This window comes from Chaetodon auriga, chromosome 8, assembly GCF_051107435.1.
Source record: "Chaetodon auriga isolate fChaAug3 chromosome 8, fChaAug3.hap1, whole genome shotgun sequence".
NCBI classification, from domain to species: Eukaryota; Metazoa; Chordata; class Actinopteri; order Chaetodontiformes; family Chaetodontidae; genus Chaetodon; species Chaetodon auriga.
In genome coordinates this window covers 26,459,404-26,530,775 of record NC_135081.1, presented here as the reverse complement: position 1 = coordinate 26,530,775, position 71,372 = coordinate 26,459,404, and the positions used below count along the sequence as shown (strand labels likewise).

General features: G+C 44.3%; 4 protein-coding genes across 4 annotated transcripts in view; 2 read left to right on the top strand and 2 right to left on the bottom strand.

Moving 5' to 3' along the window:
• Positions 1-7,502, bottom strand: part of onecutl (one cut domain, family member, like) — a 10,076-nt gene extending 2,574 nt beyond the window's left edge. The window contains exons 1-2 of the mRNA XM_076736314.1: positions 7,161-7,502; positions 5,327-6,712 (exon numbers count right to left, since the gene is read on the bottom strand). Of these exons, the coding sequence (XP_076592429.1) occupies positions 5,327-6,365 (1,039 nt within the window). The 5' untranslated portion in view covers positions 6,366-6,712; positions 7,161-7,502. The remainder of the gene's footprint in view (positions 1-5,326; positions 6,713-7,160) is intronic.
• Positions 7,503-32,317: 24,815 nt separating this feature from the next.
• On the bottom strand, positions 32,318-37,634 carry hormad1 (HORMA domain containing 1). Its single transcript, XM_076737930.1, has 15 exons — positions 37,527-37,634; positions 37,259-37,323; positions 36,849-36,993; positions 36,673-36,736; positions 36,089-36,125; positions 35,920-35,940; positions 35,771-35,797; positions 35,589-35,656; positions 35,274-35,422; positions 34,838-34,995; positions 34,516-34,584; positions 34,099-34,159; positions 33,666-33,718; positions 33,117-33,200; positions 32,318-32,612 (listed from the first exon to the last, which is right to left on the bottom strand). Exons 2-15 carry the CDS (start codon positions 37,295-37,297, stop codon positions 32,517-32,519), a joined length of 1,071 nt encoding a protein of 356 aa, XP_076594045.1. The 5' UTR covers positions 37,298-37,323; positions 37,527-37,634; the 3' UTR covers positions 32,318-32,516.
• Positions 37,635-38,068: 434 nt separating this feature from the next.
• Positions 38,069-46,675, top strand: ensab (endosulfine alpha b). The gene is made up of 3 exons (XM_076737064.1): positions 38,069-38,260; positions 41,019-41,141; positions 42,895-46,675. The coding sequence occupies exons 1-3, from the start codon at positions 38,204-38,206 to the stop codon at positions 43,063-43,065; spliced, it is 351 nt and encodes a 116-aa protein (XP_076593179.1). The 5' UTR covers positions 38,069-38,203; the 3' UTR covers positions 43,066-46,675.
• A 1,112-nt stretch (positions 46,676-47,787) lies between these two features.
• Positions 47,788-50,041, top strand: mcl1b (MCL1 apoptosis regulator, BCL2 family member b). Its single transcript, XM_076737066.1, has 3 exons — positions 47,788-48,424; positions 48,728-48,978; positions 49,149-50,041. Exons 1-3 carry the CDS (start codon positions 47,929-47,931, stop codon positions 49,263-49,265), a joined length of 864 nt encoding a protein of 287 aa, XP_076593181.1. The 5' UTR covers positions 47,788-47,928; the 3' UTR covers positions 49,266-50,041.
• The last annotated feature ends 21,331 nt before the right edge of the window (positions 50,042-71,372 follow it).

Below are 71,372 nucleotides of genomic sequence, written 5' to 3'. Positions count from 1 at the left end.
CCATCTCCTCCCTTAGTGGACACTTCAACATCATTAGTTTCTCATAAAAGTCATTTACATGTGGCGGCAGTGAGTGAGTAATAATCACTTTAGGGGGAACTAATTTATTTTCTATTAAAGGCGGGTTACGTCAGGGGTGAGTGAAACAAGCAGAGTCGGCATTGCCCTCGGTGTTTAGAAGCCTTAAGTGGACTAAAACATATTTGGGGGAGTCGTGCAATTACCTAAATGCACACTTTTAAGAGTTTTCAATCAGCACTGTGCGGTTGAGCGACTGTTTTGCTGATGGTATCAAATGCGTTTCTAAGTGTAAGCATTGGTGTGCGTGCACACAACACAACAGGGCGTGCACACACACACACACACACACACACACACACACACACAGTCAGGGAGGAGCGTTGGTGCCGATGCTGTGCTTTCACTGAATACTGGCCTGGAGGTCTGGAGACAAAACTCTGTTTTCTTTTTGCTAATTAATATGATACCGTGTTTTAAATATTGAGACTATTGTTTTATTTAGTGTAGAGTTCACTTACAGTGTAACGTCCACGATATTTGACATGCTGTTTCAGAAGCTTTTACACCCTCAGAGGAATGAAAATGTGGGGATAACAGTGAATCCTGACATATGTGAACCATAAAAACAGCTGAAAAGCCTTCACAGCAAAACCAAACACACACCTTCATGAGAATCAATCATCTTTGTGTATTTAAGAGTCTCAAATGTCTTATTTTCTTAAAGAAGGGAAGAAATCTCCCAAACAGTGAGATTATTTTAACCTTTTTCGACTCAAATTTGCTTTTTTCAAGAAGTCTTGCAGATATTAATGTCTGTGTTTTGAAGTAAGATGGGAAAAATACATTAGAGTATTGAAAGAAGGTGTTTTCTAATGGCTGAAATAATGTTGCTGCAATGGAAGATTTCTTCACATGCTTTAAGAAAACATGGTTCATGGAACTCTATTATTGACAAAAATGACTTGATTCGATGGAGATATCAGCGAACAATAACCTTGAAATCCCATATTTTAAACCCTGCCACACACAGATACACAATCAAACTCACACATGCTACAAACATACATTATATAAACCACAGACGCTGCCTTTTGCTCTCAAAACAGCACTGACAAGTTCAATTGATTGGCTTACATCTTCCCATTGAGAAACATCTCACACAGCGAGGGCTGCTGCTGATGTTTACTGTATGACCGGCTCCTCACTCCTCAAACTCACAGCGGCGAATTTCTCTCATTAGCAGAGCACTTGAGAAATAAGTGTGACCTTACTGCCGTCTTTTCCACACGAGTGCCATCACAACAGCAGCTTCGGGGCCGGGTGTGGAGCCGCGGCGCCGTCAGACTTTGATTGCTCTGACATCCAGCTGAGTTTCTGAAACTTAAGTACTCAACTGGACATGAATAAATCTCGCCGTGATTTCCCCGCGTACGTTCTCCTCTGAAATCATTATCAGAAGGAAATGTTTTGACTCGGGGATGCACTCTTGTCAACTTGAGATTACAGGTGCCTGTTAGCTTTTAGGCATCCAGAGCTCGTTTGCATTTCTGAGAGTTATCGAACCACGTCTCATTAAAATCTGAACAGGCCAAGATGTCAGAGGCATGTCAATATCACTACAAGTGAAATAATTTTTTTTTTTTCAAAATGCTACATTTTTCACGGGCGTTACACCATCCCCGCCATCAATATTTCTGGGCTGGGGGTTGGGAGGTGGGCTGCAGCTATAGAGGGTATATACAGTGGTGCACTCTCAGCTCATGTAGTAATGAAAGGAATGACATGATAGTGCTGGCTAGCTTGCTTGTAGCGTGGATTTATGGCTCGTTGAAGGAGTCGGGGTGTCCTGCCGCTCTCCTCCTCCTCCTCCTCCTCCTCGCCTCCATCCCATCCTCAGCTCTCTCCCTTCCTGACGATCATAACGCCGACCATTAAGTAAATGCTTCCTTATGCTGTAATCATGTGTAAAAGGCTCACAATTACCATGCTATAAATCCCCGGCGCTGGGGCGACTCCCGCAGACATAAATATTCCCCTATAGGCTTCTTATGATCGTGGGAACAGCCCCTAATCATGATGTATGCCCCTGTCTCGTGTTGCTGAAACGTGATCGAAAGCCCTTTCCCTACCCCCCGGCGTCTCAACCTACACCCCCCCTCCCAGCCAGAACACACCACCCACCCCTCCCGCCCCCCCAGCCCCCCCAGCCCACCCCCTGCTGATTTCTTGGGCCAGGGGCTGATAGAAATTATTGATTAAATCTGTGCAGCTCAGACTCCTCGACCCACAGAGGCTGGTTAACCCCTTCAGCGCCTGAGTGGGGGTAGCTGCAAGAGCCGGATGGAAAAAAAACAAAAGAAAAAACAACAAGCGTGTTTGTGAGGTGTTGCGCATCTAAGGCCACGTCGGCCTGTTTACAATTCCTGATATGCAAATGGAATCGGCTTTGACCTTTGAGCCTCGCTCGCAGAATGTGAACTGTACGCAGCGAGAGGTGGACGAGGCTTTGTGGCTTTCATTACTGTGGGGGTGGTGCAGGCACTGGAGCCGACACGTAAACCGCATTGACCTTTCTTATTCATTTAGACCTTTAGTCAAGGGCTTCGGCCATCATCTTTAAAGTTATAGTCTCTGATCCCCCCTCCTCGACTTTAAGTGTCGAGCACGGCTGTGTGGTCTTTATCCTGCCTTCTTCTCTCACTAAATCCTGATTGCCTCCTCCACAGCCCGAGGTTGGGCGAGAGATGCATCTCATATACAGTGCAGTAATCCATAGAGTGTACACACACACACACACACACACACACACAAATACTGCAGATAAATCCCAGGGATCACCTCCTCCGTGTTTAGCAAAATGTCTCTGAAGAAAGACAATTATTTTGTCTCTGAAAAGACAAAATGGCTGCAGCCACATTCCATAATTACTGTGCATCCACAGCTCTGCAGCCCTGCGCATATAAGAGACACCGTTATGGAAATAACACGCTGCTGCTGGCTGACACTGAAGGGCCTTCTATGTATTTAAGCGAGTGCTGCATTAAGGAGGATCATCTTAAAACTTGAGGCGTGAAGCAGAGAGCACTTGAGCTGTCTTCAGACTGGGGAGCACAGGGCACCAACGCATTCTAATTCCAGTCTCGATTCGCCGATGCGGCCGAGGTGTGTGTGGGCAAGGCGTGCTGCTCTTTCCCATGGAAATCAATAGAGGCTTGTAATTAAACAAAAGGGGGTTGGCCAGGGGGGGAAAAAAACAACAACCCCCTTCGGAAAGTAGGTTATGTAGAAAAGTGCCGAGCTGTCCAAATTGTGGCTTTGCCAAGAACTAAATATGCAATTTCAGAGTGTGTGGAGGCAGAGAGAGGAGCATTGTCAAACATTAGCACACTTCTCTGTGTGGGGACTTTAATTTTTTATGAGTCTGATTGATCGGCTGCTCTGACTTGGAGGACTGACTCGTTAAAATAATGTTTGTGTTTGTAAGGATGAAGAAACAGCGATGCTGGAAATAAAGAAGGAATGAGTGATGATTAGAAATCTGCTCAGACGAACAAAGGGCTGTTTTATCAGGAGGAAGATGAGCTTTGTGTGTGACAGGAAGCCGTGTTTTGCATACAAAGCGTTCGCACGTCGCAGGATTGGATTCATCAAGCAACCTTTCTGCCAAATTACAGAACAAAACCCAGAGATAACTCATCTTTAGATAAGAGGGCCGAGCGTGATTGCTGTAACGTTTTGCTGAATGGAGGATGTACACATGTGCTCTCAGAGCCGAACAATCAAAGATCAATAATTGTGAAGGGATTGCAAGAGTGCACAATCATTACCTATGAACCCTATTGTGTTGTTGGGCTTAATCAGTCGAGGTGCTGACAGAGAGCGAAAAGCAGTGATCAACTGGGCAGGCTCACACACACGCACTGCTCACAGACCCCCGCAGTGAGCGCACGCACACACACACACACACACACACACACACACACACACACACACACACACACACTCGTCTACGCTCGTCTCATATTACTGTGTTCACTTGGATCTCTTTCTGTGCTCCGTGTATCAGATGGGCCCTCGGTCCCTGTGGAGGGACAACACTGTAACACGGCACTGTACAGCGTGCTGTCGTGTCTTCAATCCACATCCCCAAAGAATATTAAATGTCAAGCAGCAGATTACAATGTGCCTTTCAAAAAAAAAAAAAAAAAAATCTTTACCCTGTGAAATCTGGAGGAATACTAGCAGGCCTGCAACAAATGATTTCCTCACTATCCAGTCATTCCTTTAATAATCCTACAAGTAAAGTTCATAAAATGGTGAAAAATGATAAAATCTTGCAAAGCGACACCTTCAAATTTCCTGTTTTGTCCGAGCAGCAATACAAAACCCAAACATTTAATGCATTTACACAAAACAGAAAAAGGCAGCAAATCCTCACATTTTGTTCCACGTGTTCAGGATTTTTGTCTCATGAGTGAATTTTATCAACTGATTATAAAATAGTTGTCTGTTAATTTTCTGCCGGTCGATTAATCGATGCAGCTCTCGGGATCGCAGTTAAGCAGTAACCTCTCGTTTTCCACGTATGAGGAATCTCAGAAACCTGCGAGGTGCTGCCTCCGAGCAGAACAACATTTGTATTTAGCCTCGCAGTGATTGCCTCAGTGACGACGTTGATAAAAGACGTCTGGCAAAAGCTCAAGTCTAATTTGCATCAGCTACCTTGCCAACTCAACTTCAGCCGCGCGCTGAGCAGATATAAATCACTGCTCGAATTAATCAATCGCTCCAGAATGGCATATCTGCACAAATTATTTTGTGGGCTCAAAAGCGATTAAATCGCCAACCGCTGCTCATGCTGATCTTCATGGTTCATTTAAGAGGAGGGCAAATGTCTGTGGCTTTTTTATTGTAGCTACTGTACAAATCAATAGGAGCTGTTTGGGAGCAAAGTAAACAAAGGAACGGCACATATGGCCCTTTCTGGCTCAAACTGCCCTCAATGTGCCGCTAAGTTCTTATTATCCAGGCTGTTGAGACAATAGACGAAGCAGGAGCACATTCACAGCGGTGTGAAAAAGGGAAACATCACTGTGATGCTTTTGCTTTTCCTCATGTCTCAACCTGAGCTGCATACTGATTGCTGGAGAGGAGAATTTTTTTTTTTGGAAGACATGGAGAAGGAAGGTGTTTGGGGAAAACGAGGGGAGAGAGAGTGTCTGTTTGTTGTTGTGGTTTGTGTACGAGCGCGAGCGTGTACATGTATGTGTGTGTGAGGCAGGCAGAGAGCAAAGCCAGATCTTACCCTCCAGCCGGAGCGAGGCCATTCTTTGAAACTCGGGCTCCTGGAGCCAGCGGGACATCCTCTTAAAGGTCTCGCGGCCGGACTTGAGCTTGCCCCAGGGCTTGGGGTTCCTCAGGAGGTCAGACAGTGTGCCCTGTGACCTACACAGAACCCTCTCTGCGAAGATGGCCTGGGGGATGCTGTACCTCTTCAGCTCCGTGATGATCCTCTGGGCCACATCCCTGGTGTTGATCTCCTCCCCGGCACCACCTCCGCCGCCCGGCAGCTTGCCCTCACAGGGCGAGGACGAGGCGGACGATGAGTGCAGGTGCTCGCCCATCTTGGAGGCCTGCTGGCTCGGGTGATGGTGGGGTTGGTAGTGCTGGCTGTAGATGTGAGGATGGTGGCTGGGGGCGTGCTGGTGAGCCTCCATTTTGTTCAGCTGATGCCCCACCGACACATCGCCTCCTCCTAGGCCTGGTGGCGACATCTCGCGTCCAAAATCCGTTGTCCGGCAGAAGAGGCTTCCCCCGTGGACGTCGTAGCCACCGTGGAGCATCTGGCCGCCATTGCCATTTGGGCTGTTGCCCAAGCTGCCGTAGCCGTGCATGGAGGAGCCCAGGCCTGAGCCTGTGGAGGGGGGCGTCAGGCTTTGGGACATGGCCAGGTCCTTGCCGTAGGGGTTGTAGAAGTTGGTGCTGAGGTGTGCTCGGTCCTCGCGCATGAGGGTGAAGCTGCCGATAACATTGCTGACCGGGAGGCAGGGGTGGTGATGGTGGTGGTGGTGGTGGAACTTGTCGTCAAAGGGCTGCAGGGGGGTCAGGGTGGTGTAGGTGCTGCCTGAGCTGGACGGGGAGTCGCCGCTGTAGCCCAGCGCTGACATGGAGTGGTCGAAGCCCGGTGGACGGGGCTCAGGCTCCAGAGACATGGAGGGGCCCCCGAGGGAAGGCCTGGGGAAAGCAGCTGAAAGGTCCCGCGAGTGCAGCATGGCCCTGCCGTCCTGGCTGTGAGCCAGATCAGAGTGGCTGTGGAGGGACATCTCCTCTAGACTCCCATCCATCTTCAATTTCACCAAATAAATCTGTATTTCTTGCCCCGAGTGTTGCTGCTCTTCTCTTGTTATTGTTGTTCAACAGCCGGGCTAACAGTCTGGAAGGTCTCTTGTTACACCAGACTATGGATTTATTGATTTGTGAATTAATTGATTTCCGGGCTTATGTGGTGTCTAATTAATTATCTGATAACGTTAAGTACTGTCTTCAAACTCCCTCAAACTCCCAGAAAACGCGTTCGGAATCGCATGAGGAGCTTTAACTGTGATTTTATTCTCACTTGTGCATCAGCACTCTGCTCTCTCGTGTCTTTGGTGCTCAGCTGTGTTCCTCGGCAGAAGCCTCGCTTTTGTGCCTGCGTGAGACAAGACAGGCACAGTTAGTCCGCTGGATTTAAACTTTCATCGGTACAGAGAAGCAAAACAGCCCCGAAACGTTTGGCTCCTCAGTCTTAAACACGAATTCACACCCGCACATCTCAAACAACAATATTAGAAGCGCTGGAGATTTTTTTTTTTTTTTTTACCTCACACATCCCGCGGAACACCCAAAACATCGATATCTGCGTTTTAATCATTTCAACCAAATGTTTTTTTTTTAGAAATATGGGATTTTTTTCTTCTGATGCAAAGTTATGGATCCAGAAGTAGCGCGCATGCGACGCGCTGAGTATTACAGAAGCGTTTGCATATTCGCATCACATGTAATGAATCTGAACGACGCGTTAACTAACGACCAAAGGTGATGGCGATTCGGAGGCGGAAACATCAACATGTGAACGTTTGCAGAGCTCCAAATCTTACCTTTATTATCCACTTCTCAGAGCGCGTCCGCGGCTGTTGTCCGTCCTGTGCATGTCTCCGATTGTGTCGCCGAGCAGCCCTGCAGATTCACACAATTGGTCCGCTGCGCCCCGGGGTGCAACATTCACCGAAACCGGAGAGCAAAAACCATCTGCGGTGGAAAACGAGCCTCTCTCGGTCGCGTCGTTCCCGTTTCTCGGTCTTTGTTTTCCCACTCCAAAAATCTCCGGGTCTAGCCTCGTTTTTGCTCTACACTAGCAGCTCTCCTCTTTTTCTTTCATTATCTCGTGAGATTTTCCTCCTCCCTTTGCCTGCCACTTCATCGATCTCACCACCAACTCTTTCTCCTTCTCCTCCTCCTCCTCCTCCCCCTTGCTCACATTGACTCTGCTTTCAGTGCGTCACGGCCTTAAAAATCTGACAGATGTGCGATGAAATTCCTACTCCAATTAACCCTTTCTCTCCGGGGGGAGGAGGGAGGGGTGACGGGGCGGGGGAGGTGGAGATGCTCCCTTTCTCATAACCCCACAGGTTAAGCCTTCTTCAGCTGATTGCATGCACAACTTATGAATTATGTGCGCACATCCTGGTCATTGTGCTGCGCTCGGCTGTTTATTGTATCTGATCAATGGATTTCACAGGCTGCAGCTAATGTCGTTTAGTTCTTTTCTTATCTAACAAGTGATGCTGTTGCTGCTATTGTCCCTGTGAAAAATGATCTGTAACCTGGAGATGGAATGGGATATGATAACACACAAGAAATTCAGGCTTTTCTTCAGATTTTATTATTATTACAATTTTATAAAAGGTTTTATTTTTATTTTTAATTTCTAGTATCAGTGGGGGACTGGATTAGATGGATGAGATTATATATAAAAAAAACGAATTAAGGGTGAATATGCAATTATGTAAATCGTCTTCCTCACTTATTGGCTCCAGAAAAAAATCTATCCGTGTCCACTCTGCTGTGCGCCTTCCTCACACCGCCCCACATCCTGTTTTCTTGTCTTTTTAGTACCAAACAGCCCAGAAGGATTTAGCATTTATTTTATTTTTGACTCTTCTTGTTCAGCCTTTCAGGAATAAATACTGTCAAGTGACGCTCGTGTTTAGCCCAGCTCTTAATCAGCACTCAGCTCGCGGATCCATTCACTCACACCCAGCACTTCAGTCTGGAAAGTCCCTCAACAGGATCAATGCGACCCTTTTTCCAGAAGACCCTCGACCTGCTGCTGCAGCACGGAGCAGACACACTGCAGGCCCAGCCTGCTGGGAGCGTGCGCAAGTGCAGGAGTGTCCACTGAATGTAATCGAGTGTAAATTTAGCGCGCACGGTGTATGCCTTAATTTGTCAATGTGTGTGATCAGTGTGTGCGACTTTATAATGATTTTGTGTATGAGTGCGCGCATGTGTGCGTGCACGTAGGGGCCGTACTTTTGCATGAGGACGTGCATGCTTGTATGCGCACGTTCACGAGATCAGTGTCGCTTCACGTGCACTGGCGCCAATATGAGGACACATAAGCATAAATATACATCTAGTCTGCATGGTTAGGCCTGTGCGTGCGTGTTTGCGCGCGCGCCGGCCTCAGAGAGAAACACGCAGACAGAAGCAGGGAGGCAGAGCGCATACTAATCATATCTGTCTGTCAGTTTAATTTTCAGAGATGAGCAGTTCTGGCGTTTGGAAACAGCGCGGTGCGCGGTGTGGGACCGCCGGCTTCCCGGAGCAGATGCTGCCCTATCGATCCGCCCCGCGCGCAGCCAGCACGGAGGGATGCGTGTATGGATGGCGAGTAGCTGGAGGTAAAAATGGTCAACGGCTACAGAGCGAAAATAAAAGGTCCTTTTGGAGGTCGGGGTGAAAGTTCACCTTCTGTGGCTGGAAAATCCGAGAAGCAAGGCTGACATCCGAGCTGAAAGGCCCCCCAACTTTTTACAGTGCGGGCCTGGAGGGAAACTGACACCCGGCGGGGCGTTCAGGGTCTGGGTTTGTCAACACTGGGCTTTGCATTCAGCCACATGGAGCCACTTATAATACTGAAAAAAAAGCATAGATTCCTGCGTAATGAGGAGAAATATATTTGCCTCATATATATTTATAAGTATACCTATATTTAGCGCTTAACTAATGAATTTAACTGCACAATAAGCTCCGAATCTTGGATCACCCGCAGAAAGGCCATTTCCATTTTAAGCATTTAGCTTATGCTCTCATCCAGAGTCACTTTCCTCACAGCGAGAGCAGCAGCAGGATCAGCAACATTACAGCCAAAACATTTACATCTCAGCCATTTAGCTGATGCTCTCAGAGGGACTTACAGTGAGAGCAACAGCACCAGCTTCAAAGCCTCCATTACCAATGCAGGCCATAAATATAGGAGGAATACACTCACATTTTAGTCATTTGGCCGCAGATCTCATCCAAAGTGACTTTCAATATGGTGGGTGTAGAATAAGCTTTTAATCTAAAGCCAATATTGAGCGTGTTTAGATTTTAACCATTTAGCTGCTGCTTTCATCCGGAGGGACGCGCATCAAATCCTGCATAACCGATATTACAAGCAGCCAATAGCAAGGAGGCCAAGGGTCAGGGGCATTGCTGTGACCTTAAAATGACCATTCAGGTGCTGGGAAATCACCAGAATGAGCCAAAAGAGAGGGAGAAAGGGCTTTTTATTTTCTGGTGTAAAAGGAAAGCAGAGGAGAGCAGAGGAGTTTCCAGCCACGGAAGAGCGACTCGTCAAGATTCATAAATTCTTATTTTATTAGAGGGAAATAAAGAAAAAGCAATAAGCAGGAGCGTGGCGTTTTCTGCAGCCATGGACGTGCTGTGCATGCTGGTCCCAAGGCCTGCGAGCATCCCGAGCTGCAGCAGCAGCAGCAGCAGCAACAGGGTGGAAGAGGCAAATACGACATTATTCATCCTGTACTTCGCACCACTGTACGCCCCTCAAATCTGCTGTTTAATCACCGAGTAAACGTGATCAATTATTGGTAAATGATAACAGATGGAGCGCACGCGCGGGGTTGCAGTTTTGAATGAGGTATGGAGTCTGTGTTTGCAGCAGCGAAGAAGAAGAAAAAAAAAACAGAATGTAAATGACGGTTTTTATGCAGCGTTCACCACAGAAGAAGAATCTAATCTGAAGGATTAAAATAGAAAAATACGATTCCTTCTATTTCTGATGACTTGACTCCTCCAGACATTAATATCATTATTTTTTATTCCTCCAAAAGTAATAATAATAATAATAATAATAATAATAATAATAATAATAATAATAATAATAATAATCGTCGTGCTGTGGTTTACAGATTGATGCTGCTGGATTCTGACTGAATGAGTCGTTTCATCTAATCTGGATGCATTATTTAATCATTCACACACACACACACACACACACACACACACACACACACTGTAACGGCATGTAAACATCTGCAACTGAACTCATGCATGTTCAGGTGTGTGTGTGTGTGTGTGTGTGTGTGTGTACGCACACAGTACATCATGGACTCAAAACACAAGTTCATTTTCCATCTGATTTATTGTCATATATAATTACACACGTGCGTTTTCCGTCAATATTTCCAGCTCTTATTTTGAAAAATCAACTCAACAAACAAACAGTGGGAACAAACTTCAGATGGAGTTCAGTTTTTAAGAAGTGCTGAAATAAATCCTTCATTCTGTCTCCACCACAGGAGCTCAGAGAGAAATGTTTTCATCAGTATTGATGCTGTTTTCTTACCATCGACATTCATTTATAGTTTGTAGTTTAACTTTGCTGCATTCAGCACTCACATTTCCTGTCGCAGCTTCTGTTTTCTGCTTGTTGTTGCGCTAAAAGTGCGTCACCTCTGCAGCAAACCGCATATTTCCATCTCAGCTCAGATCAACGTGAAACGCGTCAGGTGTGTCAGCTCTCCTTGTGATGCAGATCAGCACAGGTAACACTGAGGAAAAACAAACACGCTGTCGACATTTCTTTTTCATTTCATCGACCTGTTAGTGAGCAGAGCACGCGCGCGTCTCTCTCCTCTTTAAGAAAATAAAAGTCACTCTGCTTTTTTAAAGGCAGTCAAACGGAAGCCGCTGCGCCTTTTCTGACGTTTCAGCATCAACTTTATTTCCCAGCTGAGGAAAATCTGAATCCTGTTGAATCTCGCGGCGTCTCTTCATCGTTTTTAATCAAGTTGCCTTCACGGCTCGTAGCGGCGCTCTGGTGTTTTTAAAACAAAGGTTTGACAGCAGGAAGTGAAAAGTTTACAGAGGAGATTTAAAGACTGAAGAAACTTTGTTTGAGCAGGTGTGAACTCAAACTCTCCCAACATGTTCCTTCAACTCTCACAGTGTTTTTAACATCAGTACAACAGCTACGATTCATTTCATTATTTATTTATTTTTATTTCCAGTTTTCTTTAGAACACAATGTTGGAGGTGACTCAGTATTTAAATCCATATTTCATCGTTATAAAATACTACATTTACTATTAAAACCAGGTACCGCCACCATGTCCTTGTAAGTATTTCTTTGAATATATTTAGCTTGTTGTAGGTATATTTTACTGCAGTAGAGACTAAATTGACAATGCAAATAAAAACATCTGAAAAAACAAATTAAAAAATGTGTATTTCGATTTTTAAAAATGGAAATAAAATGTGTGTTTATGTGTTTTATTTTTATAAATTGAAGCAGCCCTCTGACATTTAAACAGTGATCTAATTTAAATAAATGCTTTTACAATAATGGATCTGTGACTTCTTTTTCCTCCTCTTTTTTGCTTGTTGTCATCTCCTTTTTTTTTATTATTATTATTTCTTTCCCACCTCTCACCAATCGATAAAATCAATTATTACCGCGAGACCTGGCGTTACACAGATCACAACGTGAATAATCAATAACTGAATTAATTTGAGCGGGTTATATCTGAAATAAAAAAAAAAAAAAAGAAAAAGCCAAATTAATAATGATAACAATAATTGTAGAAATTAGCACTGATGTAAAAAGCAGATTATTGACTGAGTGACGCACACCTTCACCTGCAGCACTGCAGCATAAATATTGATGATCACCAGGTTAAAAAGCGTCTTTCATCCGTCTCATCTGATCTGTTATGCAACTCAAAAATGATCATGATTAACAGGATTCAAAAGGATCTTTTCCATGAAGCTTTTTTTTTTTTTTTTTTTTTTCCAGGGCTTCATATAAACACACATGACCTGCAGGCCTGCGGATGATCTGCATGAGCAGCGTGTGGCCTGCTGCACAGACACACACATTTCTACCTGAAAACATCTCCCACACACACACACACACACACACACACACACACACACACACACACACACACTGCTGACTAACAGCAGCTGCTTAGGGATATTTTTAATTCATGTGGCAAAACAAATGAAGAAAATCATCATTTTGCATTATAATATGTGAATAACTCCACATATGGCTGACGATCGATTGCTCTGATCCTCCCAAAATGGACAGCTGTTCCAAACACATGCTTCGTCCAAATAAAGTGAAATAAACAGATGAAATAAAACAACACGCACTCAGACTGCACGTGCCTCCGTCAGGTCGGGGGTGTGAAACACTGCAGCTGCTGCTGGAAACTTTGAGCTCCAGCGAGTGAATGAATGCTAATCACATTATTTTTCCTCTATTATTTGCAGGTTTAGCTGCAGTAATGATCGCGTGCGCCGTGGTGTGGAACTTGACTTCGCAGCGTGAATAATGTTATGATCGATCATATCTGGATTAATGCAGATTCACTCGTTTAATTCACTGGATTCGCCTCCTGCGCAGATGAGCCAATAACGCGCCGCAGCAGCAGCGAGTACTGGAGGGGAAAAACTCCCCAAAACTAGTTTCACCTGCACGAATCAAACATCACATGAGGGGAAATATTTCTGAATATTTACGTGATGACTTGTTTTTGCTGCATTAGTTTGATGTGATACTTCTGTTTGAATTAAATTCAATTATCGAAAATACTGCTGCGGGATATTTTGTTTTTATAAAAATAAAAATCATTCTTATTAAGTTCTTCATTTACAAACAGTGTGTGTGTGTTTATATCTATGTGTGTGTGTTTGTATATGTGTGAGCGCGCGCCCGGCATGAGCACGCGCCTGCCGGTATCGATCCACGCATTTTAATCAGTCTCCTATTTGCCCTACAACTATTTTTCATATAAAATGTAAATATCTCCCTCTGTAATTGGCTCCGCATTCTTTATGCAAATGAAATTATCTGGTGGCCCGAGCCGCGCGGGGAAGGAAGAGTGTTTAATTTATGCAAAGTGGGGCTCAGGGGGGCGCAAAGGTCGATAAGTTGAACTTGTCTGAGTTTATTTCTTTTCTTTTCTCTCTCTCTCTTTTTGCTCCGAGTCACTGCTCATCAGAAGTTTTTAAAAGTTCAACAGTGAGGTGATCTCCACCATCAGTCGTACAGTGGGAGGGCTCCAGGTTGCTACAGGTGGTGGTGGTGGTGGTGGTGGTGGGGGGGGGGTCTTTCCTGTAAGTTTAAAGTCTGCTGATCCAGCAGAAGTTCTGCTTCTTCCTCCTCAGCTCACACTGAGGACGCTTTGTTATATCTTAGTTTTATTTTGCATTTGATTTTATCCACAACATCAGTTTTAATCACTCCAATCATGTATTAACTCCTCTGATTAAAGCAGAATTATTTAGATTTTTCTGGAGTTGTTGAAGACCAACAAGCCCCCAAATAATCAACAGGAATATTATTTGTTTCTCTGTTTGATTCCTGGCAGTTTTCTAACAGAGGAAAACTGACCTGGGAACAGTGACTTTTCCACATCATTCTGAAAGATTATTAACTCAAGGACAAAAGTTAGAGTTGGAAACGAATCATATCAATAAATAAAAAAGAAAGTATGAGAACAAAAGCAGCTTTTGTACAAATTCATGTAGAAAAGTTTTTGGTTGTTTTCTAATTTAAGACTGTGAAACACGAGCAGAGTGAGACATCTCTCCAGCCAGTTTTAAAGAGAGTGCACATGACAAACACACACACTTCACACTCACAAGAACACACACATGAACAAGACAAGGCCTGTAAAACACACACGCAGCCCCGGCCTGTGGCGTGGACACCGCAGGCTTCACCGTCCTCCGTCACCACATTAAACACAGCAGGAGTCACAATAACTGCAGCCAATCACACCGCAAACTCAACAAGCTGCCTGGAACTGCTTTCTCACATAAAACGCCACGTGAACGCGAGTTTCTGCTCTGATTCTGCTGCCTGGTGAAATCCTTCAGCGTCGCTCCTCCTCCTCCTCCTCCTCCATGCAAAAGCACTGACAAACATGCAGACACACCCACTGGAAAACGCTTCCACACAAACATACAAATAAACAAGTCTGCATCCTCCTGCATCCTCTGCTTCCCCCTCCCCGCGTCCTGCCCTCCGCACCTTCCGGTCCCTCTCGGAATAAAGAAACGCCCTTCTCGGAAAACCTTGGCGTGCATCTTGAGAAATCCCTCACCGCACGCTGTTAACGTGGTCACTTGCTGATAAAAATACAGTTTAAGAAGCCTTCGTATTGATCACACAGACACCGAGCTATTTTCTGCTACCATAATGCATGCTTTTGCCGCGGCCTGTCAGCCTCACAGCGTGTGTGTGCGTGTGTTTAAGTGAGGGTGCAGATGTGTGTGTGAGCTGCTGAGTGTGTGTGGGTGTAAATGTGTGTGTCTCACAGCCGAAAAGTGTGTGTCAGTCTCTCCAGCCAGTCAGCCAGTGTAACTCGGTGGGGGATCAAAGGCAGCAGGGTTTCTCCCTTTTTCCTTCCTTGGTTTTCCAGTCAGGTCGGCCCCCCCTTTGCATCCACCCCCCCTCCTTCCTCCTCCTCCTCATCCTCCTCCTCCTCCTCTTCTCTTGCATCTCGCTTCCCTCTCTCCTCCTCTTCCCAATTATTCCCTGATTTTCCTTCCCTGCTCGGCTGTTAAATCCACTCTGCATCCTTCCCTGTTTCTTGGCCGCGGCTGCTGCTTCCTCTCCGTCCGTCCGTCCGAGGCGAGGCGAGGAGTGTGTGTGTGTGTGTGCAGCCTCGTCCGCCTCTCTTTCACTCCCTCTCCCTCTCTCCCTTCTCTCTTTAATCAGCATGTTAATAAGAAAGGTAACTAATCAATACATTCAATGGCCTGGCTTGGCGATTGATACCATCTCCATCCACCTCCCCCTCACTCTCTGCTGCTAAACACACACTGAGTGACACACACACACACAAATAAAAAGCCAGGGTGCACAGGCCCTCAGTGGTAATTTAGTCAAGACACTTTATCTAGAAAGCACATTTTAAAACGGCTAAAGTGACCAGAATCATGTCAATTATAAAATTATTTTAAAGGTTAAAAATCTGAGAACAAGCAACAGGGATGAATACACACACTGAGGCTACAAACAGTGACGCAGGTCCAGATACAGAGGAATAAAAATGGCCTCTGAGGCAGGACTTAAAGGTTTCGACTGCGAGGGCATCCCGACACTAAAGAGGGACGCTGTTCCACAGTCCACGAGACAGCAAAGGCTCGACTCCCTTTGCGCTTCCCTTCGCAGCGAGACTGTCCTCAAGAGTGGAACAACAGCATTGATCGCTTGTTCAAATGCCTGAAAAACCTTGTTTTTCACACAAGGACATCTTGTGGCCATGCAAATTATGGCAGAAGCAAAAGTGGGAGTAAGTATGGTGCCGCAAGGGTGGATGGACGTGTCAAAAAAGGGTGATTTTGATGTCAGAGACTGCTGTCTCTTACCGGCCACGACCAGAACCAGAACCAGAACCAGAACCTCAGCCGAGCCGTTTCTGAGCGGATCAGACGTATGAATCATTTCTGTAAAGGTCATCTGTTGCAGATGATTTTGGTCGTTTTGGTTCATTCAATTTTGAGGACTTTCTGGTCTCAGTCTCCAACGGTTTCAGATCCGAAATCGAGACCTAAAAGAAATTTGAGGGTTTGAACGATCAGAAATGTAAGAAGAGTCAAATGAATGCACATAAAACAAAGTGTAGGATTTTAAAATCTATTTTATGCTGCGCTGGAAGCAAATGAACCAGACCAGCACAGGGGTAATGCAGCCGTTTGAACACGATGCAGCCGTGACAAGGAAGACTAATACTAACATATAAGCAATAAAGAATACTACATAATCTGTAATACTGCATGCAGTACTCTTGCCTATAAGAATAAATATTGGGGATAACTTTCTCCAGATCACAGGATGAAAGAAAACACGTTATTTTGGAAGTCGTCCACAGCTGTTTTTTTTTGCTTCTCAAAGATGAAATCAGAATAAAAAATGATTTTTAGAGGAGGATTTAACGTACACAGCCAACAGGTCACAGTTTTTAGTTCCTGCGACGGTCGAGTCTCGGGGCCAAAGACAGTATTTTTTTGTAATAAACGACCATTTCCCAAACATTCAGGACACAAACGAGTTTGTACTTTTGCTCTTTTCTCGTCGTCTCCTCTTTCACTCTTTCTCCAGCCATCCAGGCCCTAAATCCTCCCATCTGAAAATTTCGGTTGCCAGTTGCTGTTAAAGGTATGTGGATATTTGGCCAGGGAGGTCCATGCAGCCCTTTAGGGCAAGAGATAGTTTGGAGTCACAAGGGAGGGGAATATTTAAGAGCTGAATACTCACAGCTTAGGGCTGCAAACAGAGAAACATCTTGCCTTGTACCAAAGCAAACATCCACTTCTATCTCCCTGTCTCTCTCTCTCTCTCCCCAATATTATTAATAGATAGGATGGAGGAAAATACACAGGCGCACACACAGAGACACATAAGTCCTCCCTCCTCGGGATATGGAACTCCAACAGACATGAAAACGCTCAGGCTCCTTCTGAGGAGGACATGAGAGGCATGGCACAGGATGAAGGGAAATCCTTCATACAGGAAGAACACAGGCAACAGCCAGAATGCAAGGTGGCCTTTCAGGGCCGACTGGATGGGTTTCTCCCCGTGACCCTCAACCTGACACACACACCGACACACACACAAAACCTCCCACCCCCTCCTGTGCTGCTTTTTTGCCTTCTGGTAACTTCTCTCTCAGTGCGCAGCTTACAGTGTGATGTAGATCCTTTTACATTTGTCTCCCAGTTTATATCCACCCCCCTCCCCTCTTCTTCTTTTCCTCCTCCTCCTCCTCCTGCTTCTTCTTCTCTTTTGCCCTCCGTATCATTTTTCACTCGCACAGTGGAACAATCGATATGTAGAAAAGCGCTACGGTATCATGTATCATTGTGGAATATGTGATATAGATTATGGCCACTTCATGTTTACAGTATTTTTCTTTTGTGCCGTTCGGATCACAGACGGTTTGTGGGGATTCTGCATTCACTGAGCATTTATTCTGCTTTTAGATTGAAAGCTTTCGTTGGCTGATCGTTTAAAACAGAAGATTGTATAAGCTAAAAAATGTCTTTTTTTATGAGCAGAGGTCTTGTCATGAGTCATACGTTCATAAAAAGCTGTAAAATGTTCCACTTGTGTGCCTGTAATCAGTTTGAAACCAATTTATAGAAATGTGTAGGTCCCATGAACAGGAATGAAGCACTTTATGTCATTTTACAGTGAGAACAGAACATAAATGAGCACTTCACTCCTTGCAATGGACTCCAACATTTCAGCGCTGCATATTTATTTTGACAGAACTGTGACGATAAATTCCTCGGCCTCTTTTACGATTTGGTAAATTGCACATTTGAGTAAATTGCTTTCGTGCTGTGATGAGAGCAGCCGCGTGTTTTTACTGTGACTGTGAAAAGACAATATCCCTCATCTTCAAATTTAGGCAATATGTTTTGGCCAATGACTATTTGAATGGCTCTCTGTTCGTTAGATCAATATTTTCATATGCTGTCGACGGCCCCTCTGAAATCACACGGGTGTCATAAATGTTTTTCAAGGAATCTATTTTTTGCGGAAAACTCTGCGACGTGAAATCCGAAACACGATCGCCGTAAAGCTGATCGAACAGCTGCCCTCCAGTTTTATTTTGCTGTAATGTGTGTCATAAACATACGTACAGCTACGTGATTCGCAGGCTCTGCATTGATCACAGCAGAGGAGAACAAAGATGGCGGCCGACACTCGCCTCTCTGATATTGTCTTTCTATATTCCTGCTTCGCTCGCCTCTCCCAGTTTCATTGCATTATCTGCATGTCCGGAGCGTCCCAAAGGGGCTGCAGAATGACCAGTGGCCCCGCTGACCCTCAGAGCTGCTGTCACCCTTCATCACCCCACTCTCCATCTTGGATGGTGTGGTCACCTAGCAACCAGGGCCAGGGTTCGCCGCTCATGGACCAGAGGCTATTGGGAAATCAATCGATACGCCTCGGCCCAACCTAGCGAGCTGCCTGCCTGGCTGGCTGGCTGACTCCCCCCTCCCCTCCTCGTCCCTCCCCGCCGCTCACTCCTCCTCCCCCTCTCCCTTGTTATGGCCAAATGAAGACGATGCAGTTCTCACTTTTCCACACCTCGCTGTATGTGGATATCCTGTTACAGGATAAGAAATGCCTCTGCTTGCCAGGGGCTTGCAGCTCTCGAGGCTGATGTATCTGTCCTGTCAACTGGCCTCCATTTCCACCAATGTTTGGATTGAGAGGCGGAGAGACAGCAATTAATCAAATTTCAGAAGAGGATTTCTTTCCTATCACTGTATCGGCCATGAAGAAGTGCTGACCAAAGATTACACTGGTGCACAATTGCAGCCCACCCCATCCCTCCAGCACATTTATGAATTTCTTTCAGCACGTCGGAGCACTCCGGTGTTTCTGAGAGCAATAATTCCACCTCTCCAGTCCTTCTTGGCTCATCCTTTGGATCATTTCCACATGGGTCTATGTGAATCTAATTAGAAACCTATCAGACATGAACGCAAAGATCACTTTCATTAGCAGAACAATGATAAATGTTAAAGGGATTACAGGATCCCCAATTTAAAGACAGAGACTTTTAAGCTCATAGAAACAGTTAGAAGGTCAGATCTGTTTAGCAGGACCTCTATTTATTATGGAGGTTACCCTCCACAACCTTTACAATCAGGCTGGGGTCAGCAACCCTTGATCCCCTCCGTCCACATTTGGAGGATGGGCAAAATTCGATCACCTTAAACAGTTTAAGACAGAAGGCTCGGGGAGAAGGAGAGGATGATGAAAGCATGGGGGAGGACAGAAGGTGGAGGAGGAAGAAAGAAGGGGAGGAGGAAAGGGGGGAGGAGGAGGAGGAGGAGGAGGAGGAGGGGTGAGGTTAGCACTGACAACAAACCAGTGCTAATCTGTTCTCCGATCAGAGGCATCAAACTGAACGGCTCAGCTAAAAGGGAATCTGGTGGTCCATCTGGGCTGCTGAGTGACCTCCTGTGCTCCTCTGCACTTTAGAGGAGAAATTCTCTTTAAAAACACCTTTAACCTTTCAGGGGTTCCACTTCAGTAACACAGTTCATCAGATATTCAAACTATAGTCAGCTCATTTACTCATTCATAGTCTACAGACCCATGGAAGGCAGCATCAGATGTAGAGCATTGATTAATCCATTAACCACTCTGTCAATTTTATGTTTGATTAGCAGTGAAAAACAACATTTTTCACTGTTTATCAAGAAGCAAAAATGCCAAACATACTGCGGCTGCAGCTTGTGCTGCTTTTCTGTTTTAAATAACTGTAAATTGGATGTTGTTGGGAGACAAAACAAGCAATCTGAAGTTGTCACATTCAACTCTGGGAAATCATGACGGGCATTTCTCATGATAACTGAAAGTAATCATTAGCTGCAGGCCAAACTAAATGCACAGCAAAGGAGAGATTCACTCTGCAATTAATCAACACGACCAGAAGGTTTTTGAGATGCAGTGTATTAAACAGCAGATACACACCACACGTTATGCCGAACAACAGGCAGCTGCAGTGCACCCCCTGCCCCCCCACCCCCCTCCAGATTAGTCTGACAGATTTCTTGACTTTTTTTGTTGTCATCCCTGCAACTAAGAAGATGATGTTACCGCTGTTGTGGGCTTTGCCAGATCCCCAGATGGTCATCCAGCACGTGGCTGGAGGAGGGCCGTGAAATGACCCCCCAGCTGGACACTGTGGCCAGGTCACTGATCTCTGAGTCTCCACTGAACCCCCTCCTCCTCCTCCTTTTTTAAGGCCAGCTGCCATCGCAGCAGTACTATCCTAATGGTGCTGGATCGCCCCCATCTACGACCCCCACATCAGCAGCTAGCCAGGCCACGGGGAGTGTCCAGCTGCCCTCTACCCCTCCCATCCCTGAATCCACTGGCCTTTCACTGGACACAGGAGAGCCTGGGGGGGTGGGGGCAGAGTGTAAAAGGATGGGCTTGTCTGCTTTGCACCCCTCACCCCAGTAAAAGATAGGAAGAGGGGCAGATGAGAGCAATAGCCACAAGGATGAACCATGGTCACAGAGGCATGACATTGACACGGGCGAAAAGAAAAGAACCTTTTAACCATAAAAGTGGAATAGTCGCCTCTGGAAATCGGAGGCGACAGTAAATGTGTTTGTGAGTGCCAGGGTGTCTCACTCATTGTCCCCATTACATGTCCCATGGAGTGCAAGGGAGAAGAGGGGGGACAGACTGAAACTCGATGGTCAGAGGGAGGGGGTGATGCCTAAAAGCATTCTCAGTGACATACGCAGACATGCATGCACACAAAAATACTGCTCGGTTGTGTGCAGCTAATGCGCTGTTGCTTCCAGAGAGCTGGTACAGTTGGATGACTTGGCATGGGCCCACCCGGCGCAGGGGGAGGTACGCCTTTACTGGGTTGGAGCCTGGCTGCCTACTGAGAGAGGGGGCTTCTGGGTTCGCTTGCCTGGAGTAATGTCGATAAATCAATAGGACACACGTCACTGCAGGCCCAGAGAAGCCACATGAAACTGTCATTGATCGGCATAAGGTGGAGTGTGTGCGGGGGAGAGGGGTAAGGGAAGAGGGGAGGGATGGATGGAGGTGTTGGGATGGGAGAGGTGAGGCTGTGGGGGAGGGAGAATCCAAATGCAAAGAACCCAAGGGTCATCTCTCCCCCTTCTCCTCCCTCTTCCTCCTGCTCCTCTTTCTTCCTCCTTCTCGCCTAACAATGGAGGCCGGTGCATGGCTGTGGTGTCAAAGGTCAGCGCAGTGGCCAGTGGCCCCTGAACAACACCGCAGAGCCACGTGCCTGTCAATAGATCGCTGTCACAGCTCACAAAACACAGAGTGCCTCTGGTGCTGGAGGACAACTGCTGTGTCGTCCACAGCGCTGCAGCTCGCACTCGCCGACATGCTGCGTTAGCGCTCGAGTTTCACTGCCAACATCCAAGCAAATCCACGGTGGGTTGTGATTTGTCAATCATGACTGCTGCATCAGTGACAATAGAAAAGAATACACCAGTGCAGACGGGGAACCCTCAAAGAAAAACACCGAAGCTAGATGTGTTGCGCTCACAGTGCACAACACTTTCTGAAACCGCCATTTCCTCCACTGCAGCAGTGTCGGCAACCACAGCAGCCTGATGCAGGGCCACTGACCGTAGCGAGAAGCCACAGCTGATTGCCTACCCTCCCACTCTCTTTCTCGCTCTCTCCCTCTCAATCCTGCGTTTTCAGCACTAGTTTCGATTGGCGATCAATACGGCACATGATCAACACGGGCCCCAGATCATGATATCCATCCCCCTCACTTAGGGCCGACCCAGCTCAGCGCCAAGGCTCTGGAGCCAATGAGCCTCCGGTTCAAAGAGGGTTGGAAGTTCAATGCCCACCACGGTCAGACAGACGGAGATTGTCTGGGTGTCAAGTCCTCCTGACAGTCTGTCTGACTTGGCCTGCTGGGTTTTGATCTGAAGAAAGCTTCGGCTGACCTCGAGCAACAGCGTGGCTGCCTCCCCTCGTTCCTCGCTCCTTCTGTGTATACACTATATTTCTCTGCTCTTGCTCGTACAGTTGCTTATGGCGAGCTAATGGCCAGCACATTGATCACGCTTGCTCGACCTCCAAATTGGGGTCAGCTACAAAAGAGGCCCCGTCTCCTCTGTCAGGAAACAACTGCCGATTCCAAACTGTCATCTGTGCATGTTTTTCTGACAACAACCCAGAAACCACACACCCGGATTTGCACTCGACTTGCTGCAACCTAGTTTGCCTCCGAGCGTCCTTCAATCCACATCAGGGAGAGGAGGAGGTCACCGAAATCCCCCCAGAACCCCCGCCCTTGCTCCCATTTTTCACCTCTCTTTTCCAGCAAGCTATTAACCTTTATGTAATTTCTTTAATTGTGGAAGTTGACGCTGGGCTGGAGCCCCACGTCACCTTTGCATTCGTTTTCCTGACACTTTCATTATCACAATAGGTATATGAAATAGACAGGTGCAAAATGCATGGCAGCCCTCTGTCCTTGCTCGGCCGGTTGCCATGGAAACGGCTGATAGAGTAGGTTATCGATCGCTGTGTCCAGTCCCCCTCCATTCCCCCACCCCCTGAACTGACTTTTTTTCTGCAGTGATGGGCGTGGATCAATAGCCTGTATATTGTATGCTTTTCTCGCCATTCGTCCTCCATAATAGCAAAAGACAGAGCGAGAAAAGAATTGTAAAAATGCAAGTGATAGTATTTAATGTGAAAGAAGAAGATTTGAAAAAAAAAAAAAATCAGATGATTAAAAACAAAAGAAATACGCCTGGAGTCTGATTGCATGTAAATACAGTGAATGTGTTTTTGTATTGTGAGCACTGGGATTCCCCTCTATTTTATGGACAAGAAAGAAAGAAAGAAAGAAAGAAAGAAAGAAAGAAAGAAAGAAAGAGAAAGGGACCCTCAGCATTCCTCCTGGCTTTCTGTCACTGTCACTCCAAAATCAGCCCTTTTCTTCTCTCTGGCTCAGCGGTTACACATACACGTCATGGCACATTTACTCACATATGTAAGTTTTTATATCAATTTATCCAAATCTTCTCTTTTAAATTCGAGTAAATTTCACAATCAACCATCAGAGAGGGCCAATTCACGTCTTTAAAAACGTGACGGTGAATAGAGGAGCCGCTGCGGACCTGGGGGAGCTCGTTTAAATCTCGCCTGAGGGATCCCTCCAGCGAGGGGTTATGGTTGAAGTCATGGAGCAGCGGATTTAAAGGTGGGCGCTCCTCAAGGTGTCTCTGTCGCCCCGAGGCACGGTCATCACAATTCCAAGAGAGGTGGAAATAAAAGTGCACTGAGGACACAAAGGCTTTTGGACACTTCTGGAGAAATTAGCGGGCCAGCTCACTGATGGTCAACAACCTTGGCTTAGCTACAAACAGCCCCCACCCCCCCGGTATACCCTTCTAAACGACTTGATCCCATACATCACAATTCATCTCGCCATTTCTCCGTACAGTATTGATATTACACTGACAAATGAATGTGAAACAGACAGTTTAGCCATAATGATTCCAGGGGAGCAATCTCAAAAGCCAAAGAGAAAAGGATATTGCATACATTTTTACTCCAACCTGCCAACCTCTCCACACATGCATCATGTCGCCGTTCACATTCTCAGATTGTAAAGTCGTATTCACAGAAAAATGGGAAATACAGCATGTGTAGACTGAGGTTCTGTCTATACGGTGAGTCACATTGTCCATTTTCTCCTTCAACACCAGGCTGATATTATATACAGTCTCTCCCCCTACACACATATGTCAATATGTTTGGTCTTCACTGGGAGGAATGTGCCCTGAGGCTCCCATATAAAATTAGCAGACCATTCCCATGTTGGCTCCCTTTCATGCCCCCACTTGCAAAGCGGCCAACGCCACTGTATCAATAATTCAGCCACAATTTAGTTGTAGTTGGGCCACGTTACGGGTCAGTTGTAACGGGCGCCATTGCTACAGGAAGCCTGATCTGTCTGGTGGGCTTCTTGGGTGTTTGTGGTCAAATGGCCTGATGTGCTGCTGCTGCTGCTGCTGCTGCGGTTTGATTAATGTAGGCCTGTATGTAATCCTGCTGCTGCACTCTGCCGAGAGCCTTTCCAAATAATATGTTTTCAGGCTTTGGTCTGTTTTTAAAGTAGAATTGCATCATTCTCAGAGGAGCAGCAATAACCGAAAAGCACCCAAAAGTGTCACTTTTTGCAACTCAGTTTATGCAAAGGGACACGGACTCTGGAAAAGGATGTTGCTGCTCACTTTTTCCAATGTAATTTCAGTGCTTTCAGCAGCGCAAATGAAACTGGATTCATCCATATTGTATTTGAGTGAGAGCAGAAATTGATAGCTCAGAAAAATAAAAGTAGATTCCACTAAAAGCACGAGATGTTTTACATTTGGTTTCAGGCAGGTTTTGTTTCCTGATGCGCAGGAAGTGATGTGAGTTCTGCTCCAGTTCACTGAGAATCACTGGAGGAAGAAGAAAAGCTTCCACAGGGAAAGGACAAAGAAGAGAACGCCGTTTGGAGACACGTAACTCCTCTGGAATCAAATGATCAGAACACATACAGCACAATTCAAATACTACCTAATGACCTCTGTGAGCGACCTAATCTCTCCTTAAAATAACAATTCACATATACTGTGTAGTGTGGTGACAGCCTAAAAATAAAAGGGCCCTGGGTTAAACTGTATCAAAGCAAAATCCAAACATAAAAGATGCTGTAAGTACAGCAGACACTTGTCTATTACACTATGTCTATTTCCTGCAGTGCAGCGCTCGCCATACGTGGGGCCATCAAGCTGACAACAAACTGACACTTCACTACACAAGCTCATCCTAAACAACCACATGTGTGTTTTGAGGATTCATCCATAGAATCCACAGCGGCCTCAAACAAGTCTTCGGGGATCATCTCCCCCGCATGCATCCCACCAACACTGCTGGATGTCTGCCCTCCTGTCTTAAGCCAGCCTTGGGGTGGTGGAGCTGCTAATCTCGTGCTATAGCTAAAATGGAAATCCGCATGTGTATGTGCATGCTGGATGGGAAGAAGGGGCTGGGAGAGGAGAGAAGTGGCTGCCCTTGCACCTTGGCGAGATGAAAAGCCCTCAAAGCCTGGAGAGGAGGAAAACACTGGCAGGGCAGAAGTCAAACTCCCAGGGCCGTCTGAGAGAGAGAGAGAGGAGAATCTGCAAACTTTTTCTCCCCTCCGGCGGATTGTGTATGTGGTCAAACCGAAGACCTGGTGTGGAAACTCTGAGTTACTGTATATGAAATGTACATTCAGTGCCATTGCAAACTTCTGGGCAACTTGTGAAAGGCTTCCAGACTGCAGCGACCTGGTTTTGTGTTTAGTATTTCACTGTATTCTGAGTCTTTTTCATATTTCAGTACTGTTATGTATATTTGCCTCAGGTACTGCATCATGTAGTACTTTTTTTATTTAATTTTGCTCAAGCTGATTGTAAAAATGTTCCTGTGGGTGAAGCATCTCTTTTGTCTTGATGGTTGAATCCTGTGTGCAGCAAAAATCCAGCAGTATAATTTAGACTGAAAATCACTCAATCAAATGATTTCACCCATTTTCCATACAGGTGATTCTGCCGCGTGTGATATGCTGCAAAACATCCAAATAACTGATTAGGAAAGATCTGTGATGATCCATCACATTTATTACCACCTGATAAAAAGCTTCAGTTTGAGTTTTTTTTTTTTAAAGCATGTTGTGAAAATCAGTGATTTATTAAGACACACGCTGTAAGATAAACAGAAGCTTAAAGTGTGTGTTCAGCAGCTGCTTCTTCCTATAAAACACGGAGTTCTTCATGATCTCAACCTTCTAAAGTTAGAACCGTATCGTCTTTTTTGGCAAAAGGGATCTCAGTGTTTGTTTATTTATTTATCTATTTTTGTGCTCCTCTCACCGGTTTGAAGTGGACGGGGTTCAGTTGGGAAAAGGTGAATTTAGGTATCTACACGAACCAATCAGAGCGACAGTAAGAAATATCATAGGAAGGGTTGCCAGTGATACGGCACAGCTGATGAAGTGCTTATTATTATTATTATTAATTCATACCTGACCAAGTTGTGCTCTAACTGTGACTTTATTTCTTGTTTAATTACAGGCAGTTCAGGTGACGGAGAAGCTTAAAGTCCCCTCTGCTCAGAAATGTGTTTTTCTTGTTGTTCCATGTGGACGTTTGACCTTTGCTGTCCAGAGTGATGCACGTGCACGGTTTGACACTGGACGACTGTTTTCATATTCACCTGCTGGAGGGGGGGGGGGGGGGGGGGGGGGGGGGGGAGCGTCTCTGTGCTCACCTGGAGCCGTGAAGACGTGAAACTAGTTAACTAGTTTTCGAGCCAATCGCAGCGTCTGGTTGGACTTTCTGAGATGAAGGAAAAGAGCTTCTGTTCAGCAGTTTAAGTTTTGAAACTGACAAATATTCACAAATTCAGAGATTCTGGATTCTGCAATGAAGGCAGAAGAGTAGATGTGATTTTAACTGGGGAAAAAACGTCAGACACAAATTAGAATCTGAATCTTAGAGTATTTTTACGCGTCTTAAAACACGTCTGGGGCCATCTTATAGATCTGAAGCCAAGTTTTTAGGCCCTTCAGTCTAAAACAAGCACAAAGTTGCTTTTGTAAGTTTAAAGTTCACTTTTCTTGAGTGAAAGATGGAAAAACCTCCACCTCAGTATCACAAGAGAACGATTAGCAACAGCCATGCTGGAGTATCGATACCAGGAGCGCACATCATGACATATCGCGGTATTGATTATTTGTCTCACCCCTTCAGTAATCAATGTTAAGGACTCTGAAATGAAAATTGAACATTTGCTCGTTGCTTTTCTGGCACTCTGTGAAAATTTAGTACATTTCTTTTTTAAGCTCTCTCAGCTGGAATATGCAGAATCAGTGTGTCATAAATGTGACCTCTCTTCAGAGTGCTGCTCGTCACAGACCAGTGTTACCCCTCCAGCTCAAAACCAAAGAAACTAAGATGAAAGGTGACTGAAGATAACTTTATTTCTTAGAGAGAGCTCAGTGCAGTCGAACAGAGAAGTGGAGCCACGTCCTCACATTTCAGTGCTTATTCTGTGGCCCTCTCACAAATTACTTCATGAATACTTCACCACTAATTCACTTGCCTCAGTGTTAAAAACCTAAAATTTAAAATTCATGCCTCAAGCTCTGGCAGTGTTGACCATAACAATTTCTTTGTCCATTTTCTGTGTGTTTCAGAAACTACAGTAAATTCACCCATTTACAACGATCAATACGGAGACCGAGGAAAGGATCCGCTGCAGATGCCTGAACAGCTGATGCTGGAGGTTAAGTGTTCCTGAGTACACATCGAGGTATGTGCGCGAAAAAAGCGTAAAGCACAGGAGTGATCTATGTCCTTAAGCACCTCGGTGTGCTTTGCTGGCACTCCTGATGAGTTGTTGCTATGATTGGGTGGAAAAACAAGTCTAAGTGATGTGGCCCCGCAGTCACCTGACCATCGGCACGGCGCGTCTGCCACCGCCGCCCGCCCGAGTCTGCGTGGCACGGCGACGTATGGCGCAGGTATACGGCAGTCAGTAGTTATTCATCATCCATAATGTTAACGATTACAGCATGTCGATAACAAACCCGGGAGTTAAATGAGTTTGTGCACTCAGCTACGCCTGCGCCTCGGCGGTTCAAGGTCACTCCCTCCCGTCCCTGACAGGACGGATGATTCCCGGGCCCGGCTGCACGCGCACACATCTCGACTCAAGGTCAAGTGTGCCACTATTTAGAACAAATAGATACATAAAACACTCAATCCTGTGGGTGGGTTAAGTACGGGCCAGGACCTTGGGCTGGGATAAAGTTGGCCGGCAGCTCGTATATTTCGTCCTGTACTTGTATTTCAGCTTGACACTTTGTCACCCCACATCTCATCTCCTCTCTGGCCGCTTTGGCGTTTTGAAGCTCCTCGTATGTGACCGAACGCGTGAAGTTCGCATTGATTTTGGTCCTGTGCGCGCGCGCCGGAGCGCGGTGTGGACGCATCTCAGGCTGACAAACTGTGTTTATCATGCAGCTGAATTTAGAGTCCGCGGCCTCGTTTTAAGCCGCTCTGTCAGACATACCATGACCAAAGCTGCTATTCACCTATGGATGGCTGAAAAAAACAAAAACACAGAGGGCCTTTGTGTTTGAGCAAGTGCGGGACAAGGCCGGGGCGCGTGGCGAGAGGATACACTTGATTTGGAGTCAGTTAGCAGCTCATGCCTATCGTAATGGACAATGGGGCAAGGGCAAGTGTCTCCCTCCCCTCAGCTTTCCTCTCTCCCTCTCCCCGGTCTCTTGGCGTGCCTCCCCCAGGAGACACGAGCCGGGGGCTGGGCGCTCTGATGGCCAAGCGTGACATTTAAACCCCTGCCCTCCGGTAGCTTTAGGGGGGCTTTGTGGAGGAGGTGGGGGTCCATCTGAGCACAGAGAAAGAAAAAAGAGGGTACGGACAGAGGCTCACCCTATAAACCCCCTGTCCCTCGATGCACTCCCCTCCCACCCTCCCCTGCCTCCCCCTGCAGAAATCCTCAGTGTGTCAGTGCGGCGGGGGCCCCATTGTGCGCGGGCCTGCCGCTGAAGAAAAGGGCCCTTTGGTGGTAAACAATTCAGCTGTCCACTCTGATCACAATGGGGGCACATCCCATTGCTTTGAGCATCTGTTTCGAGTAGGTATGGGTCCCCTCGCCGCACGGCAGCGCTGACCATACAGACCCGGTGAGCGGCTAAATCCCTGAATCTGCTGCGCCGCTGCCACCTGCTCTCAGCCTCCCCTCCTTTTATCATTCCTTATTCGGATCAATACTGTTGACTCCGCCGCGGTGTCTCTCAAAAGACAAGTTGAATAGCCTCGTGTTGGCTGTTTAGTGGGATCACATGCTTTTTAAATTGTGTACAGTGTGGAGGGCGACTGTACGAGCTGATTAAGGCATGCACGCGCAGGAAGATGCTTTTCTGTCAGACTCAAGGTAGCAGGACTTTTCCACGAGGGCCCCATTCTCAGGGCTCAATCTGTGGCTACTTATCGCCCCCTTGTGGCTGTTCCGGATACTTCACTCCTGCTTGTAAATTGATCATCTGCTGTTACTGTAAGGTTCTCCTCCACGGAAACAAACAGTGGCTGAAGAAGTACTCATATCCTGAGGTAAAAAGAACAGTACCACAGTGTACAAATACTCTACTACAAGTAAAAGCCCTGCGTTCACAAAAGTATTCTGAAGTGTGTTCCAACTCTCACTTCTTTTGACTCGAGGTTCAAAACTTTGCTTTGAAGCATCAAACAATAAACCATTCATTCATATTTCCTGCTGCACTGAAGCTGCAACGTGTTTCTAATCTCCTGTTTAATGAGCTTCATTCAGATTTTCATCTTTACGTCATATTTATGTCTTTATTTTGCTGTGTGTACCTTGTTTTATGCCTTACGCACAGCAGTTTGAATTAGCATCTTATTTAAAGATGATATATAAACTTTTCCTTCCTCATCAGCAAAATGTACAACAGCTTTAAGAGTAAAAGTACGCATTATGCAGAATGGACATATACAATATTGATGTGCTAACGTCCAAGTAGCACTTTGATGTTGAGATAGAGCTAATTTTTAGATATTTATTTAGGGAACAATGCATCAGATTTTATGAACTGATGAGATAATAAGTTGTGTAAACTGAAGCCTAATCTGCAAAGAAACTACGGTGGCCAGCAGTGGAATAAAAGGTACAATATTTCCCCCTGAAATAGAATAAAAGGAAAAGTCAAAGTTCCTCAAACTCAAATGTAGTACCACATCGTGTACACGTACAGTACGTGCTGTGGTACTTTCAGTCTTTGGTAACACACAGCGTGTCGCTGTTTGACGTCAGTGTGAAACAGTAGAAGAATGTTTAATCCTCTCGGGCATTTATTAAAAAATCTGAATTCACTTAATGCTTGTTTGAACCTTTTTGAATGACACATTTTGCGGATTTCCTGCAGCACCTCTGCCCACCACCCGATTCCAAAGGGTTAACAGCGAGCGGGGTTCTCTGCTGGGGAAGCGCTAATCAGCTCGGAAACATTTGCTGCCCTTCTGGCAAGGTCAAAGGGGTCACGGTCCCTGGGCTGGATGTCCACTCCATCCCTTGCTCCTCCCCCTCCTGGTGTAAAGCCCAGCCCCCCCTTGGGGCCTATAGGCCCTGCAGGCACAATCACCGCACCACCACTATAGGCTCACAGAAGCTGGCTTTAATCTATATGGAGCCCTGGGATGGACTGCGGCTGTCTGTCCATCAGTCTGTCAGTGCGTCTTGCCTTGACCGTACCCAGGCGGCCCTGGACCTAAGCTATCGACTCAGACAAGCTGAACCCAGATTTCTGATTGGTCTGCAGAGGCGTCCGGCGGGCCCCTCCTGCTGTTTGGCCAGCTGATTGATCTGTTAACACTGGCCGCTGGACGTGTGTCCCTGAATTTAATTTCAGAATTCATTTCTGTGAGGCGTGCGTGTACAGAAATGATGTAGAGTCCCAGATCCGAGTGAAGGATTGAGGGTGGGCACGAAATAAAATTGCAATTTAGATTCCTTTCCCCGCCTCCATCGCTAGATCTTTGGAACGTGTGCGATGGGAACGCTGGTCCACCCTTAAAACATGTTCTTGTGTTGTTTTTTCATTTTCAACTCAGATGTGATTGAAAAATGGTCCATATTCAAGTCTTTGTGCCCTCACGTGTCTCCAAGGGTTACACTCTTATGGGGGTGAGGCGAAGTAATTTCTCAATGTGTGTATTTTCCACTTTAAGTTCCCTTTTACTTTCAGGCCACTGGGTACATTTTTGGCGCCATTTACTGGTTCAGTTCTGTTGTGATGTCTATAGCAGAGATACTGGTTATCTACAATACATGACGAGACCTGCAAAGGTGCCTTTACCCTCATTGGATTTCATCACTTATCAATACAGAGACCCCTGCTGTCAAAATAATAAAAAGTGTTGAAAAATGCCACCGGAGTCGGGCTGTGAGGTTAGGTAACCCTGATTCATTTCACAGCTCATAAAGCTTGTCAGGGCGCTGGGCTGTGCGTATCGTCCACCGCGGATTTCCCCGTCCGCTCTGCTTATGCTGCCGTTATCAGAAATACTCATAAAAACGCACAGACAATGAAATCAGCGTGGTGGCCGAGACAATGCCCGTGTTCGGAAGTGAGGGCTGATTTGATGGAGTCTCTCTCTCTCTGCCCCCTCTGGCCTGCTGCAGACACAGAGGGGTGGGGGCTGCTTGGATATGCATCACAAAGGCTTCCTGCAGTATTGATCTGCAGTGGGTTAAGGCAGTCTATCAGCAAATGTCCCTCTCTCTGGGAAAAACAATAGGAGATTAAAAACACACAGCTTGCCGGGCGGGAGGCTGCTGATGGGCCCTTATCTGGGCCCAAAGGTCACTGTGTACAGATATAATCCACTTTCACTTAACAGCTTCATTTAAGGCACCTCACATGCAAATTGTGGCATTTCAGGGTCTATTCAAAGATGGAGGTTTGTTTTTCAGGAGGGAGGCCCAGTAGAATTGTCTTTTCCCGGCGTCGAGCGGGAGGTTTTTACTGAGAGGAGGCAGAAACTGTGAAATCTGTAGAAGATGACAAACCACGAAGACACACGTGTGTCTGACAGCGTTCATGCTGATGGAAGCAGCTGCTACTGCAAGGCCTTATCAATCAACTCACTTTATTCCAGATCACATTTCTTCTTCTTCTGTCATCCATTAGGTCATCAGTAAAATGACCTCACATGTCAACTACTTTTCGCTTCGTATTTCATAGGAAAAGGTTGTTTGCGAGCAGAAACACAACCAAAGCCTGTGCATACATGTATGATCAAAAATAATCCTGATGACAACACAGAAAGCGTGTGTCTGCCTGAATAAGTCCAAATACAAGTTAAAAAATAACTGAGGAAATATTTTCTTCCGAACTTCTAACTAATTAAACCTTCATGGAGTCGCTCCTTCAAGTACTTTAAAACATATAAAGTAAAATAAACTGCGACACCGGATGACACTGGATGCTTTTTTGTACTTTATTCAAGTCTGAAATCTGCTGCGGAAACAAATAACCGAGAATGGCAACAGGAGAACAATCAAAGCCAACCTAAACACTGTGTTGATGAATACATCTGTTCACTATTCTGTCGTCAAATACGTAAACTGTTCACATTTTAAATTTGCACTGCATTCAGATAAACTGTGAAGCGAACAAAAGTTATCTCACAAACCCAAAATCGATGCTGAAAGGAGCAGAAGTTCCTTGAAAAGAGCGACTTCAGATTTAAAAAACGTGAGTGAAGATCGTCACAGCTGCTGCTCGCGGTGGAGCGTGACGTCAGAAGAGCTCTTTGGGCTCGCTGAATTTGCGTTTCTTCTGCGGCGCGGAGGCGGGCGCCTTCTCCTGGCTGTTAGGGATGTTATACTGACAAACCTGAAAACAGCAGAGGGAATGTAAGAATACAAACGCTGCATGCTGAATGAAGACATGCTGCAGATCCAAACATGTAGAGCTACAAACGTTCTGTTATTTGCTGTTTTTCTAACTTCATATTCATATAAACCCATTCATATTAAATTAGGTTCAGAGTTTATGATCGCTGTAAGGACGAGTTCCTCACCATTTTGTCTGTCTGAGCTGCCGGCTTGTTGTTTATAGTCACAGTTGTCTCCTGTCCACACACACACACACACACACACACACACACACACACACACACACACGCTAATGAGCTTCTCTTTGTTTTTAATTTCTTTAATGATTTCTGATAATTCACATGAATAAATCAATCATCAATCAATCAATCAATCAATCAATCATAAATTCTGCTGACTGGTTAATTATCAGAGCTCATCACAGAGGTAAATGTCTCAGGTCTTCTAGCTGTAACAGTGCACAGTGAACTGCTGTCTGCTGGGTTTTGAGTGGCGGACTGACCGTAGTGGACCCGATGATCCGTCCACTTCTGGTCCTCTTCAGGCCACCCTCTGTGTCAGAGGTCCTCTTCAGCAGAGTGTCCATCTGAGAGCGGACAGATGGTCCGTAACACCGCTGAAAATGAAGTGCGCTCAAAGAGGCCTTTTGCTTCGTGTTTACACAGAAACGCTCTGCTTTTCTGACCCTTTGAACTCTCAAATTTAAAAGAACCGGCGTCGCCTTGTGTTGAAAGTCGTACATCAAGAGTTAAACCTTAAACGCATTTGTTGTTGAACGCATTCAGTGTTTTAACAAAAGCATTGTTCCCCCTTTTCTCTCTTTTTAATATGTTCCACTTCCTTCCATGAGACACATTTCCTTGTTGATTAAAAAGAGTTTTTCTCTTATGTTTTAATTCGTCATCACCAGTTTTCACTTGACAGGCAAACAGTGAATCAAGCTAAAAGGATTAGTGTAAATTTTGCTCTGTGCTGAGGAACCTTGACCTTATTTCCTGTGTTTGATGTGCTCGTGATGTCCTGACGTCAGTGGAGTTGATGTCACACCTACCTCTGAGACGTCCTCACGACTGCTGATCTTCTCGTGAGAGCTCCTCTGGACCTCTGGAGTTCATAAAGACAACAGATGGTGATGTTCACATAGCTTCGCTTACGTCTGAATGATTCTTTGTGGATAATGAGGATCTGAACAGAATGTTTTTCAAGAAAATTGCCGTGTTACAACAACATTCAAAGACTTTGAGGATTACCTTCAGCTAACAGACTTTATGGCACGGTCATGGTAACGCTCAGGTTACTAAGTCTACCAGCTTACAGTGATGTTTAACACGCTTAAGAAAGAAAACCTTTAAAATGTTTTCACCTCCTGAACACCTGCAGTAACTTTCTGCACTCTGGAGACATTCTGAAGGCAAACAAGGCTAAACTGAACCCTGGTGACGTTATTGTGTACACAGTTGAATTGAAACAGCAGGAGGATTTACCAGTGTTGTCCAAGTGTGTGTTCTCGTCGTCAGGCTTCTCCCCGTCTTCAATCACACGACTCTAAAGATTAAAAGATGTGATCTGAACACCTGGTCGCACAGTGTCAACACACTGACCACAGCAGCCAGCTGCTTATGACAACACACACTGGTCTGTCGTCTCACCCGCATGTGCAATATTTAGGCATTTCCCAATTCAGATGTCAATAACAAAGCTGTTCAACACTCTGCATTTTCGTGAGGAAAATAGTAGTTATTGGTTGCAATTCCAGTTCTACGAGTGCTTGCATAGTCCTGCACCTGTATGTTATTGCAGCCACAGTAAAGCATATTATTTTTGATGGGTTCCCGAATCTGCCTGGATCATTGTTTCATGACTATTTGATCGCTTTGTGTCTGAGTTGTCTGTGTGCTGACCTGCGACAGGACGCCCTCCTCCTGTATGTTCAGAACCCACTTCTCCGTCACATGAACATTCTCCTCCACCTGCAGACATTTTCAAACAAGCACAGCTGTCAATCAGAAAGCAGAGACGAGACGTGCTGACTGCAGTGACCCTTGCTGACGGGGACACAAAGGCCAACAAGCTGGCCCCTAAAGACAGTAAATACATTTACTTAACGAGCTCTAACATATTTAACAGAGCACCTATAAAAGCTTTTACAACGTCCTGCTGCTACTTCAGGTGAGATTTAACGTTCAGTGTCTGTCCCACTGTCTCATGCTTCCTCTCATTCACCTGCTCCAGTCTCTGCCTCTCTGTGGTCATGTCCATCTTCAGAGTGTGGAAGGGAGTGACCACCTCTCCCATGGTCAGTTTGACCGGCTCCCTCTCAAACTCCACCGTGTCACCGTCAGCCTCCTTGAAGCCTGGAGGCTGGTAGCTCTGAGGAGTGACTGGAAAACAGACGAACATACAGACCGACAGGGAGACAGACAAACAAAAACCTGAACGCAAGAGCACGTCTGTAAATTCTCAAGGCTGACAAATCTCAAACCTGGACACACACTTTCTCATCCTGCCAAACTTTATGTCTGATTTCATGAACAAACAAAAAAAAGAGGAAAGTCTGTATGTCCTCGTGGTCGGGCCTGCTGAGTGTAAACTCAAAACCTTAATGTTTTAACATGACTGTAAAAGCCAGTGTGTGTGTGTGTGTGTGTGTGTGTGTTACCATCGTCATAGTAAGCCAGCCTCATGTTGAGGCACACGCTGTCCGGCAGAGGACCCAGGTTCTGCATCAGAGTGTACAGCTTCCTCACCAACAGGACGCTCGCCTTCTTGGTGTTGCCACATGACATCGACGTCTTGTTGTTGTTGCTGCTGATCAGAAAGGACCACAAACCGTCAGCTGCTTAAATGTGACTCTTTGAGCCACCTGCCAGGTAACCACTGTGGCGACTGGTAAAACATATTTAGGTTTATTCATATTGAGGTTTGTTCAGTGTCTTGTGAATTTATCATCATCTTCAAATTTAAAAAATTCTACCTCTCAAAGTCCATCAGCGCTCCTTTTACAGTGTACTGGATCCTGAACTGGTAAAACTCAGTCACTTTCTGAAAGACAAGGCAGGTGTTGTGTATGAGATGATCATATCAAAGCTGGTTATCTGGACAGCATCTTAGCTTTGTTAAAAATCAACAATGCCAAGAGGACAATCTGCACGTTACCTGGGGGTTCTCTGGGTCAGTGTAGATCTAAAACACAGCCAGACAGACAAAACACCAGCACCATGAATATTTACTTCATAGAAAAGACCAAATGCTGCACAACATCCGCTCAAAACACATGAGAAGTCAAAGATGAACAGAATACTCACAGACATAAGAACTGCCCTCAGCTGGTGGGGAAAAACACATTTGACCATATAAGACACGAAAATGTGAATAAGGACTGACTTTGCTAGTTAATGTTAATTTATGTTGTATAATTCATAATGACTCATACAATAAATCTTCTGACCGATGCAAAGCTTTAATATGACTTACATACTTCTTCTGGATGGCATCAAAGCAGCCCTGCAACCTGGAAGAAGTTAAAAACACAGATTAACAAGGTTATAACGATAACTGCTCTGATATTTGGGTGCGAGTGTATTTCATGTGACATGATACGATATGACATGATATGATAGATGATATACTGTAAACTGTGGCTGGAGGTATAAAACACAAACAGCTTCACCCATAATTCATAGAAGAATCAAAAAAGAAAAACAGAAAAAACATCCTAACAAAACTTTGGATGGCTGAAACATCTTCTTTTTGTGTTTTTAAAAATGTGTTACTTGACATTGTACTAGCAGGTGTTCATAAAGGTTTTAGGACTCATGCCATCACAGTAAAACATGAATACACACAGCGTGTTTTAATAGTTACCTTGCATTCCTTTACTCTTTTAGTTGACTGATATGAACAATGAATGTTCTTGATGGTTGGTCATCAAATCACAATTCATGTTTTTCTTAGACAAAGTCTCACTTTCAATAAGAATTATGTCCAATCATGTAAAAAAAGGAAATACACCATCAAAGTGCTGACACTGGTCAAAGAGTTAAGACTTTGTTATTTACCACTGAACGATCTGACTTGCACCAGGACAGCTGCGCTCTTCTCGAAGGATCATCACTTTCTGATCTGTCAGAAGAAACAAAAACGAGGTAAGAATCTTCTTTGTGAATATTTCCAAATGGTAAATGGACCTTGATCGCCACTGTGAGGTCAAATAAGTTTCCACGTGTAAGCTAACCTTCAACATATTTGCTCCCGTAGGCTTTCTCGGGGAAAAGCCCGCGGAGGTACGTGATGCCAGACACTGCGATGGCCAGAAGTTTCTTCATAACGACCAGGGACTGCTGCTCTGAGAGGACCTGATTCGGCAGCAGCTGAGTGTCCTACATGAGTGAAACAGATGAAGCAGACTGAGCTCTGATGTGAAAGGAAGCAAAAAATGGAAATACTAAAGTTTACACGCACCCCAAAAAGACAATACATAAGTAAATGAACTTAATCTAATCAAAATAAGTAATGCTGTGGTTAGAAACAGGGGAAAACTTGACAGCACAGATAAAATGAAACTGTATTAACTGTGTACTTGCGTTGAAGCTAACCACTTATAACTGTCACATTAGCTTGCTAATCAATCAAGAGCAAATTTACCTGTGAAGTTCTCACTTGTTGTAACACTGCACATGCCATTGCATTAATGAGATCACAAAATAAAGCTGCAAAGGACAGAGACAAATGATGTGAAGCAACTTACAAGACTGCTTTAGTACCATTATATTACAACTAGCAGGTTGACGTGTTAGCTGACGTTAATCATCCTGTTACACCTGCTAGCTAAAACAGCTTCTGCCACACTAAGACCGAGCTGTCGCTTCCTATTGTTCCTAATCTAACCTGTTGATAATAAGCACGTACTTACGTGACACCAATCAAATAGTATTTTACCAAAACGAAACAAGTTTTTTTTTTTTTAGATCTGGAAGCAAGCTAGGTGTTAGCTAACGTTACTCAGCTATTCCCGCTAATTGTTAGATTGACTGGCAACAACACGCTCAACAAGTTAGCCAATCATAGAGCAGGAAGAATAGCAACCAACTGCTAAGGAAAAACTAATCATGATACAGATTGCGGCCTATCGTGTTGTTAAACTAGTTTTGGTGTATTTATGCGTCAATATAACACAGAGTGTATTGCATTAAAAGCCAACGTGTTGCATCAAACATGTCTTTTGTGTTGTTCAGGTGCTTTGTGTTGATGCAGTGCGGCCCCCGCATCGCCCCCAGTCTCCATTTTGTACAATCATTGGAAGACGCGCTGTCAATCACAAAGAGCAGCGCTGTTAATGGCACCCCATTGGCTGTATGCGGACTATTACTGCTCGTCTATTGGTTACTGTATATGTCAATCACAGGGAAGGACGCCCCCTCCTCCCCCGTTGATGATGTCACATCTCGTTACGCCATTTTTGTTGGGGAGCAGTCGTGTCCAGAAAAGGAGGATTAGATTCAGTACAGGTACATCAAACGATACTCCGTAAAATCATCTCTCTGAATTGTCTGGCGAACGTGACACTCGCTTGTCTATCACACGCACGCAATGTCGTCAGAAAACCTGGACTCGGACACTCAGGTGGACTACGAGGACGAAAAACAGGTGGGTTTCTGACTGCTGTCTTGATGTTGTTGGCTAACCACGGAGCATGCTAGCTAGAAGTGGCTAACATCAGCTAGCACAAGTGAAGTGTGTACGCTCAGCGCTGCACCAAGGCAGGGGAGCACTCCTGGAAGACACGGACGGCTATGATAAGCTCTTCGGTACGCTGAAATGTGCCTTATAGTGGCTGTCCCACATTACAGAGCACCTTGCCAGTGTGTCACTTTGTTTTGTCCCTTGCGTTGTGTCATTGGCTGCTGAGTCCACAGCAGCTCGGGCCTCATTGGTCTGTCCTGGAGGGTCTCAAAGCGTGCAGTGGAGGACTGACAGTCCCCCAGCAAAGACATAACTTGTCGATCTCACTCATGAGACTCCGAAGCTGTGAAAACACGTGCATAAAACAACAAACAGCTGATATTCCCGATTCTCCTGACAGTGACAACAACTGCAGTGTGACAGTGCTTCCGCATTTCCATACAGTGCTTCAACAACAGCAGCGATGTGCACGTAGTTGAACACTTGGATCAATGCTTTATCTAACATCTGCTGACTTCAGTGTGGGTCAGAATATGCACCCAGCGTGGTTTGTTTTTCTCAGCCCAGAAGGGCCGCAGTTTGTTTCTGCTGCTTTGGTGTGTTGATATTTGATAAGGTATAAACAACCTTATCTATTATATGTCCATAAACACGTCATGAGGTTTGGTTGCCATCACACTGGCATGTACAGGGATTCAAAGGCAAACTGGAGCCATTGTTGTACCTCAGGAAGAGTTTATGGAGAAAGCATTTGGTTTGTTTTGATGGTACAGAATTTAAATTGTTAATGTTTAAAACATCCAGAATACAGTATAATGATAATTGATTAAGGCCTTACATGTGCCTGATTAGCTACACAGCAGATAAGAAGTTTTAAATTAACCCTGTTTACTTCTCAGACTGTGTTTGACAAACCCAAATCATAGCACTGCTTTAACCCACACAGCTTTATTTTTGTGTCAACAACACGTTTGTAAAGATACCAAACGTACAATGAAGATTTGTGTGTAATACGATGCTTTCGACATCTAAAGTAAAATCAGTTTGATTTAACTGTCCTATTGAATAATCTTTCACCCATTAAAGTGCGATACATTGTCCACGCGGCACTGGAACGAGCAGTACATTAAATCTATCAGGTCAAATAGTGTGGAAGAAATGTTTGGTGAAACTTTGAAGCTGCCTGAGGGGATTTCAGTTTCTGCACATCACAGTTTAACTCTGATCTGGAGGGCGCACAAAGAGCGTGTTGTTGGATCCTGCAGTTTCTCTGCATTGGTGCTGAATATAGTAGCTCATAAATTTCTCGTCATGGACCCAAGTGAATCAGCACACGTCCCCCCTCCTCCTGAGGGAATCTGTTCATCGGCTTCTGTGTCCTGAGTCACATTTTATCCCTGCCCCAGCAAGCTTTGCAGGCTGAGTGCCTGATCTTGTCTGCATAGTGGAAGTAGGTCTGCAGCAGGTATATGTGCAGGGAGTGCATAAAGGGCCTTTTGGAGTTTGTCCGCTTTAGGCCTACGTGCACTTCACATGCACTGTTTTCCATGTCTGGTTTCAACATGCAGCCAAAACACCTGATTCACGCTTTGTACACAAACAAGGTGTGCCCCTGTGACCTAAATTACTTGCCTCGTTTGCTAGGGAGGGAGTTGAAAGACGGGTACTTGACCAGTTTGGCCAGTGTTCGTCAGAGGCAACAGCACAAATGTTGCATTGTCTAAACAAATTGCAATCCCAAGCTTCTTTAGCCCCACTGTGTCATAAGAGCCAGGAAGTGTTGTGTCAAGTTATTGTGTCTTGACCTCAATTCCCAGAATTTTTCTAAAAAAAAACACATAACCACATAACCAATGAATCCACATTAACATAAAACAGGGAATCATAATATGCAATATAATACTGTTATTTATGGCAGCCAAAGCGTGACCCCCACAAGAAGCAGGAAACTAGGTTTGTTAAGCCCACATTAACTGAAAATAACAGCATGTCAGGACTTGTGATTTAGCCGTTTATCTTATCGTGCTTAAAGGCAAGTTTCAGGATAATTGTAAGCATAAATTGTGTCTAACGTGGAGTACTTTATTGCTTCATAGTGATACTTTAACTTAAGACGACTTGCTTAGGAGGGCTTGTATTGACTCGTAATGGTCAGAGTTCATTCTTCATGGACTAGTTTTGGCTCCAACAGATCCGTGCATGCCGCTGTTTGGTTCTTCTCCTCGTACTTCCTGAAGAGAGCGTCAGTTGTTATCAGTGTAAGCTCCTTAAAATGATTTAGACATCATTTTTAGATCTCTGTTTGCACCACGCTTTGTCCTCTTCTTGAGTTATTTCCTCTCTGGCATGATGGTTATATGAGAGACTGTAATAGAAGAACATTCACGCTGTGACTCACACTCATCATGAAGTATCTTCAGTTCCCACCAGTCATTGTCAGAGTTTCTAGCCCTGTTTGCAGCAGAGGCTTTCAAGAGCGCTTCTCATATTTTTGAAGGGTGAAATGACCCTGTTTACCACAGCAGACTTTACTGCAGGAATTTAGGTGTTTGTGTAGCAGCAACATTTTTGGAATTCTAGGATGACCATAAATGAGTGCCTGTCACATAAACAGCTGTTCCAGTGGAGCCCAAACCTTCCTGAAGCTGTATCAGCTGACCCGTCGAAGAGGCCCTGTTTTCAGCAAAGCAAGACTGTTTATGTGCTCTTCTTGTCTCCGCAGGACTCCCAGGAGAAGAATGCAAACCCGGTGAAAGCAGAGGAGGCCAAACTGAAGGCCAAGTACCCCGGCCTGGGCCAGAAGCCCGGCGGCTCAGACTTCCTGATGAAGAGACTACAGAAAGGGGTACGTGACCGGGGTTTGTGCATAAGATGCTCGCAAATGAAAAGAGTGAGGAGACACGTTTCTGTCAGCGAACGCTTGAATCCCTACCTGATCACACATGACGTGCTGCGTTTAGTGTGAATCCTAAATGAAGCTGAAAAAGTGTTTCAGCTGTCTGGACCTGCAGGTTTTTGTACTGTGATCAAGCCCCAACACATCACTGAAAAACTACCGTGAAGCAGTGACGGCTTGTGACATACTTAATGTTCATTTTCTCATTTTCTATAAATTGTCTTTTATTTTTCTTAATTGTGACGATAACTGACCTCATGGAGACATCATGCTGACATGTTTTAGCTTAGCTTAGCGTCATGTGTCCCTCACAACCAAAGAGCGAGGGCTTCTATCTGAAGCTGCCATTTTGTAGTCTATTCAGCAAGTCTGTGGGGCTCAATCCATTGAGGCAGAGAGAAAAATAATTTCTCCACCGACTGAACCTCAGCAGACCAGAAAGCAGCGCAGCCACGTTGGTGGCCTGTGAAACACAACAGCCTGTCCAACAGATTATTTTTATTTGTAATTTGAACAGCAGGGCAGAGCACACGAAGGCATCGCTCCCCCTCCTCTCTCTGTGCTCGTCTGTTGCTCTCTCCACCTACTCGTAATGTATATGTTACAGAGAACTTCCACCTCTGGAGATTGTTGAAAGTCATTCTGGGAAATCACTGACTCGGAGTAGGTGTAGCTGAGGCAGGCTGAGAGCAAAGCCAAAAAGTAAACTGCAGTAGTTAATCACGAAATAACTCCCTGAATGAAATCATCAGAGACTGATGACATGAAAAGTTGGAGAATCTGAGAGTCCTTTATTTTTCTATTTATTTATTTGGCAAATGAATATGTACAATGTAATATTCCGCTTGATCCTTCCATTAGATCCTTCCATTTTAAGAGATGTGGAGACAAACAGCACAGTTTGCTCCCTGTGGCAAACCATGTGCCATCTCCTCTGTGGTATTTTGTGCATACTGTACTCGTGCATGTTGTGCCTTGGTGCACGTAGGACTTTCCATTGCTGTGCGATCCCATAATGGCCGCTGTGGACAAATGTCGAAGAAAGCAGGAGAGACCACATGTCACAGTTCTTTAAAACATTTATAGTGGCTGTATGAAGCCGTCTGCTGGCTCATGTGTTCTTCTCATCTTTATATTAATGATGAAGTTTATTTATATAGGACTCATAAAAACCAGAGTACAAGTGGAAGGAAAGGGAAAAAAAAACAGAAAAAAGAAGAACGTACATGTTCAGTGTGTGTTTAACACAAACATGAAGGAGAAATAAAAGGCTGACGATAAAAATCTGTTTTCAGAAGTGGCATGAAGGGAGATACTGCTTTTGCAAACTTGAGTAAACATGTTGATTATCTGATTGGCGTCGTGTTTTGGAAGGAGGCAGAACAGGAAGTGATTGGTTGGAGGTGCCGCAGACCAGCGAGGCTGGCAGGAGAAGCATGTGATGAGCCTCAGTCAGAGCACTCACATGAGCTGCAGCTGAACTCCGTCTGTGCATTCAGTAGGATTGCATGAGGAAGGTTCCTCCACAGCAGCAGTGTGAGCAGGAGGGACATTTGCAGGGACTCTTTCAGTGCATACCTGACACTTGACAGACCTTATGTGTGAACTCCATGTTGTCTGGAATGAAAACCACAGCTCGTTTTCTCTGCTGAACTGAACCAGCGAGCCGCTGTGAGCATCTCTCATCTCTTTTGTCACACAGCAAAAGTACTTCGACTCGGGCGACTACAACATGGCCAAGGCCAAGATGAAGAACAAGCAGCTTCCTGTGGCGGGGCCCGACAAGAACCTGGTGACTGGCGACCACATCCCCACGCCGCAGGACCTGCCCCAGAGGAAGTCCTCCTTGGTGACAAGCAAGCTAGCCGGCTAGCCTCCACCATCCCAGAAGCACCTTCACCCCCCTGGGGCTCCCGGCAAACGTCCCTCCTCCTCCTCCTCCTCCTCCTCCTCCTCACCCATGTCCCCAATATGTCCACTCCCTCCCCTCTCCTTTTTCATCCCCAGGCACCACTGGCTTTAACATGTCGGGCAGAGTTGTATAAGTTAAAACTCCATTTGCTTGTATGTGGGTGGGGCGGGGTGGGAGGGATGGAGGTCTAGGCGGCCCTTGAGGTCGCAGCCTTCTCTGCCTTCCCACCACGCACAGCTCTGCCCCCTCAGCGCACTCTGCTCTACCGCCTCCCTTATGTCTTGGTTTTCGGTGTTCCAAGATGCATCACAGTAGGTGTGTGTCATCGGGCAGGGGTTGGATGGGGTGAGTTAATGCACTTTGTAGTCTGTAGTATGCTTTGTTCTTTTTTTGCATCCTAAATGACACCAAAATAATGTGTGTAAGGGAGTTAGGAACCATGATCGCAGCGCGGTGTTTGATTTTTATGTTCCTTATCTATGCTGGTGGCTGGCTTTGGCGGGAGGGGTTAGAAGATGTATGTAAATAATTGCTTGCATACCAAATCTGTGAGGGGCAGCTGCCTAGCTTAAGGGTTCTTTAGCATTCGCTGACACCATATTGGGAAATGGGGGAAGTGAATGGCGGCATCCTTTCATCTCATCCTTTGGTAACTTTTCGTCGAACAAACCGGAGATCACCTGCTGCAGCTCAGCCAAACAGGGCTTTGAAACGCCTTTTTTTCCCCTCTCTCTGCTCATGTTGCTTTATTTCTTGACTCCCTTTGCTCCTGTTCTCTCTAAATATGCTGCATGATTGTAACATGTAACAAAAGAGAAACTGAACATGTTTTTTAACGGGAGTGGGACGTCTGCTTAGTGGTAGGAGGTATCAAAACAAACACACGAAGCCCTGAAACATCCACAGTCGCACTTCCTTCCCTCCTTTCCTGTTTGCTGTCCTGACAATCCATGTACACACGCTCCAGTTAGGGGCCCAGGGCAAGAGCCAGCTGAGTATATCCTTGTATTATTTTTAATGGCTGGGAACCCTGCCAATCTCTGAGTTCAGTCTTAGTTTGGTTGTTGTTGAGTTGCATTAAGATGTGTGTTTACTATGAGCCTAAAAGATTTGTGGGGATTGAAGCACCCTGCATAGAGTATATGCTTCTGTAAATAATACTCAAACAAGCATGTAATTCATGATAAGCTTGGCGCTTTGACGACCAGCCCAGCTAACATGCCTGAGAGAAATGGTAGTGCTAAATCGACTCATTTGGGATTACATCCTGGGATTTCTGGCTTGGAAATTCTGTGCTTTACCAACTGAGCCAAGTTTCACACTGCAGCTATCAGGCTCAGAGACGGCGGGGACGCTCGTCTTTCCGATGTGACTGTTACCATCTAATCGTCCGGCTCTCGTTGTGATGCGATAAGGCCGACAGCAGCCCGAGCTGGTCGTGCCCACGTCGTGCTCGGATCTCGTGGAGGTATGAAAAGTGAAGCGAGCACCATCCAGACATCTTACTTTCCGTCTTCTTTGAAGCACAGATCCAGGCGGCTAAACGCTACCATTTCAGTGTCATGCATGAACTCGCGTTTTGACACAACTGCTACATTAGATCCCAAAAGTCCCACTGAAAAAGGCAAAAGTAACCACAGTCGCAGCCTTCAGAGTTGTGTCCCACGATGGCACACGCAATGCAAATCGCTTTCAAACATTTGGGACCGACCAGAGTTATTCTAGCGGCTTGTTCAAGCTTAAAAACAACGTGGCTTTCTCTTTTTTTGGCAGAGGTTGTTTTAACACTTTCAGAATCACAGTCAGCCGTAGTGGTTCCCTCCACATCTTGCCCTGTTTGGCATTTCACATTGTGAAACACTAACTTATGTGAAAGGATTGCTACAACTTTCCTTCCCTAAACTCTTAGCTGGAGTATAGCCCTACTTCTACTACCAGCGCCCCGTAGAACGACACTTTTCTTCCCAAAGCTGACACACTACACAGACTGATCTTTGATCTCAGGGGTGTCAGAGGGTAAACAGCAGGCAACCTGATAACCACAGGTGTCAGCCCAGCTCTCCAGATCGTCATGGCAGGCTTAAAGTGGGACACCGTGTGCCTGCAGGATACGCTCACTCCAACACTTGGCAAAGCAGAGAGAGATTTTATAGCACATGGTGAGGGGGCAAAGTGTGAGCCAGCGCTCTGTGCTCTCGTCCCACCTGTTAATGTGGGGAAAGAGGTGAAAGGTGCGATCACCAAACCTGCAGACTTTGAATGCGTTCACACATTCAAGAATCTGAACTGGACGCCGGCGCTCGCTGAGAATCCGCCTCCTTGTATATTACTGCTTCAGGGAACCTTCACAAACGCACACTCCACCATGTAGGCTAGGTCATAGGGTGCATGTACCATCACATTCTCAACCTCACTTGTTTTTCATTGAGTCTTTAAAATGTGTCAAATGTGCAGTGGGTGAAAGAGGACTGACCTGTACGTATGTGCTCGTTCTGGTGTTGTATGAATGCACTGCTTTTCTCTGTTCCAGCCATTGTAAATAGACTTCAACAGGAAGGGATTTTTGTGTTGTCTCCCACCTGCTTTTCACTCTTTCATAGCCTGAGCTATTTTCTGATTCAATGGTTCCTCTCTCCTTTCAGTTTAACACTACTTCTGCTCTATCTTAGTGAATTGCAGAGGCTATGTGAATCTGTATCATATGAAAATATGTGTAAATGCTGCTGATTCAGTCAAAGACAAATCTAAGAGAAGATACCCTGTAAAGAACACCTGTCCTCTTGATTCTACCAGTCCGACTCCTCTCCCCAAGTATCTCTCTGTCAGAGTCCTATAGCTCCGGTGGCAAAGTCCACTCAGTTGAGACTGTGGTAAACCTCACTGTAAATTCTCCCACTAAATTTTAATGGTGCATTGTTGAAGTTGATCCAGCTTTTGGTTGACCAGAGCTTAAAACGAAAGTCTGGAACGCTTTGTGCCACTCTGACTGGCATGAACTGACCATTTAGGATCAGCCTGCAGTTTCCAGCTGTGAGAAATAAAGATCGCTAAAAGAAAACGGGTGAATAAGCTACAACACGTTCTATGAAACAGTGGTGGACAGGAGTTCTTGAATGCTACTTGATGTTTGGCCTTGCACGGAGCAGTTCATCGAGAGGAAATAGCGGGGTATGTTTCAAACCCAACACATAGGGTGTCTCTCGTTCAGCTATGATAAACACGTGCCAGAATGTATAAAGAGATGACAGGCTGTGTGCTCTGAAGTACTTTTGTGCTGCTTTTACCTTATCCGTTTTCTTGTTTTGCAAGTAAATGTTTCTTTTTTTTTTCTTGTGTTTTCTTATTGCATTATTAGTATGTTTCATCCTGGCTCAAGGTAACTGCAGGGAAATCAGAGGCACCCTTGCTTCCAAGAAAAAAATAAGGGTTTACATGATAAAGAGGATGACTGGAGAACACAGGAATGATTTTAAGACTTCAGAAAGTACAGGAGTACTTGGAATGTTTCAGTTGTGTGGGAGTAGATGAGGATTTTTGTCAGTATTTGAAATAAACTTTTACATTAATAAGATTGACGTGTTTGCAGTTGATTTCACCTTTCTGCTCTTGTTACTTTGATGCACTGTAGATGTGTTTTTGGGGGGACAACATGCTGAGACACAAGAGAAAGTTTGAATGTAAATGCATGACCCTTGTGGGTAAACAGTGGGGGTGCTGATAGGCAGTACAACCTCTCCCTGACCACTAGGGGGAGGCACAATCATTCTAACAAGTGGCAGGCTGTAGAGAACAGAACGTTCTGGCTTTGCCCAGATATTTCTCAGAAAAAAAAAAAAAAAAAAAAAGCTGGAACATTTTATTTATGTAGGGAGGAACCGCAGGTTAAAATAGATAGATACTTTATTCATCCCCAAGGGAAATTCACACAAAATGTCTCACAGGCTGTGATGACAAAAGCCTGCTGCGTTTAAACTTAAGGAAATTTGTCAATACATTCTTCATTGATAACATAAAGGTTATATGAGCTTACGTGCAGGACAGGGTGGCTGTAAATGTCAGTGATGACTCATATGGCCTGGTTGTGTAATTTACTGCAGTAAATAAATTACAGTCTACAGCCAGGGTAGTTTTTTTTTCTATTTCTATTTCTATTTCTATTTCTATTTCTAAAAAGGCTAAATAAATAAATAAATAAATAAATAAATAAATAATACTAATACTAATACTAATAATAATAATAATAATAATATAAATTTAATATCAGAAACGGTGACTGGCGTATTGTTGTTAATATACATATTGTATGTTTTTGTCATTTTTGTTACTGTCGTTATTATTATGAGTAATGTTCGGAGTGTTTCCGATAATTCTACTTCAGCCTACATAGCTTCATTATTGATGTCATGGAAAAATACAAAAATTACACGCAGATTAATCACACTGATCGATACGCCAACTTCACATTTTCAGCTTCAGAATCATCGCGACTCTTCATTTTTCTTTTTATTCACTGGAGTTTTTTTTTTTTACTTTAAAACTAACTTAGCCTTATAAACAATAAAACAGTTTGGAAGGACGTTTGTTTCAGGAAGTGGGTTACATCGTGGTGACGCAGGACGTTTACGTATGTAAACGTACTCACGTCATCACAGCCACAAAACAGTTCCTCAGCGCTTCATTTCCGTTCATTCCGACCCAGCAATGGAGACTGAGTAAATCGTCAGGACAAGGCTAGCTTTTTGTTTCAGATAGGCTAGCAGCAATTCTCTATTTTACTACTTTCTACTTAAACAAAGAAGAGGAAATTTCACGCTAATAATCCAAATGAATATCATTCCGACGAAGCGGACCGCGTTGAACGTTACCACCGGAGTCATGAGCTTTATGCTTCATCAAAATGGAGTCGTGGAGGGACCCATGCACTACGGCTCAGGAGATTCCTCCCCGCAAATTGCTGTGGGCGCTTCTTTAGACTCTCACAACGGGAATGTCGGGTCCAGCGATACACCGAAGCGACCCAAGCTCCTGGGAGTGAACTCAACAAATAGCTATACAACGAAAAACCTTCGGGGGGACAGTAGCGACATGGACGACGGCTCGCTGCCGTGTACCCCGGAGCTGCAGTCGGACAGCGAAATCGACGTCTCCAGTTGTCCAGCAGGGTATGAAGTGTTGGAGAACGACACGAGGCAACTCATTAGCCGTTTCTTGAGAGACTTTACCGGACTTTCAAAATCTCGGTGGAATGAAAGCAAAGCACTATCGACAATGAAAAGGGTTGTGGATGGCGTTTTGGAGAAACACAGATACGCATACAACGGTAGGTAACCAGGATTTAATACAAAGACAGCTGCTTCATGGCCGCTAGCTGCTCCGGCTAAAGGCTGCTGTCAGCTCCCCTTAAACTAAACCACGTCCCGAGCTGCTGTTTTGTCCAGCAGCAGCTCTTTTATTAACAAAACATACGAGGAAACAATTCTTACATTATATTCAAATCAGCAGTTAGCCACTTTAAGCTCATTTCAACGGAAGTAAGTTGTAAACTGAGCTAATGTGAATGGAATGTGACCTGAAATGTACAAACAAGCTAGATTTATGACCCTCCTTTTTTTTTTTTTTATAGGTATGATCAACAAACTGTCTCTGGATGACAGAGGGAGTGATGCGAGTTTTGTCAGCGCTGTAGCCAAAAGCCTCTTTGCAGACGGAAGTACCAACTGGGGTCGCATCGCCAGCCTGGTGGCCTTCGGGGCCGTGGTGTCTCAGTACCTGAAGGAGAAAGGCAGGGAGAACTGTGTGGAGCTGGTGGGGCAGGAAATCTCCACGTACCTGCTGTCTGACCAGCGGGACTGGCTGGTGAAAAACAACTCCTGGGTGAGTTACGACTCATGGCTGAAAGACAGGATGCAGAAAAAAAAATGTACTGATTGCATAACCTCTGTCATTGTGCAATGAAGCCTACGTGTCCAGTGGACACACGCCTTTGACCGTGTGTGTCACCCTCAGAGCTCAGCCTAATGTGTTTTTTAATTGTGCCTTTGCAGGATGGCTTTGTTGAGTTCTTTCGAGTTGCAGACCCAGAGTCCACTGTGAGGAACACGCTCATGGCCTTTGCTGGATTTGCTGGTATCGGTGCAACACTGGCCTTGTTGATAAGGTGACTCTATTGGACTCGCAGAGACTTTTGTCGTGACACAAAGGTCACTGAAGCATTACTGCTGAAATGAGAGCACATCAGTGGTTCCGGTCTTCTTTTTCCTGGGCCCTCATCCACCCCCAACCGCAAAATAAGTCAAGTTCTGCTGTTGACATACAAGGACAGACTTTACAAACAGCACTCAACCTTCACACAATTAGGGTTATTTAATTAACAAATAAATTTATTTTTCTAATAAATGTAAAATGTGCATCTATGCAAATTAAAGTGGTTATGGGGAATCAGCTGAGCTGAGTTTAGCTTGATGGTAATGTGTTTGTGCATCATTATATGACAGTTCCCTGGCGGTAGTAGTGTTTGCAAGCAGGCCCCAGGTCAAAGCAGGAAGGGAAGGCTGCATTTTTCCTTGTCATGCAGTGATGATGCCCATTTCCATAGAGCCCATTCACAACCCCTGGAACTTTTATATGAACACCTCAACCATGTGAGAGGAGGAGGAGGGGTGGATTTGCATGAGTGTAGCTCAACTTCCTTGCTATGAAAATGTTGGATCCACTCTTGGAGACTACAGAAACCACATGCTGGACTTTGGGCTGTGCAGCAGCCTGGAAAGATTGAGTCTGTTCGAAGAAGGACTCTGATTGTGCAGACCGAGATCATTGACCGAAGCTGATTGTTATTGGACTATGATAATGGTCCTCACAGTGAGAAAACAGCCATTGATTGAAAGTAAGATCCAGTTGTAAGCTTTGAAATAATAATAAAAAAAAAGAAATATGATTCATGTGGTTTGACCTTTTGATATGGTCTCTGTTTAGGGAATTTTGCAAAAGCAGAAGACAGAGGTCACATCTGCACCCACCCAGGTTCTCCTGTGCTGATATGAATCAGCCTCGCTCTAAACCAGGCTTAATGCGTCCGCGCTTGTTAACCTCTTGGTGTTTATTCACACCACAACCCAAGACACCAATGGCTGCTGTTTCCTAGAAATTTGATGAGGCTGTGGCAGCACCTCCATCGCACTGAGCACTCAGCTGCATCCGCAGTTTAGCGAGTCGCAGTGGCAGCGTGCTATCTGCAGAGAACTGGTGCACAACAGCCGAATGCACCAGCACCAGCCCCGGCGAGATGTGAAACTGGGGTAAAAAACAGTTCACAACATCCTCAAAATTGCATAACACTGTCTACTTCCTGAGTTGGAAGGCAGTTTTAGCCAACCAGAAACTGGTGACTTAATTAAATGACATATTTGTTTACTAATGAAATGTACTCAAACAAATATATTTGATTGGGTACTTAAATGTTTACAATGTGTGTATTTTAGACAGGAGGTTGATTAAAAAAAATTACACCCCTTTTCTCTTTCCCCCACTCACATCTCTGATACAGTTGTAATCAGGAAGGTCTCTAGAGTAAAACAAGAAAGTTTTTGTACTTAATGTTGCCTGAACGTCATCTAAAACCCTAAATCCCAGTGTAGGCCAGGCGAAGCCTCAAACCGGGGAATCCTTGGTGATGATGTGTGGCTGCGCCCTTGTTTGTTCAGATCCTCCCGTTGTCTCGGGTTACAGGACAAACACAACACTCACTGAGGTCTTAGAGGAAATGGAGTAGAGCCTCTCCATGGTGATGATCCACAGCAGACCTCCCCATGTCCTCTCCTGTGGCTAATGATGTTAGCCACCACCCTGGTTACCCCTGCACAGTTCATTATGTGGAACAGGCTGCTGCACAATGGGGAATTGAGGCTGAGGCAATTTTATAAAGCTGTTTGCACCATACACCAGTGGATTGGGGGGTGCAGAAAACAGACAGCACTTTAGTGTCTTGGGGCTGAATATGTAAAGTGCACTTAGTCTTTGAACAACCTTGATGTTCGTAAGCAGCTCATTGGAGCAATTCATTATTTAAGTGTGTATGCATGCATTATTTTCTCTTCCTAGAGTATTAAAACTGTAATATTTTTACTTCATACATTCATCTGTGTGAAGAAGTCTGCTAATGTTAGCTCATCTATAAATGACCAGGGGCATATCATGATCTGGTATGATAAGATATGCAAATAACAGGAGGATGATGTGATAATTCAGACACAGAAATTTTACTATGTCAAAGATAACGAATGAAATGCGGGTAATCAAACATGAACTGATTAACAAAGAACCTTTAAAATGTACACGGAGCTTAAAATCTGTCATTTTAGGCCTAAATAATGAACGTCAGACTGAAAATGAAACCTGTGGCTGGCTGTTAACAGCAGACGTTCTCACCGTGGTTATTCCCACTGTGGTTAAATGGTCAGTTATCTTTCACAGCAAGAACAACTTAACGAGGAAGCTGTTAAAAATGTTCTTTCAAGAAAGCGGAGTTCACCAGACCGTCGCTGCTTTCCAGTTTATTGCGCATTTCTCACATTTCCCAGCTGCGTTTGTTTCCATTAAAAGTGTAAATGATGTTTAGTTTTTTGACCAAACTTGCCTTGTGTGGCTGTGAAGTGGAAAGCTTGAGGAAACCCTTCAGCAGGTGAACGCATTCCTGCTGAGGGATAGTTTAAGGAGTGGTTCAGAAACTATTGTCTGCACACATACTTCACATTCAGATCCGAAGAGGAGTATTGATCATATTCAGCTGAAATCGCAGCCCAACCCGGAGGAAACCAGGAAGGACTCAGGCCTGTGCTCTGCTTTTTTAACCTTCTCAAACTTGAATCCCTTTTGGATCTTAATGAAAATAAGCATGCCCCTGTTTAGAAACTCCAAAGAAAACTTGACGAAATAGTTTCAAAATTAGATAAACATTTCATCATGTTTCATTGCTCAAAGTTTTTCTTCATACAAAAGCTTCCCACATAAACCAGCCTGCTGCAGGTTTACATGGAGTTTGTAACTTGAGCTTTGAGGAACAGCCTTTTCAGACAGGCCATTGGTCGTGAGCCTCTCCACTTCCCCGTAGCAACAGCCCGCCCCCGATTTTAAAAAAAGCAGCAGTTTCTGGGAAGTCAGCTGACACACAAGTTTATCTTTAACAGGAGTACTCAGCTGCAGAGTTACTCTTAAGGAGCAGCAAATACTCAGAATTATGACCCTGAGATGCAAAGATAGGCCAAGTTTTTGCAGTTTTAAGTCACACTGTGTTCAAGAGAAGTAGAATCTGTTTAGGTAAAAAGTTGTGCATGTGCTTACACTTCTTATCAGCAAAAAGAAAGACCCAGAGCAAGTGCTTCAAAAGTTTCTAGAGCTGCTTCACTGGCAAAGAATTACAGACTTGCAGTCCTTTGAGCTTCAGAAAGAGTCTTTCATTAAATCTTGGCCAACAGTCATCGCTCTGCTATTTGAATACAGAACTTGTTTGTATACATGTGCAGAGAAGCCTGAGGGTTCCTGCTCATCTCTATCAGCAAACGTGACAGAATAAATGTCTCTCAGGGCATTTCTTGAATAAACATGCAAGTCCAGTCCTTTCTGCCTTTTTTGGTGCCAAGCACTCAGTCTTGAGGTGCTTCAGCACTGCTCTTCCCAGAGTCTCCAACAGTTCCCGCAGTCCATACAGTCATGGGTTTGCTTTTTCTTCCCTTGAGTTTTTCTGCACCAACTCCCCAGTTCTTATTTTCATACCCAAATTTTTTATTCTGCAATTAGAAACTTCCACTTCCTGTGTGCAGGAAGGCTTTTCCCTGGAAGCTTCGTCAAACAGACGCCACATTGATAAAACTTAATGCAAAAAGCGTATATTTGCATATTCAGACAGTCCGGTAAAAAAAAAAAAAACCTGCAAAGACTTTGTTCCTTATTATTCCTGCTGTTTGAATTACACACAAACCTTCCACTCATTCCTACATTCCTACAGTTATCTATAAATGGATTACAACATGCTCTTCTTTAATGTGTTTTGGAGGTAAAGCAGACACTCTGTCATTGCTCTGTGCTGACCCATAACAGATGAACGTGTGCAGTCTTTACTATTTATCAGTCGTGCCTGTTGAAAGTTGATAATGTACATCTGAGATTTTATTGAGACCTGTGATGTCCAAATAGCACCAAAACTAACTGATTAGTTGTTCATCTGTTACTTAAAGGTTCTTTCAGAAAACCCTTGTTATCAGTGACACCAGTGGCTGTTGAGTAAACTGCAGGTAGCATCCTGCTGTTCGCACCTAAGCATCACGCGTCCAACATCAACCAAACTGACTGAACACATGAAGTCCGAATGCTGGAAAATATGTTAAATTCATGTCACTATCCGCAATGTTACTATATGTTATTTAGACCATTGGCGTCATAATGCTAACCAGCTCGCTGTCAGCCAACCCCACCCTAGCGTAGTTTACAGTTAGCTACTTGGCTAGCTGCCCCTGCCTTGCATTGCTCTTGGTTAGCAGAAAGCAACCATTAGTTATGCACCTGTGTACCCTTACATCACGCTGTCGGCTAAAATGAGCAAAATTAGTCATGATATGCAAATTAGTATTATGGATTACGTGAAGTAATTCAGCAAGCTAGCCAACTAACATACCCAGCTAAAACCACAAATATCAGAATATATTTAGCACACTTAGCTTCAAGTTTGGACTTAGTGTTGGACTCTGTGTTGTGGTGGGTGCCACTAAGCTAACGTCAGCTTGTGTTGCACGCTGCTGCCGCTCTAGGGAGAAGAGAGGTCTCTTCCTGCCATGACGCAGCTGCCCCAGCAGACATCTCCATAGAAGAGGTCTCAGAATTTGTGAGTTCTTCGTGCTTCTGCACTGTTCATACAAATGGCTACCATTGCTTCGTATGCATTTTCAAAGGTTGAGATGTTGTGAAATAGTCGGAGGTGATTGGTCAAAGGGTTCTCACTCATCAGCACCTCAGTGGAAAATGAAGACGGAGCTCTTTGTGGTGTGTAGCTACGTATCACAGATCACATTTAATTCACTGGGTGACGTGTCGTGTTCCTGTCTGAGCTTAGTCATCTGTCTTTTGAAACTTAATTCTTTGACTGATGACCATCGTGGGTACTAATAGACATCTTATCTATGCTGACAGTTGTCACGTGCAGGCTCATGTCTGTACTATCACCTGCGCTTTCTGGGCTCAGAACCTTCACTTGAACTTGTATTCTGTTTCACAAGCGCAGTATTTTGTCATGTCATACATAGGTTGGATCTGTCATGGTCCAATATGCTGATATGTACAAATTACAGGAAAACGATGTAGTTGTTGTCCAGAATGGATTTTTGAGAATCGATAAATCGTTTCAGTCATTTCTCAAGCAAAAACATCAGGATTTGCTGCTTTTTCTTTGTCATGTATGAGAGGAAATGAAGAGTCTTTGAGTTTTGGACTGTTCGTTGGACAAAAGAAGCAACTTAAAGACTTCACTTTGGGCTCTGAGAAATTGTGATGAGCTTTTCCCACAATGTTTTGACATTTTATAGACTAAGTGATCAATCGTGAAAATAATCGGCAGATTAATTAATGATGAAAATAGCTCCAGCCCTACATCATATTTGTGTTTAGGAGGAAAAATAGGATAACAGATTGCTGTGATCTGATCTTTGGTGGATCAAGTGTCACAATAGCAAGTAAGCTACCAGCTGCAATAAGCTGACTGCTCAGGACAGCACACTCACCAACCTGAGCCAGGTGTAATACCTTAGAGCTGAATGAAAACTAGTTAGCAAATGAGCTTAGGAGTCGAAATGGTTTGCTAAAAATAACTGACCAATGTTTTATATAGTTATCTTTGAGTAATCTCTAAACATTTGAACTAATTAGCTAAAAGTAATAGATGGTTGAAAAGTTCAGCTTCTGCAACTTCAACCAAACTTTACCAAACTAAAAATAAAACATTAATAACTGATGATGGCTGGGGCTGACGAGGGGGTACCTGAGCTCATCTGACAGACATGGGGTGATTTCTCTGACAGTAAAGGTTGGAAACCACTGTTGTAGCATACATTTTGTGATACTAGCTTCCAGAACTTCATGCAAAAGTCACACTGCAGATCCATCACATGTTTGTGTTCATGTATTTCAGAGTTATAATAGAAGACAATGTTTTTGCTGCAGCAACAAGAGGACATTTATTCACAGATCTTAGCTTTAAGTCTATGGATTCATTTGGGGAACCGAGCTTTCATGAATGTTTGAGTATTCTGTCAAATCTCTCCGGCTGCTGTTAAACGAAGCTACATGTCATTTCTTTGCTCAAGCAGAAGCTGTTGTAACGCCTGTTCTCTCCCAGCACACAGTGTGCTCTACAGCCGGTCATTGACCTCCATTAGGTCACTACAGGCTTTCCATGTTTTGTTCAACTCAGGAAAGAACAGTTTAGTAACAAGGCCAGCATTCTGTCTGGAGGGGGGGCGATGTTCCCATCAAGATTCTCAGCTCGTTATAGACGGGAAGGAAGTAGCAGGACATTTAGTCTATGAATAAATAGTGTGTTCCAGCAGTGTGTACACAGCACTGCTAAACTGGCACACGTTCAGTTATTTGTCCTCCTGATCAAGACTTTACATGCCAGTGTTTTTCTTCTTCGTCCTTCCTTATTGCAGTTAGCAGTTAGAATGAAAGTGAAAGAGCAAAAGAAAAGTGCTTTTCTTACCACTGAATCTCTTATGCACAGTCGAAAGTGCAAAAGGATAAAAGAACAAATGATCCATCTATTCATTTCCAGACAAAAACAGAAAGGGTTTGCCTCAAATTGTGAAATGTGAAGGTGACAGATATACAAGTTTTATTTCTGGGCTCGGGAGTATGAAAGTCCAGAAAGTCTTGGGCTGTAATCCTGTTCAAAAGTTCAGCTATGACAATTAACAAACATTATGTCAGGGCCCAGGACTTGACCTGTCTGGAAAAGCTTCAGCTGCGACCAGCAGATCGAATATTCCAGAAAAAGAGTTAATATTTCTTTTTTTGTCAGTTTGTGATATAGTTTTGCAACTCGGTGTGTTAAAATGCACTTAAGTAACCGTCTTACTGTTAGTGTTCTGTTGTAACCTGATTCCTTAAATGCAATGCTAAAAAGACGCAGAAAGGGACATGGCTGGGTCAACCTGTTGGGGGGCGCTAGGGTAAAAAGTTTGTGTTCGGGCCCTACTGACCCCCCCCACCAACCACCCTCAGTGCAATGTGTATGTGCCCTATTGCCTCCAAGTCCTCATTTAGTTCAATGCAACCACTTATAATCTAGAATGATACTTAATTTATGTTAGTTTGTGCTAATTTCATTGTCCATTTGTCATATTCAAGAATACGCATCATGTGTACACAATATAAAATAAAATAATGAAGCTCTTTAAGCTAGGGTTTGACCCAGGGACCCCCTACAGGACACAACTAGCACTGCAGAAACCATTTGAGTTGATACTGTTTTTAATGATGCAAAGTCTCAACATATTTGCAAATAATCAAATTACCAAGGCCAACTGACATGCATTGAACCTGGAGTTTCTGAGGCCCCTGTGGGTCTGACGGCAGGTTCTCACGTTGCCTGGTTGGCCATTCAGTCAGAATCTCCCCTGCACCTGGATGTCTGCTGAAGAAACCCAATTTTTGCTCAGGTTTAAGCCCAAAATAGTTTCTAACAGTGTCAGAGGTGTGGTGAAGCGAGAGGAAACATCATCACTTCCATCCGTCCAAAATAATCCCTGAAACCAGCCCTTAAGTCTACAAAAGATTAACAGCAGACTAATATTCAGCCACGTTTACACCATAAAAGCTTTATGATTTAACTGCCGCTTTTCTCTTACAACACCCTCAGACCAGAAGATAAAACTGTAATGCTTCAAAACTCTCCTGCCGAAACCTTATGGCACTTAAAATATGCCCCCTTTGATTTAAAAATATTTGAGGTAAAAATCTGACTTGCATGTAGCCTCATGTCCTACAGTAATCAGGTTATCACAACGTCAGGAAACAGGCTCTGATTTCCAGCTTTAATCTGATTTCTCCCATTAACCAGGTTTCTCCTGCACATGTAAACGTATCAAGTGACTCATTCAATCTTCAGAAATTGATCAGAAAAGAGAAGTCGAAAACCGACAGACAACCGCGGGACGGTCGCCACTTCCAACCTTTTTGCCATATTGCGTCCTTTTGTTGACAACGCTGTTGTTAGGGAAATGTGAAACCATGAAAGTGGGTGACAAACATGTGAGAAGTAGGTCACCCATTTCCTTTTTAGTCACAACCTACAAGAACTGTGATAGAAGACACTTCGGCTGTGGAGCCTCTGCGTCTTGTTTGCAGAAGTATTGTGACTTCGCTGCAAGTGGCCTGTTTACATTGACTTTTCAGGTCAAACTGTGGCAGGCCCGGGCTTGTTTGACCCCCGTGCCCCAAGGTGTGATGTTATGTCTGGATAAACCATCAGGTGGGAGGAGGGTCAGATGGTCAGAGTCAGTTACAGCTCGTTGGCCCCCCACCCCGCCCGCCTTCACCTATTGTTTGGAAACTGCATGTTTGCCGAGCATTGATGGTGGTTTGTTGACTTCTGCAGTCTGCAACATTTCGCACAACAACCTGTGGAGCTCAGGGGTCAAAAGCCATTGAACTCAGCTGAATGGGGAGCATTGTGCTTAAAAAAAAAAAACAAACAACAGTACTGCTGATAGTCATCCATTTATGTGGTCATTTGGAGAAGCTCAGCATGTGGCTGCACAAAATTCATATGACCGATAATCGTTTGCAATTACCACGGAGTCATGCATCTTCGGATCACATGTGTTGTGCATGGTGCTCGCTGAATGGATGAGTGTGTGGAAATCCTTGTTTCAGCTGGAGCGTGACTCGAGAAGTTCAAGAGATGACCTCATCGTCAGCAGGATAATTATACCCCCTCTTCTTCCCTCATCTAAAGCTGGGATCAGCACTTGCTCAGCAAAAACTGAACACAGACCCTTGGGAAGTGAATCATAGCGGCGCATCTCCCAGTGCTTGGGATCAGAAGTTACTATTCGAGTGAAACCTCAAAATTTTAGGTGGTCAGGAAAAAAGTGCCGTGAGGGGAACAAACGTGATGACTAGTACGCTAATAATGTGTACGATTTGGACAACATGACGAATCAGACCATGGTGGACTGAGTGTGTTGTGGCCGGGTAGTTTGTGGTAAAAGTTGGGAGATAAAGACTGAATTTGTTCAGGCGCTGCAGTCAAATGACTGCAAGCTTCACTTTGTTCCAAGAACACTGTATTTCCATTTTTATCTCATTTTAAAATTACTTTTAAATGTTGTAATATCCTATCTCTGAATATTAGAAACTGCAGTGAAGTGTGTTAGCATCTGATAAGCCTTGATATTCAAGGACCTGTTACTTAAGTGTTTGTTAAGTGGACTTCCTGTAACATATTTCATGATCTCACTCATACCTGAAGCTACATGCCCTCACCAATGCCAATCCCTGGAATTTTTTTAACCCAGGACTGTTTGCGGTCGGAGTGACAAAGCCAGTTAGTCCTTTTCCACTGCAAGACCTTGTCTCGTTGCCATTTTTGTATGGAATGGATTCTGGTTCTGGTCCAGGAAGATGAAATCCCCGCTCTCAGTCCCATCCACAAAGCTTGTCCAACCAGGGGAAACAGTCCTCATTAGAAAAACCTTAGTGTGAACAGTAATTCAGAAGTCTGGAACAAGGCTTGTGTTTTTGTTCAGCGTTCATTATTCAGGGTTCTTTAAATGAGGTAGAAACACGTCAGGAATGTGTCTTTAGTTCCTGAGTGGACTTCCCAGAGCCCTTTAGTTCCTGTCACGAATTGGGTGAAAGGGGGCTGTTGAGTTTTTCTTCTATGTTTAAGGATTCTTATCTGTCCTCCTCATCCAGTCCTTGGCAGTTGTTGCCATGAGAATTAACGTGAGCACAAAAAGCAAGCAAACAGAAGAAGGTCTGTGGTGTGTAAATGTGCTGCACAGCGTAGATGATGGAGAGTTTGTGTTTTTGAATCTTTTCATTCAGCCTGAGGCAACACCCTGTTTATGCATCCACAATGTGACAAACAGTTGGTGTTTTTCCCCCATTTCTTGCTAGTTTTTGTACAGATTGCAGCGCAAATGAACAAAAGCCATTTGTTTACCTTAGTACATTGGTACACTCACATACCGGAATTGGGTGCCTGGAGGAATTTAGGGGGCATTTTACAGCAGCGTAGAGAGAGAAACCAAAACTAAACCAAAAGAAAACAGAAAACAAATAGTACAGAACAAAAGCTGCATGGCGATATCATGTAGACATGTTTGACTAATTTGCTGTAAGGCTGATTTAGCAAATGCAGGCTAATGTTTGCCAGCAGTGTGTGGGATGGTTTCCAATACAATTAGCCTCAAATTCGGCACAGCAGCAGTGTGGGACCGAAAAACTCAACAGATCTTAAGACACACCTCAGCTGCCCACATACAGAGTCTGAACCATATGAAGGTCGAGTCTCAAACCACAGTTTCCTCTTCATTTAACTCATTTTCTCTGTCATTGCTGATGCTTGCTCGTTAATATGTTTTGGTCAACTGTTCCATCCGTCACACCTAAGTGGGACAAACTGTGTTAAAAGATTAACTTGATCTTGTTAACCTGACCCGGTCACAGTCACATGTAGATGCAGAAGCCGTTTTCCCATTAGGCATCACTTGTTTTTGGCACATCCCGTGTGACCTCTCTTTGGCATGGATAGAAAATGTTGATATTTCCAGTGTTGTTAGTTCTAACACACCGGTTGTCGACCAGCATTAGAAACAGTCAACACGGAAAATTACATTCTTGTGGCGTGATCACACCTACGCTTTGTTCCTTTGATCCAAACCACAGCTGAAAAGTTGACTTTTTGCTTCAGTTTGTGTTTATTAGATTCACGCTAACCACAATTAAATAATTCTCTAGAAACAGAAGACTTAATCTGCTATAAAAGGTTTTTTTGTGGTTGTTTTTAGATGTGACTGCATTTCATAGGATCACATAGCAGCCCACATTTGCTGACTGGCTGAATGTAGCTTAAAAATGCCTCTGCTTGCATGCTCCCTGTTTTGGTGTTTACATTGTTTGTCTTGTGTGTATGTGTGTCTCAGTTTGTATAGTACCTTCACAGTGTGAAATGACATGTGGCAAAGGGTGGTGAGGGAGGTCACACGTTGAGAAACAGCCATCCGTCCTCATCAGAAAAACAGCCCGTATAGGTCATCTGTGCAAGCCGGTTATTACAACCCATATTTATGTTTATTGTCAACTTCTAGTGGCCGTAGTAGTTGTGATGGGAGCAAAGGTCAAAGTCATGTGATGTAGCATTAAGAGAGAAAAAGTCTGCGTATGAAGGGAGGAGCGGTAGATGAATGGGTCAAACTGGATTTTCACCCAGGACACTGCTTTGCGTGAAACCTCTTAACTTCCGTAAGTAAAGAACTTGAGGTACACCATGTGCGTAACGGGAAGATTCTTATTTTAACCCAAAGCATGATTTTCCTCAACCCCAGCAAACTGTGACCGTTTCACATTAGCCACGTGACAACAAAGGTCCGACATGCCTGACGCTCCAGTGTTCGTATACGCCATTTCGGAGTCACTGGCAATCAATCTATTCAGTCTTTTAGGCATGAGGACATGTTGGAAACATCTTGAGAAAGAGGAGCTCAATGGAGTGTTGGTCCCTATATGCTGGATTTGCAACATTTGATGTATGATTGCTAGTATGATAGTTGTAGGACTTTACATATTAAAGCTCGTTGGTATCACTTTGTGTTGGAGTCTATGATTAACCACAACTCCCAACCTGTAAACACATTTTGATGTGTACAGTTGATTCAGTTCTTGTTTAATGGAACTTAAATGTACCTGCACATGACTGAAGTGAAAGAACTACTGTAGTTTAAGAAGCTCGTTGTGGCGCCAAAAGAAGAACCACATAATTCCACAGAATCCCAGTTGTTCTTTCATGAGAAGAAACGCAACTTGAGAATCAGTTGAGATTGTAGTATTCCCTTTAGGCAGTGTTACTTTCTAACCAGTATCCAACCTGTACCCTTCTCCTCATAACAGTGTAGTTTCCTGTAGTTGGTGGGATTACATTTACAAGCTGCTACTCGAATATTTTGGACAGATGAGACATGGCAGCTCTGAACATGAAACAGCTTTTAGGTACTTTCTTAAAACCTTTTTTCATCCAGTCACTTTCAGCAAAAGCCATCATGCAGTTGAGAACAGTCACACCCGGTAGCTCCCCAGTTAAACCACAGCCTGTTGGAGGACCTGATGGGGTTAAGTGTCTTACTCAGGGGCCCCTCAGCAGTAGGTAGAAATGTGCTACTCCTCCACATCCTTGCTTAGATTTTCTCCTGCTGCTCCAGATGGAGACTTGCATTTCACTAAACTGCTGTAGCTCAGCACACCCTGTCCACACCGTGTGGGTGTAATCTGCAGACCATGAAAATGACCTGTTACCAGAATGCTAGGTGTTGTCCTGGTTCTGATAAATGTTTTATGAAGCAGATGAAATTACTGTTTTCAGTGTGTGGTTCCCCTGATGCATGCCTCAGAGCATACCTACACACATGTAAAAAGCCTCAATTAGGGGCTTTTCTATAAGCTTTGCTATTGTTTTGTCTCTATGCTTTTCTGTGAATTTGGGTCAGGGTTGAAGTCTTTCATCCTCCCCCATGGACGGTGATGGGGGATTACAGCACAGACAAAATAAGCGCTCAGCTGATAACCAAAGACACAAAGAGGCCTGCCAGCTCCAGCCTGTCGCGTTCATATTACCAGAAAGAAAGCTGTTTGGTAAGTGTTGATCCTCGTGTTGTTAGACTGTCATTTCACAGAGACAAAGAAAAGGTTGCTCAAAGCATTACAGAAAACACAATTTGAGAAGATAATCCCCTTAAATTCTGCCATGAATGCTGATCAGATGGATTTAGAATTATCACAAATATTTGTGATTTTTTTTGGCGCTGTTGGCCAATGACTTAATCCTGTGTTTTACTGTCTAAATCCTTCTGTACTACAATTCAATCAAACTTTCTTTAAACCAGCAAAGAGGTTTAGCAGTTTAGCAAAAGGTCACATGATGAACAGATAGCGTCCTGTTTGAAGACCTTCTGAGCAACATCTTAAAGGATGAGACTTTGGATATTGTTTTTCTTATTGTCAACAAATTCATGAAAGGACAAAAGCAAAGATGAATTGATCCCACTAACATGTTGATACATCTGATGCCTCTGCACCGTTGAGCTCCATTGTTGCCTCAAAACTATAAAAACACATCAGTGAGCCACACTGCTGCATCTTTCTTGACTACCTTTAAAACAAACCATCCTGCTTCTGGAGTTATTCACTAGAGCATGAAATATGTATTAATCCGCTGCTGAAAATAGTCCTCAACAAATGCAATATTTACTTGTGTTTGTGCAACATTTGCTAATAACTACAGTGCCCAGATGTTTGAGGAAATTACTGAGACTTATATTATGATCCATTTTTAAAGATTTATGCCTTCAGTAGGAACCAATGGGCATGGGTCTGAGGGGTCACTGATAGGATGGGGAAGTCAGAAAGTATTGACAGATGGACTAATACATTGTTGGTTGTGGTATTCTTATGGGATTAGTTGACAAAAAGATTATTCTGGACCCAGCCCATAACTCCATGATCATCAACTGGCAGCCCACGGGCCACATCTGTTCTGCAGAATATTAATGAATTCAGAAAATGTGCGCATCTAACGTTACCCACCCAGTCTGTTCAGAGATTGATCATTTATTAGCTCGCTAACCCCTGCAAATGAGCCAAAAGTTCAGAATTTGTAGCTCATCCGTTCTACGGAACTGGATTATTGTCCAACCCCACCCTCTCTACTCGTGGTCCCACCAACAAACCAGATATGAACTAACTGTCTGAGTCTCATCTGCTTCACTTTCATGCTGACACAATCACAAGAGATGTGACATTGATTAACTGATTAACCGTTATTTTGTCGTCACCTGTTGTTTCAGACCGCTGAGCTTGAATGAATGAATTCAGACCTTTCAGCTAAATGTTTAAAATAGAAAAATGGAAATACAATGAACAAACAATTACCAGTGTGGTAGGAGTAATTGAAAATTATCAATATTTTAGCATCTTAACTGATCAAATAAACACTGAATGACTCTAACCTTAACAAATTTCATGTTGTTAATGGTTAACTGTGGGACATTTTAACTGAACAGAAACACTTAATGATTCATGATGCTCTTCTTTTCTGATTATTTATTTTCTGGCCTGAATTTACTGTGAAAACGTAAAAAATTGGTGTGAAATGGCCGTTGTGCCCCGAACGCGTCATGAACAGGAAGTCGTTAAATCTGATGTGATTAACCCTGAACATAAATCTGATAGCAGAACATTTCTTCAAATGAAGCCGAAGTTTTTAAAGGCTGTAAATGAGACCGAAAGGGCAAGCGAGGGATCACACTCCCCGAGAAATGACTGTGTGGGAGAGTAGAGCAATTATGATGGATCATTATCAGTTAACTAATGAGATCACTGGCAAGGCTCTTGGGTTAATATTTTTTTTTTCTGGTTGCATATTTGTAGCTGTACCTAATGAAGACCTCTGTTGACTGGAAGCCAATCTTAAAAATTAATATTAATACACATTTTATTGAAAAGTGTTTTGCTCTTTGTAATACTTGCTGGCTGTAACGATCAAATTTCCCCAGTGTGGGATCAATAAAGTCTTATCTTATCTTATACACCACCACAACAGTGCAAAACCGGTGCAAACATCTGTTTATATTGTCTGTTAAGCAAGACAGAAACTTCTTGCAGATTAACTATGGACTTTTATGCACGCAAACACAATAGCACCTGTGTGTATCAGGGTTTTCAGAAGCACCTGACCAGTTTATTTTACTTGTGTGCTTACTGAACAATAATGAAAGTCCCTGCCAGCTGGCAGGTGCTATCCGGTGTACAGCAGCATGAAATGTGCATGTATGCATGCCCGTGTTTGCTAGCATGTCATCTGATCTGAATATGTTTGTGCAGGAGCTGTTGTTTGCATTTCTGTGTTTGCGTACTTTGACAGCGAGCTAAGGTGCTTTTACAGTAATTTAGTTGCTATGAATGAAAGCTTTTCATATCCACGTCTGTAGAAACACATCACAAGTGTTCCTTAAGCTTCTGACCGGAGGGCTGTTGTTTACTGATTCAGCTTACTGAGTACATTGAGTTAATTTAGCATCACTGCTAATGCACTTACTTAATATTTCCAGATGCCTCGTTGTCTGAGGAACTAGGGAGACAAGAAAAAAATAAATAAATAAGAGGCAGTTTTCCAGGCGAGCTAACAGGTACTTGGCACTCACACTTTTTTCTGTTCTCACAGGAAAATAGAATGAGTTTCCACATGACTAACAGATGACCAGTTTTTCTTACGCCAATCACGAGTTGCAGCTGTGACACGGAAAAATACAGAAGAAATCGTTCTAAATGCAGCCTCAGACAACAAAAATGACTTTTAAACTTGTTTTGCGGTTTAATTACAATTCACTCGACTGCTAACGTTCTAATTCCAGTTTGTGCTGCTCAAGTAAAGAAAAATACAACCGAAATATCCATAATCCTCAAATGCCTCTCCTCCTGGTACTTAAGATATTCCCTCCAGTGTGCTGTGAGGTATAATTTTAACGTGTTTCACAATTTGTGTTTTTGTCTGTGTCCCATACAAAGATCGAAGTGAGCTGCTTTCATTTCCAGATATTTGCCTTTGGAGAAATGGAGCTGCATCGTGTGAAGCAGGTTTAAAATCTATTTAACTGAATGTGGGATATTTTCAAACCAACACAGCAGCCTTACAGGATTTCAGAAATGCCTTCAAAGCGATGGCATGGCGATGTTTTCACAAAAATGGCTTAAATGAACAGTTTGACATTTTGGGAAATATGCTTGTTCGCTTTCTTGTTGAGAGTTCGATGAGCTCAAAGACACACTGCTGAATATGAAGCTGGAGCCAGGAGATGGTTAGCTTAGCTTAGCATACATATGGGGAACAGCTGAACTGGCTCTGTCCAAAGCTGAAAAATATGCCTTCATGCACCCATAAAGTTCACTAATTAACACATAATGTTTGTTTAATCTTCACGCAGACAGTAAAAACAACCTTTTTCTGAGGGCTTGTATGTCTCACTTTATTGGCAGTGACTTCCTGCAGACTTCTTGTCTCCATGACGTTGACAGGCAATCAGTAGAGACTCAATAAAACCATAATTTGTCATTTTTATACTTCAGAGATATGTCAGTGAGCATTAGCAGTGCTCACAGGTGGATTTTGTTCCTGTTTCTAAGCTAAGCTAACCAGCTGTTGGCTCCAGCTCTGTATTTACTGAACAAAGTGGCATCAATCGTCTCATCTATCTCCTGGCAAACCTCGGGTTTGCAGCAGTGATGAGATTAGAGGCACGAATGCAAGCTACAGCTTCACCGCCAACATATTAACCATCACAAACACACTGTCAAAGCGTTGTTAATACGACCTGCCGATTTGGTTCGTTTTGTATTTTAGAGCACAAACAAGCAGTGAACCACAAGCAGCTCGAGTCACCATGTGAGCTGTAAACTAACACCATCACAACATTTTTCACCTTTTATCTGGGAATATTGCTGCTTTCTGAAAACCTTAAAAAGTTTGACAAATGTCTCGAGCGTCTTTCGTAGAAAACAGACTCCTACATGACACCGACACAGGAAACTGTCAGAGGCTATAAACAACAACATCCCACCCATAACTACTCATGAGTAAACAGTCCCGTTCACGTCATCCTATATCACACACACACCCCCACCCCCACCACCACCACCACCACCCACACACACACACACACACACAAATGACTGATCAGTTCAAGGACACAGGAAGAGAATATAACACCTCACTAAAGCACGACGTCATTCCTCCATTCAGCTCCACCATGTTCACATTTTATGACCAGAGGCCACCCTGACCATGTGACCATGTGACTGCAGGAAATGATACTTACAGCATTTCAGAACACACAAACCTTGTTTTTACATTGCACAAATATTGAATTTATGTTACTGAAGCTGTTACAATCGTGACCGTTTCGTGTAATAAGGCTTCTTAAAGCGTTCATGATGCAGTTTGTCCTGTTTGTCAGTCACTGCTGACTGAAAGCAGATTCCTCTGATAATGTGTGATAGGTTATCTGACCTCTGTGGGAACAAACTGCTGTTCGCGCTCTGTTTGATCTTGAATGTGCTGCAGGCTGCATGTTATGTTGCATTTTAACACTGACTTTCCTATGAAGCCTTCTAAATCCCCCCCCCGCAGAAGGATCCTTGTCACTGCTCGTCTTCCTGCTTTCATTTTGACAAACATGCAATTAGAGCCGATTACCTCTGAAACGCATCCTGTGTGAGCTGATGTGAAATTGAAACAATCCAGAAGAAAAATTCCTGTTAATTGTATGTTGGGTCTGTTGTGATATTTTCTGGGAATCACCAAAGAGAAGTATGACAGCACAAGAAAAGAATGACCGGACAGTCGTACGGGTTGTAAACAAGTCTGTCGAGATGATCAAAACTCAGAATTAGTGCACTTGATCAAGGCAATAATAACTTACACCAAGTAAAGGTGAAGGTTAAACCTTAAATCTTTCTTTTTGGCATTTGCACCCAATGAGCAACTCGCCATCTTGGAGCCGAGTATCTCTTAATACATCTATTGTAGCCCATGATGAAAGGTTTCTTGTTGGACTTTTTAGTAATGCTTCCTCTTTCCTAGATCAAAGCAGTTTAATACAGTAATTCTATTATCGATGGACCCAGTGACCAAAACCACAAAAATAATATTCGAGTTCTCATTAACCAGAATGGTCCCATAAAGATAAAATGAAGTTATTTATGTGCTTCCGGATGTTCAAAGTACTCAGCAGGTGGTTGGACGAACCATCTATCAAAGTCTATCATGGGCTAACTTGAACGTGAACCTCTTGCTGCAGCCTGTTGGGAAAAGAGTGAAAACATCTTTTCCATTGAGAGAAGAACTTTGCTCTTCCAACAAGTACTCTCAAGTCCTCATAGAACTGATGCTTTGGCAGCTAACGCTAACCGTTTTAGGAGCCACCATAGTTAATTCCAAAGAGAAGGTGCACTATCGTCACGCCCGTAGCCGTCAGTAGTTCCTCAGAGGACAGCCATTGGTCCATCATAAGCGCATAACTCAAAGCCTGATGGATTGTGTGCTGTGAAGCAGACTTCAGGGCCATGGTGATCTTTCTCATGCGTTTATTCAGTTGAGCAAGTGAAAAATCTTCCTCGCACAGCTCCGAACCTTTCATTCGGTCACACCTCTGTGGACTGTGACCGTGGTGATGTGCCACACTGAAGCACGGCCACACAGCGCTTGTTCATTGAGGGTTTTCTAAAATCTTTGCTCAGTCATTTGAAAATATTTCCATCCACGTGATGTTTTTTTTCTTAATGTGTTTCACACGTCCATGCTGTTATTAAAGCTGAGATTCATCACAGTCTTGTTGACATCGCCTCACTTTACCCTGCAAATATCAGCAACCATGAGCTGAATTCATTCGAACCACATCATCAAACCAGGACCAAAGATCCACTTTGACCAATGAAACATCCAGAGTTCACCAACCTCACAAGGTTAGATTTTGTTTTCTCCGAGCAAGGTGTTCTGTGATCAGTTCTGAATTGATTTGGTTGTTTGCAGTCCTGCAGGTCAAAAAGCCCCCTGAGACCCCACCCAAAGCATGCAGGCTGGACAGTATCACTTGAGGAAATAGGTGTTGGCTGAAGCTGTATCAGATTCTGGCAATGAAACATGATAAGCGTGAGACAGACACAAAGCAACATTCCTGAGAGACAGTCTCACGTGATAACCTGGTGTAACATGCACTGCTTAATAATAGAGATAAGTCCATTCTCAGGCCAGTGGCAGCACGTGACCAAAGACACCTACTGCAGGTGCAGGAGAAACACTCCTGATGCCTTTTCCTCCCCAAATTTCTGGCTTTCTTGTTTCTTGCCTATAATGTAAAGAGCAGCGTAAGTGACTCACTGGGTTTGCGTAGGATGATATGGTGTTTGTTTAACTGTGGAGAGCTAATATTTTGTGCCTCATAATCCTCATTTAAAACCTTAAGGGCAGAAGCACTTGAAGCCTCAAGCAGGGGAAACCCATCACACGTGTATTTTTGTGACTGGGAGAAACTGGAAAAGATTAAAATTAATTTGCAAAAATGTGTTTGAATAGTCAAATGAATACAAAAATGTGGAATTTTAAAACAAACTGCTCTTTCATCGTGCTGCAGGTTGATTCAAGAGAGCGCGCTTCTTTCACTGTTACGCCTGGATTGAATTGTTTGCAGCGTCTGCATGTATTTTCTCAAGTCCAATCACAGAAAGGACAGCGAGGTGGTTTGCTGGACCTGCAGGTGTGATTACAAACCTCAGGTGTCTGTCCTTGAGCTCACCTGTTAAGCTCAGGTGGTCATGAGGCCTGACGTGCACAAAAAGTACGTTGCATTAGTTCAGTGATCCGAGGTGTTTTCAGGCTTCGCTAACGTCCAGCCATGCCCCTGTGAGTCCAGAAAAACAAGAGCTTAGCGCGAAGGAATGCAGAGAGCCCTTCACTGGACCCTGAAGGGGCTCCGCAGCTTACATAAAGGCAGCAGGGACAGTGTTGTGTTTCCCTGGATGAGTTTCAGTGTGCTCTCCTCCCCAGCCTTTAAAGCATGCTTTCTATTGGTCATACTTGATAGTCTTTTCAGGAGAATGAGGAAGAGGAGGGCAGACTATCTTTGAGCAAATGACATGAGGCAGATCTAAACCTGAAGAACCATAAGTACAGGCCATGAGTCTGTTTACTGGCGAAATGATGGAAAAGCAATCATTTTCTTGCACATGGCTCAAGGTGGGAATACGAATGAGTCCTCTTTGTTGTCTGAAAGATGTTTTCTCCCTCTGCTATCTGCTGCTTTTTAAAGATCATTTTTGTGGCTGGGTGCATAACACCCATCGAATATCCGAGGCTGCATCCAAACCATGTGTCAAGAATAAGGCATGCGCCTCGGGCTGCGAACATGTAAATGCAACCCAGTTAAGATGATTTGTTTACTGAATGTAGCTCCATCAGTCAGGTTTCAGTGACTTCCTCGCCACGGCCTCGAGTCATATCCAGAAAAGCATGTTTTTCTGACAGCTTTCCCGTAAGAGTGTGCCTTATCAGCCCCCACAGAAAAATTTCCCTGCTTTACCTGCGAAAAAATCACACCTTCAGTGTTTTGACTGAAATACTGGCCAACTTTTGCCTCCCACACAAACATCTCACTTAATTAAAGGCTCTGACAGTGGAGTCTGTGGACGGGGGAAAATACACGTCTGTGTTTATCAAACGTGAAGCAGCGCTGGCTGTCTGTCTTCACATTCTTTCACTACGCTCGCCCACGCTCTTAAAGAAACAGTGCTCGAGTTTCATATTGCAGCCTCGTGGAGCGACACTCCTACGCAGGTTTCAGTCTGCCTTTGAAGATAAGATCATGTGTTAAAGTTATATTCCGCCTAAATGAATCTTTGTAATATAATAAACTGAGCTCAGATTCTAGTGAAAAGTGTACGATTTTACTTTCCTCATGTAGAACAGAAGGTGTGATGAGAAATATTTTCCTGATGCAGCAGCAGCACACGTCCAATAACAAGTTCAGGACACGAGTGGAGCCACGTCTGAAGGAGACTCAGTCTCAGATCAGAGTCACTGCAGGCAGGTTCATGGAGCGACCTGTGAATTACAGGACAAAAGCACTGCACATTGGGTTTATGTCTGTTTCAGACTGGATCAGAATTTTTGACTTTCTCTAATTTAGCACCAGTTAGACATCTAAATAATTCTCCTGTCCTGAACTTCACGCTGTCATTTAGTTAATGGTGAGAAAACAAAACTACAGACATGAACAAACCAGAATATGAGATGATAATTGAATGTTTATTTACTTTTGCACATTATATTTATATGCTGTGCTCCAGCGAACTCCTGCTCGACCCTTTTTATGTCTGCTCTGGTCTGTTTGCAGCCACTGAGTGAGCAGGGCTGAACAATCAGCTGACAGTGCAGGAGCAGATTTGTTCCATCGTCATTCTTTGAAACAGGTTTTAATTTCAGTGCAGTCTTCGTCCTCCTTGAAGAAGAAGACTGCATCGATCTTTTTTGTCCATCTTTGAAGCCTGCAGGGACTGAGTGATGCTCTTGTTGAAGTATCGCTTTAAAGTCGAGCTCATGATTCACCTTCGTCTCTTTAACTGGTTGAGGGTGAGTCAGGTGGCGTCCATGTGAAATGAAACCACTTACATTCATTAAAATTCCTCCAGCTTGTGGTCAAGTTATCCAGTTGGATTGTTCCGATGCTGGTGCATTGAACTTTGCCCCCCCCCCCCCCAGTACATCAGATCAACCAGCTGAAGGGAATCACGCAGTCGGACACCCACAGGAAACAGATGACCTCAGTCATCCTCAGTCTGCTTTTCTGTTCCAAACGTCTAAACAAAGCTAACCGACTTCTGACTCATCTCTCTGAGTTTCATTTCTCCTGCTGCTGTTCTCATTTGGAACAAAAATGAATGAATGTAACTTCCCATTATTGTCTCACAATGGAGATGTGCTTCCTGTTTTCTGACCTTTCCTCCTCATCATCATCATCATCTGCTTTTCCGAGCCTGACCCAGCACAAACGTATGACCGCAGTCATGCTGATGACCTCTGTATTCCTCACTCATTTCGCTGTAAAACTGCTAAACCTTGATGTCATTTACTTCGGCAGTCCTTTCCTGTGCTGTTTGCTCTCTCTCTCTCTTTTTTCCCAGCTCTTCTATCAGCTGACTCTGTTTGCTTCCTCCTAAAGCAAATACTCACAAGAGCAGGCTTGTCTTTGGCAAAGTCATATACCTGTAAACACACATCAGCCCACAGCTCCCCCTTTCAAGGCCTCCGTTTCATCTCAGCGCTCTAAAAACAGCACCTCATTTGCCTTTTTTGTCATGTTCTCTCTCTGTCTTTGCTTTTTTTCTGTATTTCACTGCAAAAGCTGCAGCTGCAAAACTTCGACATTGGTGCAGACAGAGTGGAGCAGTTTGTGTTT

Coding starts and splice junctions, on each gene's coding strand:
- hormad1 (XM_076737930.1), bottom strand. CDS start 37,297: ATGGCATGTGCAGTGTTACAACAAGTGAGAACTTCACAG. Junction 35,941..36,088: donor ATGCCATCCAGAAGAAGTAT/GTAAGTCATATT, acceptor TTTCCCCACCAG/CTGAGGGCAGTTCTTATGTC. Junction 35,798..35,919: donor TGAGGGCAGTTCTTATGTCT/GTGAGTATTCTG, acceptor GCTGTGTTTTAG/ATCTACACTGACCCAGAGAA.
- mcl1b (XM_076737066.1), top strand. CDS start 47,929: ATGAATATCATTCCGACGAAGCGGACCGCGTTGAACGTTACCACCGGA. Junction 48,425..48,727: donor ACACAGATACGCATACAACG/GTAGGTAACCAG, acceptor TTTTTTTTATAG/GTATGATCAACAAACTGTCT. Junction 48,979..49,148: donor TGGTGAAAAACAACTCCTGG/GTGAGTTACGAC, acceptor GTGCCTTTGCAG/GATGGCTTTGTTGAGTTCTT.
- ensab (XM_076737064.1), top strand. CDS start 38,204: ATGTCGTCAGAAAACCTGGACTCGGACACTCAGGTGGACTACGAGGAC. Junction 38,261..41,018: donor ACTACGAGGACGAAAAACAG/GTGGGTTTCTGA, acceptor TTGTCTCCGCAG/GACTCCCAGGAGAAGAATGC. Junction 41,142..42,894: donor TGAAGAGACTACAGAAAGGG/GTACGTGACCGG, acceptor TTTGTCACACAG/CAAAAGTACTTCGACTCGGG.